General features: G+C 41.8%; 1 protein-coding gene across 1 annotated transcript; it reads right to left on the bottom strand.

The window, feature by feature from the left end:
- Positions 1–17,813: 17,813 nt before the first annotated feature.
- LOC120920504 lies at positions 17,814–54,006 on the bottom strand. The gene is made up of 6 exons (XM_040332621.1): positions 53,903–54,006; positions 41,255–41,593; positions 36,760–37,068; positions 24,118–24,264; positions 20,105–20,139; positions 17,814–19,340 (listed from the first exon to the last, which is right to left on the bottom strand). The coding sequence occupies exons 1-6, from the start codon at positions 53,943–53,945 to the stop codon at positions 19,314–19,316; spliced, it is 900 nt and encodes a 299-aa protein (XP_040188555.1). The 5' UTR covers positions 53,946–54,006; the 3' UTR covers positions 17,814–19,313.
- Between the last annotated feature and the right edge of the window lie 18,083 nt (positions 54,007–72,089).

Genomic DNA, 72,089 nt, shown 5'->3' on the forward strand with positions numbered 1-72,089 from the left:
ATCGCATTACAATCACTAAGCCAGCCCTTCAAAATCCTCTTCCATTCATGGAAACCCTTACTCTTCAACTTCAAACTTCCCCCCAGGAGACTGTTCACATTCTCCTCTGCTATAGGCCACCTGGGCCAAAATCGCAGTTTTTGCCATCATTAACGGAGTTTATATCCACTTATACCCTTAACAGCAAACACCTTTTGCTGCTCGGGGACTTTAATCTGTGGGCCAACTCCGCACAGGATCCCATTGCGGACGCCTGCATTGATCACCTGGAGGGATTAGGGCTACAGCAACTTATATGCGGGCCAACACATGCTTCAGGTCACACACTCGACCTAATTTTCAGACAAAATCTGAAAATAAGCATTTTAGAAAATGAACCATTGCCATGGACAGACCACCATGCAATTAATTTCATAATCTCCAAAATTCCCCCAGTGATAAAAGCACCCAAGCCGGTGACAATACACTGGGCTAGATCTCAGAAGAAGCTCCATTCGGAACTCTTCAAATCTACCTTGGGAAACAGAATCAAAACAATCCATCCACATCAAACAGCCGCAGATACACTGGACGCCATAAACGCAGCCCTGCTACAGTCAGCCGATTTAGTAGCACCGAAACGCAAAGCCTGCATTCGAAAAAGAAAGTCCGGCTGGTTCAACAACCAGCTGTCGCTTCTGAAGCAAGAGCGCAGAAGGGCGGAAGCCGCCTGGAAAAGAAGTCCTGCAGAGGATAACCTCATCATCTACAAGGCAATAACAACACGATATCATAAAGAAATCTTCAAAGCCAAGAAACATCATTTTTCTTTGGCGATTAACAGCGCCCTAAACCGCCCCCGCGAACTCTTCAAGATGGTCACCCAGACCATGAACCCAGGATGTCTTGAAGTCCCCAACTCAGACACCCAAGAGTTCTGCAATGAACTATCGGATTTCTTCATCAACAAAATTGAAAGAATCCGGGAAAGCATCATGCAAAACAATACCCCCCTCAACCCCACCGTCAATCAACCACAAAACACCCACAGAAACGCTCTACAATCAACAAAGTTCACTCTGGAACCGATCTCCATCGATACCACAAAAAATATCATTGGTGCTTTGCGGAACAGCACATCGCCCAATGATATCATCCCCACCAAACTGCTGAAGGAATGTGCCGACATCCTGGCACCACCCATCACACAGCTTATAAACCAGTCATTTAAGGAAGGCACAGTGCCATCCCTGTTGAAAGAGGGCACAATCCAGCCCATCTTGAAAAAACCTAACCTGGATCCCAAGGACCCAACTCACCGCCGTCCCATAACAGGCCTTAATGTTCTATCCAAGATAATGGAGAAAGTAGTGGTACAACTGCTGCAACAGCATCTAGATAACCACAATCTACTGGATCCATTACAATCAGGCTTCCGTCCCGGACACGGGACAGAAACGGCCTTACTCAAAATATGGGACGATGCCCTCGAGGCCGCAGACGAAGGAGAATCTTGTCTCCTGGTTCTGCTGGACCTAAGCGCAGCCTTTGACACGGTAGACCACAAACTGTTACTGATGCGACTAGCCAAGGTAGCAGAAGTCGCAGAAGGTGATTTACCATGGTTTTCTTCCTTTCTTGAAAACCGATCACAAACAGTTAAACTGGGTTGTTTCACGTCGGAAAAGCGCACGGTGTCATGTGGAGTCCCCCAAGGATCCCCCCTGTCACCGGTGCTTTTCAACATCTATCTTCGCCCTCTCTTTGATATTATCAGTAGCCAAGAACTACTCTATCACTCTTATGCAGACGATACGCAACTGTATTTTCGCATCTGCAACAAAAAGGATCATCATCTCAGTTTAGAGAAATGTCTCTCTTTGATAGAAAACTGGATGACTAAGAGTTATCTTAAACTCAACAGTTCAAAAACAGAACTCCTTATGTTTCACGCCAGCCGAAAGAGTCAACTGGCAACAACCTGGACACCCCCGCCCATTCTGGGCCAAATCATCACCCCTAGCTCCAAAGTCAAAAGTCTCGGGGTCATCTTCGACACCTTCATGACAATGGACGCACAAATAGGGTCAGTAGTCAGCGGAGCGCACCATCTGTTGCGCCTACTACGCAGACTTATTCCATTTATCCCCAAAGAAGACGTAGCAGTCGTGGTGGGAACAATCGTGAATTCCAGACTGGACTATGCAAATGCCCTTTACCTCGGACTCCCAAAGTACCAAATCTCTCGTCTGCAAGTCGTACAGAATACGGCCGCCAGACTTGTGACTGGGAAAAAAAAATGGGAATCAATCTCACCTTCGTTGAGAACCCTTCACTGGCTGCCAGTAAAAGACAGAATTGCATTTAAAGCACTCTGCCTGACACATAAGTGCATCCATGGGAAGGCTCCGCAATATCTTTGCGACAAGATAGAACCTCACAATTCGAATCGCGTTCTGCGATCCACCGACCAAAATCTGGTCAGGGTACCAAAAACCAAATACAAGTCCAAAGGAGAAAGAAGGTTTGCTTTTCAGGGTCCTAGACTATGGAACGCTTTACCAACCAGCATTCGGTTGGAGGAAAACCACCTGACTTTCAGAAGACGAATCAAAACTCTGCTCTTTTGATGACATGAGACACGAACAACTAGCGCCCAGAAGCGATTCAGTTCGCATGCGCCGCGCTTTATAAGTTTTTCATTCATTCATTCATTCATTAGAGGGAGATGATGTCAGAATCCTAGGTGATTTCAAAGGAAGATTTCGTGAGACCGCATAGCAACAGGCATTTCCAGATGAGTAAAAACAACATTTTTTTTTTTTTTTTACTTTTTTAGGTCTAATGAGCACAATAATGAAAAAAAATGTTGGGATGGAAACTCCACTTTAACACCAGGCCATCCTTCAAAAGTCGTCACCTTGCCATGCATGTAGATGCACGCACACCTGCCTGCTGCCATTCCTGAGCAAGCTCTGCACTGGTGGTGCCCCAATCCCAAAGCTGAATCAACTGTAGGAGATGGTCCTGGCGCTTGCTGGAGTTTTCTTGGGTGCCCATAAATGCAGTGGATTTTTTTTATAGGATTAAGTACATTTTCATGACAAAGAGGGACTTTGCAAATAATTGCAATTTATCTGATCACTCTTCATAACATTCTGGAGTAGATGCAAATTGCCATCATAAACACTGAGGCAGCAGACTTTGTGAAAATTTATATTTGTGTCATTCTAAAAACTTTTGGCCACGGCTGTAAATTATGCTATCACAAAGGGGCTATTGATAGCAATTAAATTAAAGTGAGGATTTTTTTTTTAAATAAAGTAACGTATTGTTTTTTTTTAACTGCCCAAGTAGCTGGGGTTGGGTTTATGGAAGAGGGGATGTTTCAAGAATCCTTCTCCTCCTTATGAGAGACTATACGTGTATATGCAGGCTCTATTTGATACAGTAATGCACTGTAGATTGTGGTAGATTTATTCAGGAATAGACACGTAATGTAAATAATACACCGAAAAAAATGTTAAAGTGGTTTTAAAGGTACAATTTTTTTCCCTAAATAGCTTCCTTTACCTTAGTGCAGTCCTCCTTCACTTACCTCATCCTTGGATTTTGCTTTTAAATGTCCTTATTTCTTCTGAGAAATCCTCACTTCCTGTTCTTCTGTCTGTAACTCCACACAGTAATGCGAGGCTTTCTCCCTGGTGTGGAGTGTCGTGCTCACCCCCTCCCTTGAACTACGGAAGAGCCAGGACGCTCTCTACATTGCAGATAGAGAAAGGAGCTGTGTGTTAGTGGGCGTCCTGACTCTCCTGTAGAGTCAGGATGAGGTAAGTGAAGGAGGACTGCACTAAGGTAAAGGAAGCTAATTAGGAAAAACAATTGTACCTTTACAACCCCTTTAAACCTTCCCTCCACGTACATGCACATACAGTGCCTTGAAAAAGTATTCATACACTTTGGAATTTCCCACATTTTGTCATGTTACAACCAAAAACGTAATTGTATTTTATTGGGATTTTATGTGATAGACCAACTCAAAGTGGCACATAATTGTGAAGTGGAAGGAAAATGATAAATGGTTTCCACAATTTTTTACAAATAGATATGTGAAAAGTGTATTCAGTCCCCCTGAGTCAATACTTTGTAGAACCACCTTTTGGTGCAATTGCAGCTGCAAGTCTTTTTGGGTATGTCTCCACCAGCTTTGCACATCTAGACAGTGACATTTTTGCCCATTCTTCTTTGCAAAATATTTCAAGTTCTGTCAGATTTTAATGGATAGCATCTGCGAACAGCCATTTTTCAAGTCTTGCCTCAGATTCTCAATTGGATTTAGGTCTGGACTTTGACTGGCCCATTCTAACACATGAATATGCTTTGATCGTAACCATTCCATTGTAGCTCTGGCTATATGTTTAGGGTCGTTGTCCTGCTGGAAGGCAAACCTCTGCCCCAATCTCAAGTCTTTTGCAGTATGTGCAGCTGTTGGCTTTTAATTTTTGCAGCGTTGGACGGACCTCCGCTCTAACTGCAGTAGCTACTCCTGACAAGAAATTTGGGGAGGAGCTCCCTGACTAAAACCCAGGGTGCTACACTCTGGACAGTCAATGACCATCTCTATGAGGCTATGTGCAGACTGTCTTCTGACTATGGAGATTGACTGCACAAGTGTGACCAGGGGAAGAGGAAGGCCAGAGGGTCATATTTCTGGTGGCCACAGCTATCAGATGTATATGTACCTAGGTCAAAGTCAGGGGAGAGGTGGCTGGCATGTAGTATTGTAACGAGCAATTAGTAATTAGTATCTTGTTGCTTCTCTATCAAATATGTGCTTGTTAAATGTCTAGTGAACAATTTAGATTTTTTTTTTTATCAGTGTATGTAGGCACGGCAAATTTTTGTGATCCCTATACGTACTATCACCGCCAAGGGAGGTAGCTGTTCCGGCTGGGGAAGTGAGTGAGCAAGTGGAGGGTGAGATCTGCTGGGTGTTCCTCTGCCGATGACGTGTCGCGCCGTCGCCGCTATTATGACGCGGCGACGGCGCGACGCTGTCATATAAGGAATTCCACGCATGCGTCAAATCATTACGACGCGTGCGGGGAATCCCTTTGGACGGATGGATCCGGTAAGTCTGTACAGACGAGCGGATCCATCCGTTGGAATGGATTCCAGCAGATGGATTTGTTGAGCATGTCAGCAAATATCCATCTGCTGGAAATCCATCCCAGGGGAGATTTATCTGCGGATAAATATCCGACGGAGTGTACACACCATAGGATCTATCCGCAGAAACCCATTTGATGGGATTTATCTGCGGATAGATTCTATGGTGTGTATGGGGCCTGAGGCATATTGTTTTGGTGAGTTTAATTACTTTGGGAGTGGATTCACAAGCACATGAGGTGTGGTGGAAAGTTTGTATCAAGATTTCTTCAAGAAATATACCATTCATTGATCAATCACTGCTTAATCACTTGAAGATTGGTGTGATTTATGGACACTTTCATATGAATTTCTTTTCTTTTCAACCTTCTTTATATGTTTATGGATCATTCACATGCACTATTAATTCACTTTCACTTGTTAATTTTTATGTGCTAATTTTTATGTGTTTATTTATGTTATTTTAATCTAATCACTTTACTAGCGCTCCTTTTTTTTTTTACTAAAGATTCACTATATACATTTCTATTTAAGTAGCAGCTGTAGGTAATCAAGTTTATCCTGTGTGCAGTGGTGGTTTAGAAATTTACTAGGGGGCGTTAATTAGTAGTGTTGAGCAGAATATGCCATATTCGATTTCGCGATATATCTTGAATATATATTCGAATATTCGAGATATATTCGCTAAATTCGAATATTCGTGATATTTTATCGAAAGTAAATGATTGCGATTTTTCGCTATTGCGAATGCGAAAATAATTGCGATTTTTTGATAACTGCGGTAGGAGCACTCTGGCTCAGAATATTCGTGATATTTTATCGAAATATCGCAACATGCGAATGCGATATTTATTGCGCAATTTCGAGAAATGCTGGAGGAGCGCTCTGATTGGCTCAGAATATTCGTGATATTTTATCGAAATATCGCAACATGCGAATGCGATATTTATTGCGCAATTTCGAGAAATGCTGTAGGAGCACTCTGATTGGCTCAGAATATTCGTGATATTTTACAATACAAAATAATTGCGAATATTCGGCAAATGCGGAAGGAGCACTCTGATTGGCTCAGAATATTCTTGATATTTTACAATACAAAATAATTGCGAATATTCGGCAAATGCAGAAGGAGCACTCTGATTGGCTCAGAAAATTCTTGATATTTTACAATACAAAATAATTGCGAATATTCGGCAAATGCGGAAGGAGCACTCTGATTGGCTCAGAATATTCTTGATATTTTACAATAGAAAATAAAAAGTGTTTTGCATTGGTGGTGATTCTTTACTCTATCCATCTGTCACAGCCGTTTGTCAATCAAACACCTTAAAGATTGAACACGTTCATGCTGCATGCTTTGGACTTTTTTTTACTTCACATATCAAAGACATTTTTATGAAAGATTATTTTTCTATTATTGGGACTATATTTCTTTATATATTTGTTTCACTGTGTATTTCACAAGTTATTTGCGCTTGCTTATTTTATAATTTGCCCACATGTCTTGTCACTAAACATATTTTTTATTCTTGTAGAGCGACTCCATTTTCTGTCTTGTATTAATTTATGTTGTATAACATTTTTGAGTTGCTGCTGTATTCTCCCCTTTTTTAAGGTATGCGCAATTTTTTCCTTCTTACAAAAAATAATAATATCAAACATACAAATATTCATAACATACACATACACAAAGCCCCCCCCCCCTTTTGCATCAGAGACAATCAGAGTTCTCCTACCACAGTTATCGAAAATTCGCAATCATTTTCGCATTCGCAATAGCGAAAAATCGCAATTTTTTTTTTTTCAATTTGGCAACATAAAAGGATCGCCTCAGCTTAGCTACTCGGCCCAGGGTCTCTAATCATACCAGCAATGCTTTTAGACGTCGATAGGATGTGATCTGTTTTAAAAATCAAATTGAAAAAATGTGAATATTCGGAATTGCGAATATTCACCGCGAAATTCGAAATATAGCGCGATTTCTCGAATATGCTATATTCGAGTCGAATATTCGCAATGCGAATATTCGTGAGCAACACTATTAATTAGCTTTGTTTACCAGCGTTTATTCATATGTAGGTGCAAGGGTGAGGTATGACATGCGGCCCAAAGAAAGCATCCTCTGACTAGTACTCAAAGTTTTAATACAGAGCAAAGAAAAAATATAAAATAAACATTAAAATAGGTTTAGACTCGATGGACCACTTGGTCTTTTTCTGCTGTCACTCTTCTATGTTTTTTCTATTTTAGGAACACATTTACTGTTTTTGGCTAACACCTCTGATTACAAAGAACCTTCGTCTATAAACAGGATGCTGCACTTAACGTCCACTTTTTCCATGGTTTGCAACCACACATCATGTAACTAGACTTAAAATTGAATGTAAAAAAAAAAGAATGAATTCTCAAAGCTAAAGAGAAGCATTAAAGAGATTTAATGCTATTTTAGAGGTTAAGACAATATTTAAAGAGTAGCTCACGCCAGAGAAAATGTCTTTGTCAGATTAATAATCTTTAATTGTATGTAGCACTAACCCCTGAAAGAGCTGCTGAGTATTTCGGGCAGCATGTTACCTCTATATCTTCTCCGTCCAGGGTAGTAGAAGAGAGTTAAAAAAGTTCAATGTCTACACTTTACACTTTTTTTCTAAGATTTATTTTCAGAACTTGGTAAGGAAAGAAGTGGTTGAAGGGGTGGAAGGGTAAACAAGTAGATTTCAGGTGTAAAATCTCAATTCGGAAACGCTCCTGCTTCCAGCAAACAGTCCTCCTTGCCACTCTAGCCAGCCTAGCAGCCGGAATGGCGCATGGAATAAAGTACAGTCTCTGCCACAAACCTTCCTTTACGAGGAGACACTTTCGGTTCCGAATCCCCTTAACACAGGATTCAGCACCCGGATCTCTCCAGATTCACTTCTGTAGAACTCAGATCTGACAGATCTTGATCACTATCAAGCCTCTCAGTGTATGGTGCATCCTTCGATGAAGTTTCCAGGCCTCCTCTCGAGATACCAGCCTCTTGCATGGTCCTCTCAAGGATAGGTCCTCCCCTGGCTTCTCTCATCAAGCAGTTTTCCCCCTTTAGGACAGACAGCGCAGGCCCCAGTCTGACTACTGGGCCTACTTAGACAGATCACAACCCCGGACCAACGTGGTCCCGGAGCCAGGATTTCAGGAACACGCTCCCCCAGCCAGGTGGGCCACGACGTGGTGGGACGACAGACCCACGACCTTGGTCCAGTGGAGTCTGTTCCTTAAGTACCCCTCCCCAGCATGCACAGTGAGACAATCACCCCCACTGATTGGCTGCTGAGGGGGGGGCACCCAATACACCCTGACTGCTGCTGCCACCCTTTGGCCTGGAGTGGTAATAACACCTCCAGGTGAACATTGGTGGTTACTCCCAGCACAGCCATGGCTGAAACAGAGGCTAAATTTAGTCAAAATTACACATGTCCAAGTCAACTAACACTCAGACCCCCTCTAAATTTAAAGCAGCACCTGCCCAACAGGATCAGTCCGCTACACACTCCCCCTGCTAAATTAGACACTATCCCCAGTGTCGAGAACCATGGCGTCTCAAGCCTGTGCGCCAACACCAGAACCCAAAAAGGAAAAAGGATTGGAAGGGGAAGGAAGAAAATAGGAACACAACAAGCATTATCACATCATAAAATTTACAATGTACATTTTGATTCCTGTCTGTCTAGCTTGCCCCGTTCTTGCCGTGGCAGTCTTGATAGAAGATTAACTGGACCTGAAAAACAAACAAAAAAAACAACAATCCTATGCCCAAGATCCTATACAGTTTAAGGCAGAGCAAAACTGCACCTTCTGCAAAGGTAGAGCTTTCCTTTTCCTTCTAAAAAAAACATTCAAAGTGCAATGACTAGGCTTAAAAGAAAGTCCTTCCCTAGCATGACTGACCACTTCCGCCTGGTGGCAGAAAATTGCAATTCAAAAGTGCTGCACAAATTCAAGAGAAAAAAACGCATCTCTTGATCACAGAGTCCTCAGAGGCCCTGTCCTAACTGACTAAGTTCCTCCCCCCAGAGTTCAAGTTCTCAGCAGCAAATAGAAAAAATTTTAATTCCTCGTAGACTTCTCAGAGAAAGGTAAAAAAAACCTTCAAACAAGTTCTTTTTTTTTTTTTACAAATAGAACGAGGATCTGGCAAAGTAAGGGATCTTCCCTGGTCATCAAGAGTGGTGATGAAATAGACCCTGTCATCCTTTCCAGGCCTTTGGATAACCACCCGATCTGAATAGATATGCCGGCCATAGCTCCAGGACTGCTGACATCTCTCTTAAAGCAATGAGCCATAATAAAATAAAAACTTAAGTTCTGTGACGGCTTGGGCACTTTAAGATAGTCCCAAATGACTTCCTCATACCATTTTTGGTACCATTTTTGGTATTTTTTACCAACTCTCCTCTATCTCCTTCATGGTGGTTTCTGGCACATAAGGGAACTCCCACCCATAGTCAAGAGCTACCCTTTTCATTAGGATCCGCTGCAATCGAGCAAGTTTAGGTAGTGTACGGGAATGTCCTAGTCCCGGCATTACACAAGCCTCCAGAGACCTTTTCAAGATAGGCATCATAATTGGAAGCACATCTTCTCCACCAGTAATGATACCAGCATCCATCACAACTTCCAAATTTACACCCGGGATTTCCGCCCCCAGGCGTTGTGTTCGCGGAGTCCATTGGAGAACATTTCCCTGAACTACGGGTAGTGGCAGCTTTGAATCTCTTATCCCACTTTAGTTCAGGAAACTCCGGCTCAAACCAGTGATCATCAACCGGCATCTGACAACGAGTCCAGATCAGAGTCTGTATACTCCTCTGCAGGCAAGTATGTACGCACAACTTTAATTAGTTTGTCCCGGGCCTGCTTACCAGTTCCTGTCGCTGTCTCCACGAGGGCAACATCTTCCTCGGAGTCCGGTCCCGTTAGACACTGAGGTAGGCCTCGACCACGGCCGTGGGAAGCCTTTACATAGCCCACCTTCTTCCCAGCAGGCATGGCAGGTACAACCGCCGTACAAACATTTTCCGTGGTAACATCTGCTGGTGGCTCAGGAACATTCACATCAGCAGCATTTTTGTTAAAGTAACTCACCACAGCGGGCACAGCAGGTGTAGATGTAGAAGTAGAGGTAGGCCAAGGAGTAGCTTCCTCCAAAGTAATGGCACCTGTAACCCAGTCCACCCCTATAAGCCCTGGGTGATCCGGTAGGCTGGTCTTACCCAAACAAATATTCTCTGCACTGGAGACATCGGCCAAAGGGTCGGATCTGAACCGCTAATCCGTCACATCGTGGACACACCAAGCGCTTTCACGTTGCCACTTGTGTACAGCATGAACCGCCCCCCCCCCGCGGCTTCATTCGGATACCTGTATCCATCAACGAGGCGCCTGTTGGTGCGGGACTCGCACTAGCTCCAGCTTGGAACATGGTAGGTCTGTCTTTCCGATGGTGTTGGATATGCCGGCATGACTGCAAACACGATCTTCTCTCACAATCTAGCAATCAATACTTTTTTTCGCGCCAGACACACTCAAATCTCACGCAGGGGTTGGTAAGTCCTCCCTCTTTCAGTTCTTTTCTTGGCACGTCGCTAAACGCACCATACTCTGTTGCAAGTGCAGCCAACGCCCAGCCAATCAACTTGACCATAACCCCTTCTTTGCAAGCACAGTTCAACACCCCAACAAATTCAGACTCTCAATGCCAAAATAAATTTCCGATACCGTTGTTAGAGGCAACAGCTAATATCCCGGACAAGCCCACACATGTAGCACTAACCCCTGAAAGAGCTGCTGAGTATTTAGGGCAGCATGTTACCTCTATATCTTCGCCGTCCAGAGTAGTAGAAGAGAGTTCAAAAAGTTCAATGTCCACACTTTACACTTCTTTTTCTAAGATTTATTTGCAGAACTTGGTAAGGAAAGAAGAGGTTGAAGGGGTGGAAGGGTAAACAAGTAGATAGGTTCAGGTGTAAAATCTCAATTCAGAAACACTCCTGCTTCCAGCAAACAGTTCTCGTCGCCACTCTAGCCAGAGTGGGTATTGCTCACCTGGATAGGTCCCTCTCACTGGCCTAGCAGCCAGAATGGTGCACGGAATAAAGTACAGCCTGCCCAACAGGAGTAGTCCGTTACATGTATTTAATTTTAACTACCTGATAGTCTTACCCAAAAGCTTCTAGGACTCATGCTGGGGGAAAGGACCAAAAAGTCTCTACAGCAGTAGTTCTCAACCTTCCTAGTGCCGTGACCCCTTGATAAAATTTCCTGAGTTGTGGGGACCCCCAACAGTAAAATTATTTTCATAGCGTGGGTTGTTGGCACCCAAGGCTAGACAAGTAATTTGCCCCCCTAACCCACGGACATTTATCGCTCCCTGAGTACCTTCCACTCATACAATATTAAAACCCTGTATGGTACATTTTAGGATGTGCCACTCTCTTTGTTCTCCTTCCTTTCCCTTTGCTCCGTCTCTATCCTAATTTCTTGTTTTTCCCCCCCCATCCCTCTCTTTAGCAGTCTCTTGTTCGTTCTCTCACTTTTTCTTTGTTCCTCCCCCTTCCATGTATCCTCTATTTTTATTCTTCTATTACTCCTTGGTGGGGGGGAATGGGATGAGTGGCAGTGTTAGGGGGAGTTCTGATCAGCCGACTTAGATGCTCTTGATCAAGGTCATCTGCTAAACTGAGAACTGTAGTTGGGACTTTTAATGGCAACTCTAATCACAGGTAGTGTTACTCACTGTCTCCGGCTTCACTGTGTCTCCAGCACTGTGGTGTCTCACAGTGACACCTGTGCCAAAATCAGGAGATAGGGTCTCCTTCAGCCCCTCCCACTTCACATCCATCACTGACCTCTAGTTTCTGCCCCCCAGCCATGCCATGAACTGAATGGGTGGCTGCAAAGAGGCTAAGTGGGCAGCCACAGGCTCCAAGAACAGCCCAGCTGGGTGACCGAGAACAGGCTGGAAGAGCAATGTAGGCTTCAGGAAGAGCCCAGGATTCGGTGACCCCTGGCAAATCATCATTTGACCCCCGAGGGGGTCCCGACCCCCAGGTTGAGAACCACTGCTCTACAGCATTGCATTCCATTTGAGAACATGTGTAAAGGATGGCAGGAAGGGCTTAAGGGCTCATTTACACTTGTGACAGTCATTTCCACTCTTTTGAAAGGTAATCTTGGATTGCTTTTTAAAGGAATTAGACAGGCAACTAAGAGGCAATAGGTTGGTTTCTTATTGCTTATTTTACCCTTGAAAGGCTGCAGCACAAACATGGCTGGAAGCTCTGTTAATGTGCAGCTGGGTGGTCAAGGGGCAGTAAAATCACAATAGCTTATTTTTACCACTGTCCCAGCCACCTGTGTAAATGAGGCCTATCAGTGTGCTGATTTTTCTTACTGTTGAGGCAGCAGCTGGGGATTAGGATAAGACCAGCTGTATAACTTAACAGCAGTACAGAAGCATGGGGTCACCAATCGCACTAGGCCTTCTAGAAGAGATGCTTGAATTATGAGACTAAACAGAATTACAAATATGTTGGCAAGCAGTTGGTGTTGTAGTGTGTGGTTTGTTAGGGTTCAAATTTGTTTAGCATTCCTGATTAGGGATGAGCCGAACACCCCCCTGTTCGGTTCGCACCAGAACTTGCGAACACACCAAATGTTTGTGTGAACTTTAGAACCCTATTAAAGTCTATGGGACTCGAACATTTGAAATATAAAGTGCTAATTTTAAAGGCTAATATGCAAGTTATTGTCCTAAAAAGTGTTTGGGGACCTGGGTCCTGCCCCAGGGGACATGTAATAATGCAAAAAAAAGTTTTAAAAACGTCCGTTTTTTCGGGAGCAGTGAATTTAATAATGCTAAAAGTTAAACAATAAAAGTGAAATATTCCTAGGAGGGGGGTAAAGTTAGCATGTGAAAAAGTGCATGTTTCCCGTACTTAGAACTGCCCTGCACAAAGTGTCATTTCTGAAAGAAAAAAAGTAATTTAAAACCGGACTTGCGGCTATAATGAATTGTCGGCTCCCGGCAATTCAGAGAGGATTCATTCATAAAAAATAAAAAAAAGCGTGGGGGGGTCCCCCCAAATTCAATTACCAGGCCCTTCAGGTCTGGTATGGATATTAAGGGGAAGCCCGTCGTCAATTAAAAAAAAATTACGTGGGGTTCCCCCCAAATATCAATTCCAGACCCTTCAGGTCTGGTGTGGATTTTAAGGGGAACTCCACCCCAATTTATTTTTAAAAATGGCGTGGAGTTCCCCCAAAAATCCACACCAGACCCCTTATGCGAGCACGTTAACCTGGCCGGCCGCAGAAAAGAGGGGAGGACAGAGTCCGCCCCCCCTCTCCTGAACCGTACCAGGCCACATGCTCTCAACATGGTGAGGATGTCCCCATGTTGATGGGGACAAGGGCCTCATCCCCACAACCCTTGCCCAGTGGTTGTGGGGGTCTGCGGGTGGGGGGCTTATGAGAATCTGGAAGACCCCTTTAACAAAGGGGACCCCCAGATCCTGCCCCCCCCTTTGTGAATTAGTAATGGGGTACATTGTACCCCTACCATTTCACAAAGGAAATGTAAATAGTTGTAAAAAACACACACATCATAGAAAAAAGTCCTTTAATAATAAAAAAATAAATCCAGCGATGCTAATCCACTCGTTCCCGGCTCCCTGCTCCAACGTTGTCTGTATCCAGTGACGGGTGATCTCCTCTCCTGTCCAGCGATGAGAAGATCTTCTGGGATTCAAAGCGCAGCATCGCTGGCCTCCTATCTCCGCTGGACACAGCCCGGCAAATTACGCGCCTGAAGCTGTGACATTTCTTTTATAGGTGAGGCCCCGCCCCCTCTGACACAAGGGGGAAGCCAGGCTTCCCCAGTGACGTAGCAAAGGGTGCGTCAGAGGGTGACGGGTGGCCCCGCCTCACCAATAAAAGAAATGTCACAGCCAGGGGCGGACTGACCATTGGGACTTTTGGGCGCTGCCCAAGGGCCCCATGCCACTCGGGGGCCCCATCAGGGTTGCCAGGCTCAATAAAACCAGGGACAGTATGTAAAAATCTGTGTTTTCTTTTACATCTGCCCCTGCTATGTCTTAAACCGACATGCTTTTGATGTGAAAATCCAGATATTTTAGCTGCCCTGCCTCTGCACTGCCTCCTGGCGTGGTGGCCATCTGTAAGCCCAGGGGCCCCATAATCTTCTATTGCCCGGGGGCCCCATGGGTTGTCAGTCCACCCCTGGTCACAGCTTCAGGCGCGTTATTCTCCAGGCTGTGTCCGGCGGAGAGAGGAGGCTGACGATGCTGCGCTTTGAATCCCGGAAGATCTTCTCATCGCTGGACCGGAGAGGAGATCACCTGTCGCTGGATACAGACAACGTTGGAGCAGGGAACCGGGAACAAGTGGATTACCATCGCTGGATTTATTTAAATTTTTTTTATTAATAAAGGACTTTTTTGGGGTACAATTTACCCCATTATCAATTCACATGGGGGGGCAGGATCTGGGGGTCCCCTTTGTTAAAGGGGTCTTCCAGATTCTGATAAAACCCCCGCCCGCAGACCCCCACAACCACCGGGCAAGGGTTGTGGGGATGAGGCCCTTGTCCCCATCAACATGGGGACATCCTCCCCATGTTGAGGGCATGTGGCCTGGTACGGTTTAGGAGAGGGGGGGGCGCACTCTGTCTCCCCCTCTTTTCTGCGGCCGGCCAGGTTAACGTGCTCAGATAAGGGTCTGGTGTGGATTTTTGGGGGAACTCCACGCAATTTTTTTTAATTTGGGGTAGAGTTCCCCTTAAAATCCACACCAGACCTGAAGGGCCTGGTATGGATATTTGGGGGGAACCCCACGTCATTTTTTTTAAATTGACGGCGGGGTTCCCCTTAATATCCAGACCAGACCTGAAGGGCCTGGTAATTGAATTTGGGGGGACCCCCACGCTTTTTTTTTTATGAATGAATCCTCTCTGAATTGCCGGGAGCCTACAATTCATTATAGCCGCAGTTCCGGTTTTAAATGACTTTTTTTCTTTCAGAAATGACACTTTGTGCATTGACAGTTCTAAGTACAGGAAACATGTGCTTTTTCACATGCTAACTTTACACCCCCCCCTAGGTACGAAGTTTAAAGGAATATTTCACTTTTATTGTTTCACTCTAAGCATTATTAAATTCACTGCTCCCGAAAAAACTGCAGTTTTTAAAACTTTTTTTTTGCATTGAAACATGTCCCCTGGGGCAGGACCCAGGTCCCCAAACACTTTTTAGGACAATAACTTGCATAATGGCCTTTAAAATTAGTACTTTAGATTTCTCCCATAGACTTTAACAGGGTGTTCCGCGGCTTTTTGAATTTGCCGCGAACACCTCAAATTGTTCGTTGTTCGCCGAACAGGCCAACAGGCAATGTTCGAGTCGAACATTAGTTTGAATCAAACTCGAAGCTCATCCCTATTCCTGACTAGTATATACAGCAGACCCCAAAACATACAGTATAGGATGGAAAGTATCATTGTCCACTGCATTGTTTCTGCAGGACATCCATGGATTAATATAATTATCAGGAATCAGCAGCAGATGGTCAGATCTGCGTGGCTACACTTAGAAACATGAGACCAAACCATATATACAGTATATATTAAAGTGAATTTATTAATAGTAAAATATAAGACATCCGAACACCAACAAACAGCTAATATAAAGATATACCAGTAAGTAAAAAATGTACAGAATGGCAAAATAGCTAACCACCTAGCAATAATAAAATGTATACGAAATGAGAAACACAAGTCACAGGGAATACTGCAGATGTAAGGGAGGGCGAAACGAGAACTGGAATCAGGAATAAGGGGAGCAGATAAAAAGAATCAGGGTGCAGGATACAGGATGGAGGGCAAGAGCGAGATCAGGATAAATGGCAAGTAGCATCTAAATTAGTACAGCAAAGCAATACACTTATGTACAATATATAATCAGAGGAAAGACTAAATACCCTCCCAGCAACCACCATCAGGTGGAGACTGATTATTAGAAACTGCTGGCTTCTGGGAGACACCCACTGGTGGACACTGGAACTACAACTTTCTGTTCTGGGAAGCATAGCATTAGCAGGTGACCCAGTTCCTGACAATAATAATTATCTGTTGCTCCCCTCTTACTGTTTTTTGGTAAATATGGTCCACAAATAAAGAAAATGTAAATGCTGTTGCAGGGAACTTCAATATACATTTCTTCATCAGTTGTGGTATCTAATATAGTGAAGCTATATATCACTAATGGCCATTTACAGGGCAGACACTATATACTTGGCATTGGCACTACCCACCATGTGCAAAACATAATAGGAATGCCAATATCATTAACTGAAAAAAAAAAACATGATTCATCATCCTGAAAGAGGGACTCTTTTAAAAGGTTTTTGAACTCAAACCTATTATACAGTTTAATATTTAAAAGGTGCAATAAATAACCACCGGCTCCATTTATATATTAAAATAATTTGCAAATGCTTGTTTTTTTTTGTTTTGTTTTTTAAAACATGTAATACTTCACTGCTCTGTGCAATGTTTTTCTGGGGTCCCCCACTGGCGCTCCTGGCTCCTCCCCTCCACCAAGTGCTCCCATAGCAAGCCTCTTTCTATAAAGGAACTCATGATTGCCTGCTCCTGAGCTCCACTCTGTGTGTCCATAAGACACAAAGAGCAGGGCTCAGACCAACCTCTCCCTCGTTACTGGCTGTGATTGACAGCAGCAAGAGCCAATGGCTCCCACTGCTATATGAGCCAATGAGGAGGGAGAGAGTTGAGAGAGCCTCGGCTCTCGTACAGAATTGCTGGATTGAGATTGGGCTTATGTATGTATTTAGGGGAGCTGCATGCAGAAAACCTTCTGCTTTTACAAGCACTCTAAGGCCGCATACACACGATAGGTTAAACCGATGAAAACGGTCTGATGGACCATTTTCATCAGTTCAAACCGATCGTGTGTGGGCGCCATAGGTTATTTAACCTTCGGTTAAAAAAAGCAAACTTGCTTTAAAATTTAACCGATGGATTTCTAACCGATAGTATGCAAAACCATCGGTTAAGAATCCGCGCATGCTCAGAATCAAGTCGACGCATGCTTGGAAGCATTGAACTTCGTTTTTTTCAGCACATCGTTGTGTTTTACGTCACCGCATTCTGACACGATTGTTTTTTTAACTGATGGTGTGTAGGCGCGACGGACCATCAGTCAGCTTCATCGGTTAACCTAAGACAACGGTCCCGTTTTCATCTGTGTACGAGGCTTAAGGCTTCATGCACACTGAAGCCCATAAACTGCACTCTATGTTAGCCTATGTGTCCATGCACACATGGACGTTTTTTAGCATTAATGGGCAGTGGAGATTATGGGCTTTTTTCTGAACGCCCGAAAATCGCGTTCAAAGTGCGGTTTTTCGGCAGAAAAAAAGCAAAAAAATGCAAAACGCCGAAAAATGCTAATAAACGGTCAAGAACGCAGCTTGTCAGCGTTTTTTAGCATTTATTTATCCATTGAGAAAAAACAAATCTGAAAAAACGCTACAATGAAAAAAGCTAATAAACGCTATTGCAAAAACGCTAAAAAACTTTGAAAGGCTCCCTACAAAGCTACTGGTGTTTCTTATAGCTTTTTTTTAGCTTCCAGTGTGCATGGAGCCTTATGGTAAAGTCTCCATTAGCAGTTATGAAGCTTTGGTTCCCCTACCTTGAAGTTTTACCCTTTATTTTGAACATGACCCATACATTTGAGGGGTCAAGCCACATCTTGATCAAGGTTAAAAATAATTAAAATGTATCTAAAGACAAAGATTTGTTTTTCAATTTAGAGAAAGGGAAGAGTTAGAACACTTGTTAGGCTTTGATTGCCAAAGTTGCAGTGGAAGAACTATACCATAAGTTATAAAATGCAAAGAATATAGAATAATAACTATGTCTGGCTTTCCTTTTTATTTATTTTTGTCCCTTCTCAAAGTTCTAGTCTTGGTTTTCTTGATACGGCTAATTAAACCTAAAGGGATCTGTGGTAATAGATTCTCTGTAGACTATAGCAAACAGAGAAATACAATTACACATATTAGCTGGATAATGAGCTTGGGGAGCAAAAATGTTTTGAAATGTTATTATAATGTACATTTTAGAATGCAATAAAAAAATGTATTCAAAATTTCTTGGTAATATTGTAATGTAATATTCAATCTATCATGACTGGTACAACTTCTTAAACTGTAATGGCATGATAAACATGTATGGAAAAAAACAAACAAAAAAAAAGGTTAAAATAGATTGCAAAGGTTCTGTAAATCCTGTAAAATATAATACATATAGTCCAATTGACCACACATCTAACCAAATAAACACACACTAGCAATGTTGTAGATGTATGTTATGCAATTTTATCACTTGAAAAATATATATTTGTTGTACATTTTTTATAAAAGCTTTACACCCTAGGCGGTCATAAAAACGCCATTAAATGCAGTTTTTCAAATTTTGTAATATAACTACTGTAAGAGTCTATGACTTGGTAATCAGCGGGTTCTTGTAATCCTCCATTTTATAGAACTAGAAAAGAAATTGGCTATGGGCCCATCAGGTTTGGCGAATGTACATACGCTGACAAGGTTATCAGTTTGGTGATGCTCCCTTACTAGCCAACCACAAGCTAGGGGCAGTGAGGGGACCAAGCTGCATTCTTTACAGAGATTGTAAAGGCTTCTAACAAGTATGATGTGCAGGCACCCAGATTTATACCGGCTTTCAGTTTCCTCTGCTTTGCCCTATTGCCGGGTCATTTCCACTGGGCATTACTTCAGAACAGCGCTTCCTCATCAGGATCTAGCATCTTCTGGGTACAAAAGTGGTTACCATTTAAACGTCTACCATACAAAATGCTTCTTAGTTCTTTCATAGGTTTTCCAGTTTTTGACTTTTACACCTGATGAGTAAACATTATCCTTACTTCCAGCTTGTTAGAGTAGATTGAATTTGGAGGTTGAATTTCTTCAAAATTTGTCACTTTTGAGCAGTTAAAAGAACGAGAATTCTCAAAAAATGAAGCCCTGCAGCCCCAAAGGAACTTCTAGAGGCTTCAAGTGGTTGATTATCCTTTTACAGGAGCATAAGTGACCTGCAAAATAAACACAGCAAAATATAACTAATGTGCCAAACGGTGTGCAGTAGACTTATGTTCATGTTCTTTCTGGTAGAGAAAGAAAGGGAGGTAGAGGAGAGAGAGCAAGAAAGAAAAAGGAGCTAGTGTAAAAAGACACACAGAATAAAGGGGGGGGGGGTAAAGAAAGTCAGAAAAAGAAAAACGAACAAAAAGTATTGAGATGCCAGCTCAGTTTTTCTGCTTAGTAAATTAATACCATTTAGAGTAGGGTAACCAGAAATCACCAGTTTCTGGGCACAGTCCCTGATTTGATGATGCTGTCAACACATGCCAAGTATCCCTAATTTGGTCCCTACTTTAAATATCTTTAAGCTATTTCAAATATGGCATGAAGTAGATGCTGCCTCGTCCTTCCTTGTAGACATGTGTGTTGGTAAATAAGCATTGCCAGGCAAAGGGGAGCAGGGATGGTACGGAAATTTTTGTTTGGAAGGTAATCTGCCTTAGGCACTTCTAACCCCTGAACTCTGTACTTAATGCACTCGACCTAGAGCAGAGTGGGCTCGGGTTTTATTTAACATACCCCTTTAAAACCCTCTCACAGTCAGCACAATTTGGTCAAACTCACCATTCGACACAGCATGCTGTGTCCCGCTATTGACCTTGTTGTTGCCTTGCCACTGTCCCACCCCATTCAAAGTGGACATGGACAATAGGGTTCCCCCGAATTTCAAATAAAAAATTTGGTCACCTAAATTTAGAGATGCTTCTTGACTTACCATCTCATCCTCTGGACGAAATCTCACTGCTCGCTCTAGAGACAAAAATAAATAGTAGCCTTAGTTAAATAAGTCATAATATGTAAGTATAGAACCTTACAAGCATCGTTTCCATCTTTCTACAATCATATTTAGTAAAAAATAATCTGGTCTAGGTGCTCACTCTCTATTATACAGTGCACCCTTATATTCACTTAAAGTAGAACTTGCACTAAAATGCAAGGTATGCTTATTATATCAGCCCCAACCCCCAAATCCAATTGTTGTGTGAATGTTTTAGGCCTTTTAAAAAAAGGAAACATACTTACCTTCCTCCCACCCAGCTACCTGTGGTGCCTAGGTAAGGGTGATGTCACGATTTTTCTTGCAAGATTCTGGGAGTACCAAATCTCCTCACTGTATTGAAGCATTGTTTGAGATTCTGCATATTTGGGTTTCCAAGGACCTTGTAGGAAGGATTGCAAAGTCACTCTTGACAGTGCAGAAGCCAGCTGTAAATTGGGTATATTTTCTAGCCTTGGTTCCCAGTTTTTTTACACTATTATGTGGCTACATAAGATGGGAGAGGCCTGATATCATAAGACCTTGCATTATATTTCAAAATCCAATTTAATTCCCCCCCCCCAAAAAAAAAACATTTGGTGTTTCCAGATATGGGAGGAGCGTGTGACACACGACTCTTTCCTATCCCCCCACAGTTCAGTGCTGTGTGGCTGACTGAGCACTCATTAGGTCACATGGAATCCCTGGACCGGTAAAGCACTGATCCAATGTCTCACAGCGGGTAATCATGGGACTCCAGGTCAGCAAGATGAGGAAGGGGGTCCAGTGTAAGTCCACCTTATAGATTTTCTGTAAAGGTGAACTTACACTTTAAGTTCTGAAATTAAAGGACTGGTATCTCAAGTGTTAAATAGTCAAGATCAAAAGCATTTTTCTCACACTTTGCATATTGAAGGAGCATACAATACAGGGTGTCAACTGCCAATGATATGCTCACACTGAGGGCATACCAGGAGCTTTACTGAGATGTGGACACTTACAGAACATAAGGTAAATACTATATTAACCTAATAAGCTGTTGACTCAAACATTTGGGTATTGTGAATGGTTATGGCTCTGGATTAAAGCTTGGGGTGGAATCTATGTTGGGTATTTTATAATATAGCCTCATGGGGAAGATTCACTCTCTCCAATTTTCATGGTGACAAGGTGCAGAAGGCAATGAAATATCCAACATTTCTAAGTTGTCACAGGAGTTGAAGAAAAAAAATCTAATGAGGAAACTTGTTCTGGAGACAGTTGTTTAACCGCTTAAAGTGGAGTTTCCATCCCAAAATGTTTTTATTATTGTGCTCATTAGACCAAAAAAAAATGTTTTACTCATCTGGAAATGCATGTTGCTATGCGGTCCCACAAAATCTGCCTTTGGAATCACCTAGGATTCTGACATCATCTCCCTCTAATGCTCCTGGGAAATGCATGTCATCATTTCCCAGGATGCAGTGCGCTACCCAATTAACACTCCCCATCCAAGACTTCCAGGAAGTAAGTGCTTGTGGGCTTCACAATGCTCACAAGCAAAATGACAACAGTGTGGACATACTTTTATAAACTATGTTTTTTGAATAACTATGCGGAGCGGCGGCGGATTGTAAAATAGTAAGCGACCAGATTTATATTATAAAAACGCATGATGAATGGACATACATTTAAAAAATGCTAATTGTGGTTGGAACCCTGCTTTAAGGACCACCGCACAATGATCTACGCCGCTCCTGAGCTTCGTGACCGCGTCCGCGGGACCTGATCGCCGTCGGTGTACCGTGATCGGGTCACAGAGCTGAAGAATGGGGAGAGGTATGTGTAAACAAATCTTTCCCCGTTCTTCCTAGTGGCAGTGTCAGTGATCGTCAGTTCCCTGTCATAGGGAATGACGATCAGTGACGTGTCATGCCAGGCCACACCCCCTCCAGTAAGAATCACACACAAGGGCACACTTAACCCATAGAGCGCCACCTAGTGGTTTACCCCTTCATCGCCAGTGTCATTTTCACAGTAATCAGTGCATTTTTATAGCACTGATCGCTGTAAAAATGACAATGGTCCCAAAAATGTGTCAAAAGTGTCCGATGTGTTCGCCATAATTTCGCAGTCATGATAAAAATCGCTGATCGCCGCCATTACTAGTAAAAAAATATCAATAAAAATGCCATAAAACTATTCCCTATTTTGTATACGCTATAACTTTTGCACAAACCGATCATTAAACGCTTATTGCGATTTTTTTTTTTTTTTTTACCAAAAACATGTTGAAGAATTTGTATTGGCCTAAACTGAGGGAAAAAAATGTTTTATATATATTTTTGGGGGATATTTATTATAGCAAAAAGTAAAAAAAACATTGCATTTTTTTCAAAATTGTCGCTCTATTTTTGTTTATAGCGCAAAGAATAAAAACTGCAGAGGTGATCAAATTCCACCAAAAGAAAGCTCTATTTGTGGGAAAAAAAAGGACACCAATTTTTTTAGGGAGCCACGTTGCACGACCGTGCAATTGTCAGTTAAAGCGACGCAGTGCTGAATCGCAAAAAGTGGCCTGGTCTATTTAGCTACAAAATGGTCCGGGCTTAAGTGGTTAAATGAAATGAAAACATTTTGGCTGTACGTAGACTTCATTTTTATGGGGTATTTTAGGTTAGGTGTTAAAGGGGTTGTAAAGGAATTTTATTTTTTTCATAATAAGCATCCTTTACATGCAGACATTCCTCTTTTCACTTCCTCATTGTTCGTTTTTGCTCAGAAGTTGCTCTATTTCTTCTCTGTTCACTTCCTGCTTGTCTGATTGTTACTCACCACCGTAAAGGGAGGCTTTACTTTGGTGGTCAGTGACGTGCTTGCCCCCTCCTGGGAACTACATCTGTGCGGCAGGACGCACTCTACGTATTAGAGACTTCAAGGAGGTGTGAATTACTGGGCGTACCGCAATGCATACTGGGAGATGTAGTTCTTACATGAACGAGCGCCGCAAACCAGGAAGTGAATGAGAGAACAGAAACTAGAATGCCGGAGGTGATATAGATGAAGGAATTTAATAGGAATTTACTCGTTTTTTAACAGAATCATTACACTATTCTATCTGTCTACCTTGCAGACATTAAAAGGTTAGAGGAAATGAAGGCTTATGTGATAGGGGGACAACTGTTAGGGATAAGTGATAGCTTGGACGAAGGGGGTGCTAAATGTGTGCATAAAGTCAACTTTGTGTGTTTGTATTTATTTACACGGAGTATAACTAGAAATCACAACTTCAGTAAATCAGTTCAAAACACAAAAAATATACTTGTGGTTTTCCTTCTAAAAAAGCATCCCTCTCAGTGAAGTACATGGTTTAGGAAAACAGGTAAACAGCTAGAAGGGTCCAAGGCCCAATGATACTGAAACTAGATGATTTTGGTAGCAATTGAGGTGCTCCCCACAGTAAGTGGGTCTTCTGGAGAAGCTGGGTGCTATTAGGCTCCTGCCCAGCTGCCCGCATGCCAGTTCTGACAGTGGAGGGCCTATTATCTGGCTGCATATCCCTTGCCCAGCTAACTCTGCTGAAAGAGGGAGGCATAATTAGTCAGGTTGAAAAAAGACACAAGTCCATCTAGTTCAACCAATAAAAGGGGGGGGGGGGAATCATACATTTCCATATATATAATCCCATACCCATAGTTGATCCAGAGGAAGGCAAAAAAAACAGAAAAGCTTGATCCAATTTGCTGCAGCAGGGGAAAAATCTCCTTCCTGATCTACTGAGAGGAAATTGGGTATTTCCTGGATCTGAAGCAGAGAAACCACTGAGCATGTTCGGCATTTAGGGAGTTGGTGGGAAAAGGAAATAAAGGAGCCTCTACCTGCATCTGAGTATGGTGAGAAAATAGGCACTTTTTTAACAAGTTACATTAGTCTCGGTGACTGCATAAAGATACATTTAGGTAATTTACTATCAATATTTGGTATAAACTTACCAGGACGAGTCTGCTTGTTTGGATGCTTTTTACACACGCTTCCCCGTCTTTTGGCAAGGATGATCTGATGTATCACTAGGAGAAGGACCGCAAAGCCTAATCCCACATACAGGACAATATAACACTGACTTTGGTCATTTTGATCATCTTGAAAAGTAAAGACGGATGAGGTTAGTGAAGTTCAGTGCTATAGATGATGCACTACAACACCAATGCGTTTAAAGAGTTTTTGGATTAGCATACAAAAAAATATTTAAAAAAAAAACATAAGTTAGAGGTATAAGTGACAAGATTGCCATATTTATCAGCACAAATCTATTTAAAAATATAAAGGTCAAAAATATACTGTTTTTACATAAAACAGCATATTTATGGATAGCAGGTAAATATGGCAATTTGAAGGGCTTAGAATTATGTACATTTGCTGGCCGTTCACCACCATGATAGTGAAAATCATTGTCAGTTCCTAAAAGCAGAACCTAACATACCCAATTAGGGTTTAAGAACAATGGGCCAGATTCACAGAAAAAGTATGCCGGAGTATCTGCTGATAAATTTGCTGCGTCGTATCTTTATTTGTAATTCACAAACAAAGATACGACGGCTTTTGGCTAAGATCCGACAGGCGTACGGCTTCGTACGCCTTCGGATCTTAGGATGCAATACTTCGGCGACTGCTGGGTGGAGTTTGCCGTTTTGTCGTTTTCCGCGTTGGGTATGCAAATTAGCTGTTTACGGCGATCCACAAAGGTACGCGCTTTCGTCGCATTCTCTTACGTCGTCGCTAGTCGTTTTTTCCCGTCGCAAACTTAAGCCTGCTATTTCATGGCTTAGATTTAGACCAGCCATGTTAAAGTATGGCTGTCGTTCCCGCGTCAAATTTCAATTTTTTTTGGCGTAAGACGTCTGGGAATACGAAAGGACGTAACGCACGTCATCGTTCAAAAAACACGTCGAGGCGCCGTAATTTTGCGCAAAGCACGGCGGGAAATTTCCTAATGGAGCATGCGCAGAACGTTCGGCGCGGGAACGCGCCTAATTTAAATGGTACACGCCCCATTTGAATTAGGCTTTACGCTAGGCCGCCGCAAGTTTACACGCAAGTGCTTTGTGAATCAAGCACTTACGATGAAAACTTGCAGCGGAGTAATGTAAAGGGGATACATTACACCGCCGTAATTATTTGTGAATCTAGCCCAATATTCTTATTTTTAAAGTACATTGGGCCATTTCTGAATAGGAACACATAATAAAGTTGACAATTACCCACGTCCAAACCCATATGGGGACCTATGGCTGTAATACCCACTATACATAAGACAAATATAACTGTGCCCTGAATTTCTATTCTCAGAATAGTAAATCCAGATATGCTGCAAATTATTTGAATCAGGTGATCACACAGATAGCAAATGTGCCAGATATCTGCAATGACTGGGCTAGCCATTCAGTAGGGTATAACTAGAAAATAGTCACAGAGCCAGTCACTTACCATTTTATAAACATGACCCAAGGGAAGCTTCTCTCAAACAGGGTTCTGTGGAACTCTAAGGTTCCTTTTGAGGTTTCAACCTCTTCTAACATGAAAGAAGGCGAGTTTCCCACCGACACTAAAGATCTTTTTAGCAATCTGTGAGGGGGGAAATGCTTCCAACTGACCACAAATGTAAAGTCCATGTTTCCCACTGACTTCCAAACTAGTGTACCATGAGCTGTAGCTATAGTAATTATTACAATTGTTCTCTAAGACCAGAAAATTATTTCAAGGGTTCTTTCATGTTAGAAGAGGTTGAGAGGGGCAGCCTGAAGGCATAGGGTACAGTATGTATGTGCACTATGTATTCGGTATATACACAGTACTTTAATTTGACAAAACAGTATAAACATATTGAAAAATAAAGTTTATAAATGGGTTTTAAATAAACACTTAAACACTTTTAGCAAAAAAGTGGAACATATTTAATTTAATTATATTTTGGAGATATACATATAAAACACAACAGTGTAAAGTGAATCTCGTTTTTGCTTGTGCAAAGTAGGGAAAAGATAAAGGAGCTCATTTACTATAGGCAAAATGGCTATTTACTTTGCAAGGACATTTTCCTCATAGCTTTATGAATGGTGGAGTTCTTCTGACTTTCCTCATCCGGTCATGTGCAAGCAAAATGTTTTATTTTATTTTTCCATTTTCCTTGCACATAATCGGGTGTTCTTTTCAAAGTCAAATTTCACTACATTCATTAAGTTCTGGGGAAAGCTATTTTGCAAAATCAACAGCTTGTTTGCCTTTAGCATACCATCCTTAAAATGTTAGTCATAATGGCTGTGAAGGTTTTTTTCTACTTCTCATAAAGGGTCAGATTATAGCTAGGTAGTCAATTTCAATTGGACTTGTTCTGTAATGTTGAAGGCATTTTTAGGACTTATCGAAGTGGCTTCCTTAGTTCTGTGGAAAGTTACTTGGTGGGTAGCGAAAGGTCGTCCACATCACAGAACAGGTCCAGTTAAATTTAGCTTACTTCTACTAGCTACCTTTGCAAGATTTATAATTATAATTTGTTATCCTCATTGGGGGCATTCCTGTTTCTTATGGGACTGTTTTGTGTTTTCCTGTTCCCCGTGCAGTCACAGGGACATGACGTGATGTTAAAACTTACCAACTGGATCACAAACAGTAATACAAATTGAACAGAAGCATTTATACTCTTCCCAAATCTATCCAAAACGACCACGTATTTGTTTTATTTTAAATACTTTGCTTGCACCATGAATAATAGATACTTTGGTTAAATATATATAGCCAACTACAATATAAATTTTTACAAGCACAGACTCAATTTTCATTTATATTTTATCAGTGGTTGCTGGCATTTACACCCAAGTTCAACTGTCAGGGAAGATATAGGTATGTTCCAAGTTCTTAATTGGAAACCATCTCAAATCACAATACTTTATAGCTACTGTACACTACTGTACACAAACTTACCCTTGCAATGGGGCTACCTTCACACTTCAAGGGTTAAATGCTTTTTTTGTCTAGGGTGCCTTTTAATGCTTTTTTACTTACCTTATCCCCATGCTCCCGCAGACTCCATCCTCTCCATGCAACTGTCCTTGAATCTTCGTCTCTTTGATACTCTGTCCATTGGTCGCACTCTGGCATCATCAGGTACAATGCAAAACCATGAGTCCAATATTGTAAGTGAGGATGTTGAGGTTTAGCCACAACTCATTGAATTGAAGGTAAGAGGAGAGCATTGACTGCCGGGGGGGGGGGGGGGGTATAAGGAGTAAGGTAAGTAAAGTAAAACTGCTTTGTTTTAAATTAGTATTTAACCTTGCAGTTGCAGAGTGAGCCCCACTACAAGGGTAGTTTTAAATTTAGATTTACAGTATTTAAAAAAAATTGGGATAGAATGGGGAAGGGGAAGACAACACCATTATTTTTTAGACATGTGCACTGTTGAAAAATTTGTTTTTCATTTTATTCGTTATTTTTTTTTGTTTCATTTTTTCCGGGTCATTTGTTATGATTGCAATTCGTAAATTCGAACATTCGTAAATTCAAAAATTCGAAATTCATAATTTAGTAAATTCGAAAATTCATAATTTTGTAAATTCAAAAATTTGTAAATTCGAACACCCGAAAATAAGAAAGAAAATCCGAAAATTCTAAATAATTAACTAACTAATAATAACTAACTATCAAATTGTAGGTATTGTAATTTCCTTTCCTAACGAATGCCGCATCAAGACTGATGGAACGGAACTAATTAATAATAATAAAATGTTTTTAATATTGATTTATTTTTTAATTCATTAAGTTCCATTCGTTTAAATGCAAAGTAATTCCGGATAAGTTGGAACTTTGGGTAAATTCTACTACAGGATTTGAATTGCTCACCAGTAGATTTTGATCCAAGAAATACTGCCTCCTATCATATGAGAAGTAATAGTGGCCTCCCCATGGCCCAAGGCTCCATGAATGGGAGTGCTTTAGAATATGCAAGTTCTGGCCAACTTAGCCGGGACCCCTATCAGTGGGGCTTTCACAGGCCCGGTCAGGGCATCAAGCGTCCTGTAGACCAAAGAGAGGAATTGGAGGAAGGGGAAGGGTACGAACAAAAAAGAAAAAAAAAACATAGCTGGGGCAGGGATTTTAATAATTATCTCTAAACTTTGAGCGATTCAGAGAATGCTCGATAAAGGTCTCAAAATTGCACCTCTATGTGGGCTCAACAAGTTTGAGACCTATATGGATGTGCATAAATGTATACAGAAGCTTAACCTCAAGTGCTATATGCTCTCCAACCCCATTAACCGCTTGAGGATCGCCACCCGACGATATACGTCGACAAAATGGCACGGCTGGGCACAAGGGCGTACATGTACGTCCCCTTTAATATCCCAGTCGTGGGTCGCGAGCCCGCCACCGGTGGCGCGCTCGCAACCCGGTCCTCTTCTCCGTGACTGTCCCTGCGTGAACAGCGGACCCGATCGCCGCTGGTGTCCCACGATTGGGTCACAGAGAGGTAGAACAGGGAGAGGTAAGCATAAACAACCCTTTCCCCGTGCTTCCTAGTGAGCCTGTCACTGATCGTCTGTTCCCTGTCATAGGGAACGACGATCAGTGATGTCACACACCCAGCCACACCCCCCACAGTAAGAATCACACATTAGGGCACACTTAACCCCTACAGCGCCTGCTCCTGGTTAACCCCTTCACTGCCAGTTTTTTTTTTTTACAGTAACCAGTGCATTTTTATAGAACTGTTCGCTGTAAAATTGACAATGGTCCCAAAATAGTGTCAAAAGTGTCTGATGTGTCCGCTATAATGTCGCGATAAAAAACGCTGATCGCCGCCATTACAATAAAAAAAATTATTAATAAAAATGCAATACAACTATCCCCTATTTGGTAGACGCTATAAATTTTGCGCAAACCAATCAATAAACGCTTATTGCGATTTTTATTTTACCAAAAATTAGTAGAAGAATACGTATCAGCCTAAACTGAGGAATAAAATGTTTTTTTATATATTTTTTGGGGATATTTATTATAGCAAAAAGTAAAAAATATAAAAAAAAAATTCAAAATGTTTGCTTTATTTTTGTTTATAGTGCAAAAAAAAAAAAACGCAGAGGTGATCAAATACCACCAAAACAAAGCTCTATTTGTGGGGAAAAAAAGACGCTGATTTTGTTTGGAAGCCACGTCACACGACCGCGCAATTGTCAGTTAAAGCGATGCAGTGCAGAATCGCAAAAAGTGCTCTGGTCTTTAAGCTGCATAATGGTCCGGGGCTTTAAGTGGTTAAAGACACTAGATTAGTCTCTACAGACTATGTACATTCAGGGCTTTCAAATGCCTCTTTGTTTAATCCACCTGGGGCTTTGGCCCCTTTCGATAAATGTTTTGTGCTGGCGTTCTAATTGGTCCTCGGTCCGCCTATTACCAGTTAGTAGGCGGTCCTGTGTACTCACCACCCTGAGTGACACAATGGTGTTATGCTTTACGTCACTGCCATGCTATGTGCATGTGCAAATGGATGGATGTTTAGATAAGGACACTCCATCTCCCACGCCATCAGTCACGTGATTGATGCTGTGACATCACACGTATGTGCCTGTCTATCGCACACAGGTAATATAAAGACCTAGACATGTGCAGAACAGAAATTTTCATATTTTTTTGTTCCGTTTCGTCTGCACAACAAAAAAATTCATATTTTTTTGTTCCGTTTCGTCTCGTTCCGTAATTTCGTAAGACTCAAGTTTTCCTATTCGGATCCGTTCGTATTTCGTAAGATGCAAGTTTTCCTATTCGGACCCGTTCGTATTTTCGTAACAGTTTTATTTTCGTTTATACTGAATTCGAAATTCGTAATTTTGTTAGATAATAATTTTCGTTTAATGGATTCGTAATTTTGCACTTTTGTAAATACATAGCAACACGCCGCTAATCCATATTAAGATATACTTTCTCTTAAGCCCCGTACACACGGTCTGACTTTTTGCCAACAAACGTCAAAATTAGCGTTTTCCAAAAAATCCGACCGTGTACACGCTCTATCGGACTAACTTTTTCGGTTTCAAAAGTCCGGCCAACTCCCTTCAGACAAAAATTCACGGAAAAGTTTGTTTGAAGTCCGATCGTGTGTACGAGGCTTTACACTGTACAATGTGACAAAGCACAAAAGAGATACGCTGATTGGCTAAGATATTAAGTAATCACTCACTAACTACACTGCCCAGTGCCCATTCGAAAGAACGATACAAGTACACAAATTTACGAACAGACAAAGAAACGGATTTACAAAACACACAAATGAAAATACGAACATATGAATGAAAATACGAACAGACAAAGGATTTAAAATACGGAATGCAAATCGTTCATTATAGATGTCATTTTCGTTCTTTTGCTTTTTCGGTGTTTCGTATTTTAGTAAGATTGTCCAATCATACGTTTGTATTTTCGCTTGTTCGTCATTTTGCTTATTCATACTTCAATAATTTTCGTATTTTGGTTCTTTCAGCTTTTCGGATGTTCGAATTGATACGAATGTACGAAAACTAACAAATTTGTACGAAAATCCATTTGTTACGAATGGGAACGCACATGTCTATAAAGACCCATTTGGCATCTTGAGTCGCCACGGGGTCAGCTTGGGGAGCCAGTTTGGAGGCACAGCGTTTAAGAGGTAAAATGCCATATGGCATGTATAAGACCATCTATAATTGTAATGCCTATGGACTTTTTGGAATGTGTGAGACTGGTTCAGGCCTACCCATATTAATCATTATTATATTTTTTATACTTCCCTTTCTCTTGAGGACTTTATGGACTTGTTTTTATTTTAGAAACCTGCATATGAACTTCAAGGTAATAAGGGAAATGTTTGCATGAGTTTAAAAGTATAGCAGTTAACAATCTGTGACTGATTTTTCTTTCTTTGCTTTTTTATATGTTGTAGCTTTTAAGCTGATCTTAAAACACACCAAATATGAGTGTTAACTATTTTACTCCAGCTATACTATCTGAGTATGCTGTGCACTTCAGGCTCCCAAGAGCTCTAGCTTTATGCTTCATGCACATGTAAGTGTTATTATTAGTAAGAATAGATCCATAAGAACTATATAATATATACTATCCTATTGTAACATATTAAGTTTAATAAGTTGATAGGTTGTAACAATAAAAGTATAAATTAATATTAAATAGTAAAGTATGTAATATCTATTATATTTATTACATGTTCATACAATCATATTTTATCTTTTTTTTATATTAACACTCTAAACTCTTTACAATTGAAGTTAAAACTATCTTTTTCCTGTTAGGATCTTTTTCTTTGTAACACACGTGTGACGTGAATGTTGAGGTTGCCCCGGTACATTACAACCAGTGTCCCCCGCCCTTAGGGGAGGGGCACACTGTAGCTCTAGGAGAGGTCTCCCGAACACTCGGAGGTACTAGTCCAGTTTTTCTGTGAAACAATAATTTTTTGTATTTTCTTTCTTGTTATTTAAATATATTAAATATTTCAAATTCATACTAGATTGTGCTGGTATACAGCGATGATTTAATATGAGGTGAGTTTCTCTCCTCGGTTGCTGTTTGTATGGATATATGTTTATGTTTATTTTCCGTAATTTGTAGATTCAATAATGTACGTGTGTCCCTGAAGAAGCCTTAACCAGGTGAAACCTGTAGAACTGTCAGCATAGGACATTTAAGGAAATAGGGCACTGGTGTAATGTGCTCTCTCTCCTATTCTTTTTAAATGTTTTTCTGTTTTTGTATAATAAAATTTGATGTTTTAACAGTATATGTATTTTTCAAAAATGTTCTTGTATGCACAAAGTTATCCTAAATTTAATGATTCAACGAGCACCTTGAAAATCTCATACCATACCCCTACAGATAGTTGTCACCATGAGTTTTGGCTCAATTCTATCTCAAAAAGTCAGTATATTTGTATTATAAATATAATATAAATATAATATATATATGGAAAGGTTTCTTCACAGTAAGAGCTGTGAAAATGTGGAACAGACTGCCTCCAGACGTGGTTCTGGCCAGCTCAGTAGATTGCTTTAAGAAAGGCCTGGATTCTTTCCTAAATGTACATAATATAACTGAGTACTAAGATTTGTAGGTAAAGTTGACCCAGGGTAAATCCCATTGCCTCTCGGGGGATCAGGAAGGAATTTTTTCCCCTGCTGTAGCAAATTGGATCATGCTCTGCTGTTTTTTTTTGCCTTCCTCTCGATCAACTGTGGGTATGGAGTTGGGTATATGGGATTGTACTGTGTTTTTTATTTTGTTTGTTTATTTTTTTGTGGTTGAACTGGATGGACTTGTGTCTTTTTTCAACCTGACTAACTATGTAACTATGTAATATAAATAATGATCCAGTATTGCATACTGTTTTACCGGATATGCCTCAGGTCATCTATAGAGGAGCTTCCTCACTTAAGAACAGACTGGCACCAGGGGTCATGAACCCCCTAGTTATTAAGAGAGGTTTCTCTGAAAATCTAACTGTTTTTTTACCAGTATAGGAGGGGTTGAATTTGTTCATTAAGTGGGTGTACACATAGGTGTACCCAAAAATTTGTTTCATTAACAACATTAAAAGATTTTGAAATCGAGCCATTCATCACATGCTCTATGGAGGGGGTCGTTTATTTACTGCAGTGCCCTTGTGGGCTCCAATATGTGGGCAGAACTAAGCAACCCCTCTCTGTACGCCTTAACAAGCACATTGCCAATATCAAAAACGGCTTTCCAAATTACTCAGTTTCCAAACAGTATCTTCTGGCCCACAATAAGGATCCTTCTATGACTATGTTTTTAGCTATAGATAAGTGGAGAGGCAGCTCCCTTGTGAGAAGCATTTCTAGGCTTGAAATTTCCTGGATACACAAAATAAAATGCTACACATCATTTGGTTTACATGTAGATGTGGACGTGAACGCGTTTATAGACAATTCTTAAATGGTTTCCAAACTAATGTTCGCATGCCTTTGAATTTTATTTTATCATTTTTGGTGTAAACTCGCTGTGGGTCAGCAATAAAAACACTTCTGGTGTGAATGAATGACTTGTATAGCGCTACACATGCAAACTGAATCGCCTCTAGGCGAGGGGGTAAGAGAGGCAATTATTTGCCTTGCAATATTGTTTAATTCCCTTCATCCAATTTTTATTTTATTTCTGAAGGAAGTTAACCATCAATGGTTCCTTCAGTCTGGACCATAATGGTTTGTGGTCCTAAATTACTAACTAGTTTTTGATTTTTATTTATTTTTTTATTATATTTTTAAAATACAGGTTTTTGATATTTTTTCTGTATTATATAACATGGGTCTATTAAAAAAAGTTATAACATTTATTAAATCTACTGGGTCAGAATACCAAATCTGGTTTTTACTCAATATTTTTGGTATTTCCATCCCCTTTTTTATATATTACTATATTCTATAGACTATTGTTCTCATCCTTATATTAGCAATTACACAGGTTTTCTCTCTCCTTTTTTCCATTTTTCATATATATGCTTTTAATATGTTTTTTTTTTATGCCATATTGATTACTGTTTTTTCCTTGTAAGTGTTCAGCCAAGTTCTAATATGGCGTTTTTGTTTTTTGCCAGTTTCCCGCGCAGCCAATGAAGTGTTTTCAGTTATGATCCACATCGAGGCTTGGTTTATTGGTATGTGTATTTAACGCGATACGTCAGTGCGACGCCCGTACCCCAGGACGACTTTATTTTATGGTGAAACGTGCATCGGGTGGACTTGACGTACTGACATCATTGCATCTCTGTGTCTCTGAGCGAATGCTGGCCGGCTACTGTTTTGCTGTTCTTTTATCTTCCACACTGTAAGTGTGTTTTTAACTACTTAAATGTTACACACCGGGTTCACACTATGGAAAGTTCCTCTCTCATTTTTTGGGTGATATCCGAGTTCTATGTATGATTGCTGCACGGTCATGTTCTTCCAGTTATTGCCTTCATCTTCCTGGAATAGCAGGGTGATGATGGTATGGTTTCAATAAATTCTGTTTATTTGTTCAGTTTAGAGGCATAAGATTAATTTATCTTCCTGGTCATCTTGGAGCTGAGATCTCGGGAATCCCGGAAAAGGCCCTGGCTGGGTTTAGCCGCAAGCCTAAAACACTTGCTTTTTGGTAAGCGTACATTTCAGTCGGTGTTCGGTGCACTGTTGGTGGTGGTGGATCAGGCACTAATTTGAAGATCTTCTAAAAATATGTGTGTGATTACAGACTATTTATATACCTTGAAGTAATTTGACCACTGGACACTTCACTGTGTTTGTTTTTCTTCAATTCATCAGGGTTTGATTTTTTGCTTTTCACCATATAGTTATTGTTTCATTCAATGATTTGGATGCTAATAATCATTAAGTTATTGGTTTAATAATTTTTATCAAGTTAGTCACTGTTTTTTTAGCGTGGCTATCACTTTCCCCCACATGTCTATTATTATTTTATTTTTTTTGTGAAATAGAGGAAGGCTAAAACCTCTTTAGATTTTTATTTTTGTGTGTGTTCCTATTGCAGATTTCCTCTCGCTTTCTGTATGTGAAAACAATTGTCTGAAATACAGAGTCCTGGTTGTAAAATGTTTTCTAATCCTTCACAACTTTATAAAAAAAAAAAAGATTTTGGTTTCACATGTATTTTAACCACTTGCTGACCGCCCACCATAGATATACTGTGGCAGGGCACCGCTCTGCACCAGATCATGTACCTAGTACATAATCTGACACTTCCAGGACTGGAGCGTGCACGCGCTGCCTGTGACCCCGCTGATCGGCAGGTACTGTGGACTCGATGTCCGCCGGCACCTGCCGATCCTTCGGTATGAGGAAAATGGTGAACAGGACAGAAGGCATGGACCCTGTGTCCCTAGTACAAGCACCTCCCCCAAAGTTAGAAAACGCCAAAGTTATGCACATATTTAACCCTTTGATCACCCCTGATGTTAATCCTTTCCCAGCCAGTGTCATTAGTACAGTGACAGTGCATATTTTTTAGCAATGATCACTATATTAGTGCCACTGGTCCCCCAAAAAGTGTCAAAAGTGTCAGTTAGTGTCCGACTGTTCACCACAATATCGCAGTCCTGCTATAAGTTGCTGATCATTGCCATTACTAGTAAAAAAAAAAGATCTCATAGTTTGTAGACGTAATCAATATATGCTTACTGTGATTTTTTTACCAAAAATATGTAACAGAATACATATTGGCCTAAGTTCATTAGGAAATTCGATTTTTTCAATTTTTGTATTGGATATATTTTATAGCAGAAAGTAAAAAATATTGTTTTTTTTTCAAAATTGTCAGAACTTTTTTGTTTAGAGCGCAACAAATAAAAACCGCAGAGGTGATCAGATACCACTAAAAGAAAGCTCTATTTGTGGGGGAAAAAAACCGCATACATTTTATTTTGGTACAGCGTTGCACGACCGTGTAATTGTCAGTTAAAGTAACGCAGTGCTGTATCGCAAAAAATGCTCTGGTTAAAGCGGGGGTTCAACCTAAAAAATTTTTTTTTTTTTTACCATGCCATCCAGCATACTAGCGTGAGCTACAGTATGCCTTTATTTTATTTTTTTGCACCATACTCACAGTTTAATCCCTTGGTTAAGTTTCAGACTCCCCACGGGGAGAAGGCGTTCCTAGGCAGAGGGGAACATGATTGACGGCCGGCTATGGCGCGTTACGCTTCCCGAAAATAGCCAAAATAGGACTTGGCTCTTCACGGCGCCTGCGCAGTCAGCTCCTAGTCTGTGTGCAGGCGCATATAGCGCCGTGAAGAGCTGAGTCCTACTCCGGCTATTTTCGGGAAGCGTGAATCGCCATAGCCGGCCGTCAATCATGTTCCCCTCTGCATAGGAACGCCCATTCCCCGCGGGTGTCTGAAATTTAACTAGGGGATTAAACTGGGTACGGCGCAAAAAAATAAATAAAGGCATACTTTAGCTAACGCTAGTATGCTGAATAGCAAGGTAGAAACTTGTTTTTTAGGGTGAACCTCCGCTTTAATGTAAACCCTCTCCTATACCCAGTGAAGTGAACAGTCTTAGATGATACACAAAGATGAAACAAATGTCACTACATACGTTTTACTTGTATATCTGCTGTCTTTCCCTTTCTACACTCTTTGGAAAGTGCAGATCGTGTTAGAAATCTTGTTTCCTCTTTCAGAAGTAGGTGGGGAGTCTGGGTTTACATTGTGTGAGAGCTGATTGGAGCAAAGGGACCCTTCCACATAGACAGAGGAACAAAGGAACATGCAGAGCTGTAGTCTAAATAGACAAGTTCTTTGCTTTATCTACCTCTAAGCTGTCTCCCCAACACAAATTTTTCAGAAGTGACTCATGCTGGAAAACAGAGGAACAGAGCAGGAGAAAGAGATAGCACTTAGGGCTTTGGAAAGAGATAAGTAAACACTACAAGATGTATGTGCCTAGGTCAGATTTTATGAATGGGGTTTACAACCACTTTAGTATACTCTTGGTTACCCTAATGATTGTCAAAAAATAAAGTTTAGCAACAAACAAATATTTTAAAATATCTGTGGCAAAAACTTCTTCAATACTTACCTTCTGTTGTTAGATATTTAGATACAGTGGAATAATGGGCAGAGATATTTCTGCCTTCTTGTAGGTTTTTAATGTAACAGATAGCTTTTTCAACATCACTCGTGGGTAGAAAAATCAGATTTCTCAAACTGCCATCTGGATCAAGCGTTAGCCAACCGTCAAGTTCTTTTTCATCGATAGACCACTTAAGCAGACTCCATTTGTTGGACCAGTTAAGTGCAATACACAGTAATACCATTGTCCCAGAATCTGCATTTTGTTGTGCGACTGGAGCAAGTAAGGTTAGCGTGGGCTCTTCTTGGTTAGGATCTGTGAAAAGGGCCACAAACACATTTGCTACTGAGACAACATGATAGGTACCAGTTGATGTGTCATATTAAAACTTCCCCAAATACCCAATGTGTAATTATATATTGGCAATATAGAAGAAAAACAATGAAACAATAATATATACAGTAGGTGGAAATGTGTATATTGCTGGGATTCCCTGATTTTGACTAACAAAAATCTCAAATTTATTAATAATATTAGTAGTTGTCATTTCCATTTTTTTTTATCAACCCTACACTCAGGAACCTGCTGCTGCTTGTTCACAATGAGAAAGTTATAAAAGTTGACTTTAGAGTCCATAATATAATTTGTATTACTATTTAACATACTGTACAGGGGATCATTTATGAATACAGTAATTATCTGCCTAGCCTTTACTCACTTTAAATGAATAACGATGATCAACTCAAAATAATTTAAAGACAGTAAAATATACCCAATTATAATTCAGCCCTGTAGTGAATATTGTTTCATTGTATTATTTTTGTATCTAATTGTTAAGGATTGGTTTGTACTATTCTGGGAACATAAAGTGCTACAACAGTTAATGTGAAAAAAATATGCATATTATTTCACAGGAAACAACATTTAAATGTTTCTATTTTTTCAATAAGTTTTTATTGGATTTTTACAACTACATAGTATAGAATACATAACATAGTGAAAGTGCATTCAACTTTGTAGTCCTAACAGTACATTGGAACACAAGTTACATAATGCAGTAAATATATCTGAATCTGTCGTTAACAGATAGTATTTATGATGTCATACAGACCACGAGAGGTCAGTGCATTAATTTTTTTTCTGCAAAACTGATAATTCAGTGAAGTTGAAGGAAAGACAGTAAGAAACAGTACAAAGATTAAAAGTAACAATAGTAATTGCAGTTAGATACTATATTTGAGACTTCCTTGTAAGTTTATCAAACATTGACGTTAGGTCAAGAGCTGGAGATTTTTTTGTACCATTCTGTCCACGGTTGTCAGAATTTGTTAGCAATTAGGTATCTACCTACACTGGATGCAAAAAGTAATTCATAGGTACCATGAGTGTTAATCAGTTGGATAGTTTCCTGGCTATCAGGGGTCTTGTGGTCTTTCCAGTGCCTGACCAGGTTAAGTCGGGCTGTCAAAAGGATGTGGGATATCAATATCCTCAGAGGTGAAGGAACAGAATCCTCCTCCAATGATAAAAGTGCCATACCTAGTGTTGGCATTTATTGTGAGTCTTAGGACGTGCATTATGAGGTTAAATACTAGGTGCCAGTATTGGGTTATAATAGGGCAAGACCACAGAAGATGTATTAAAGTTCCTGGCTCCCCACAATTTCTCCAGCACAAGTGGGGAAAAAATCTGGATATGCGATGTGGGATAATATACCAACGTAACATCTTATGGCAGTTAAAGGAGTTGTAAAGTTAAAAAAAAACAATCCCTAAATAGCTTCCTTTACATTAGTGCAGTCCTCCTTCACTTACCTCATCCTTCCATTTTGCTTTTAAATGTCCTTATTTCTTCTGAGATATCCTCACTTCCTGTTCTTCTGTCTGTAACTCCACACAGTAATGTGACACTTTCTCCCTGGTGTGGAGAAAGCCTCTTGAGGGGGGAGGGGGCGAGCAGGAGGGTCAGGACGCTATCTACTTTGCAGATAGAGAAAGGAGCTGTGTGTTAGTGGGCGTCCTGACACTCCTGCTCGCCCCCTCCCCCCCTCAAGGGGCTTTCTCCACACCAGGGAGAAAGCCTTGCATTAAAGACAGAAGAACAGGAAGTGGGGGTTTCTCAGAAGAAATAAGGACATTTAAAAGCAAAATGGAAGGATGAGATAAGTGAAGGAGGACTGCACTAAGGTAAAGGAAGCTATTTAGAGATTTTTTTTTTTTACCTTTACAAGACCCTATTTACTTACCCTGACTCTTCGAAAAATCCCGCGCCGTGAACGCACAGGCTTCTCGACCGGCTTCTCGGCTCATTCATTGGTTGATTGAAAGCAGCGCAGCCATTGGCTCATGCTGCTGTCAATCATATCCAATGACGTGGTGCTATGGGGGGGGGGCGAGTCATACAGTGATTGGTTTGTACTATTCTGGGAACATAAAATAGTAATGCTTTGATTCTAGTTTTTAAGTGAAAAAGTGTACTGGCATAGAGCAGTGTTTCTCTACTCCAGTCCTCAAGGTGCCTCAACAGGTCATGTTTTCAGGCATTCCACTATTTTGCACAGGTGATTTGATCAGTCGTTACCTTAGTAATTTTCACAGCTGTTTTATCTGAGGGAAATCCTCAAACCGTGACCTGTTAGGGCACCTTGAGGACTGGAGTTGAGCAACACTGGCATAGAGGCTAGTAAATCAAATGGGGTAGAAGGGAAAGTAATGCTAATTTGTTGGCATCATGAGAATTCAAGTACAGGCAGATATTTCCCACTTTAAATTGTGATGGCAAAAACTTTCAAGCAGTTAAACAAGAAAAATGTATACATACCTTTATGAATTCAGTTATTTTTGGAAATTTTGGACTTCTTTGCCCTGCAGTTTATCACTAATATTGTCCTAAATTTTTACATTACTCCATTAAACTCATTATTGTTTGAAATGTAAATCAAGTGACAGCACTGCATTTAAAGACAGAATGATAAAATAAAATTCCCTTCTCGTTTAAGTACAGTAGAAGTCTCCTTTTCCTTTCCCCTTCTCTCTGTTCTATTTTCTTCTTCTTCTGTCTTCTCTTTTTCAACAGATAACCCATATATAGAATTATGATCAGTAATGTGATCATAATACAATCAGGTGCCAACATTTCAGAACCTTTTTTTATAGTTTATTTTCAGCATCAACAATTTTCAATGTGATTATGGTGCCAGCATCAGAGCAATGGTGCAATTTTCATTATAATAACAATGAAGTTTGTATTGAGGGTTGGAATGTTAGGCTAAGTTTAAGGGTTAGATTTAGGATTTGGATTAAGATAAGAATTTGGGGATTTACAAATATATTTTAGGCTTACAGTGAAAATAAGAAACAATGTTTGCAGTGATTCCAATAAAAAAATTGGATAGAGAAGGGAAGGACTATAACACCTGCAAAGTGTTTGTCTGTTTCCCTGTTGGGGAGATTGGTTACAACTGTCTATGAGGTAAGTTACTGTCTCTCACTTTTTAAAGTTTTCATCTCTGGCACAGGAAGTGGAAGGAAAGCTCTTCAATGGGACACAGGAAGCAAAAAAAAAAAAAACTGTCAAGGGCTTTACCTTTCCTAATGTTAACTAAATTGAAAAACGTTTGGCTATATACACATATTGGGCCAGATTCACGTAGGAGAGCGTATCTTTAGTTGGGCGTAGCGTATCCTATTTACGCTACGCCGCCGCAACTTAGACAGGCAAATGCAGTATTCACAAAGCACTTGCTCCGTAAGTTGCAGGGGCGTAGTGTAAATCGGCCGGCGTAAGCCCGCCTAATTCAAATGTGGAAGAGGTGGGTGTGTTTTATTAAAATGAGCCGTGACCCCATGCAAATGAAGCGCCGATCGTACGGCGCATGCGCAGGCAGAATACCGCGCAGAATACCGCGCAGAGATATGACGGCGCAACTTTTAAATTGCATGGTGTATCAACAGATACGCCAGCATAACTCGATCGTGAATCTGGCCCTATATGTCTTACAATTAGATTATGGTTGTGGTTAAGATAAGGTTAGGCATAAATTATGTATGAGTTTTAGGTTTTTGGGAGTTATGCATTAGCTTTTTGGGGGTATACTTAAATAAATGTCTATGAAGCCAGTGTGTTCAAACAACTGCAGAAATGTTATTACACTAAAAACGCATCAGAGACACTGGCAATAGACATGAATTCCTTCAGAGAAGGTTATTATCAGAAGGTACTTGGTGTTTTCGACTACTATTTTTGTCTTTGTGAACATTTAATAAAAATATTTTTTTATTAAAAAGCATTTAGGAAGCTCCCAGGGAGATGTAATTTTTTTGTCACCTTTTGAAGTTCCAACCAACCATATACTATATCTCTTGTGAGTATTGCCATGGCTGGGCTTATTGGTCCTCTGTATAGTAGTTGAAAGATTGAGGGCCTGAGGGTAAGATTTTGCTAAAATAATAATTGTTATGCTAGTCAGGCAATGTGTATTGAGTAGAACGTGATCTCTTACCTGTAACAATTAATGTGTTGGCCGCATAAAAGGTCTGGTCCAGTCCGGGCTCAGAGCAGTAATATACTCCGGAATCAGATCTCTCCGCATTTTTAATCTCTACAGCAAGCTGTTTTTCTTTGCACTTTGGTACAATTCTTTCTGATGGTGATGATGGTGCTGATGATAAGCATGTGCTTCGTGCCACATCCTGTAACCCTCCATCTTCCTTTTCTTTATACCACTGCCAGTTAGCATAGCTTTTGTCTGAAGTCTTATTACAAATAATGGTGACTGCTTCTCCAGCTTTCACAAATTGGACATGAGGAAACTTCTGGGCAAGTTCACTTGTGAGTACACCTGGAAGATGACATGAAACATACGACAGTTTACTCATTGTATCATTCCATGTGATCAAGAAGCAATCATACAATCTGATGCTAAATGTTCTAGTGATAAAGAGGAATAATTCTAATCCACAGGCCAAATCCCTAAATATAATTTTTAACATAAACCCTTCTATTTAACCCTTAAACCCTAAATACGCCTTTTAACATAAGATAACCCAATAAACACTAAAAACTAAATATAATAATTTTTCACTAAGAAAAGAGTTATCACAATGAGAAATGTACCAATAAGAATCTTTTAGCCAGTGCAAGTAAGGCCGAGTACTCACGACCAAACATGTTCGCTCGAAATGTCCGACGGGCTGTTTCCGGCGTACAAGGCTGTTTTTTCATTTGGCCCGCTGGCTTGTACACACCAGCGGACGATATTTCCCTGCGGACCTGAACGCGTGCACGTAATCCACGTTTGACGTCACTATAAAGGGAAAGGCCAAAGTCAATGGCGACGCCCTCTGTTCCGCTTTTGCTAGTTACGGCTTTGCTCGTGTTAGTGAAGGTTTGGTTAGAGCTGATTCGCGCTTCTCGGTCTCCAGGCTTTAGCAGGTAGTATTTTCTCGTTCAGTGCGTGTGCTTGTGGGTACGTAGTTGGCATTCGGGTACAGGCGTGCAGTTCGTTCTGCTTAGCAGATTCGTACTGTGCGTTCGTATCTGTGTGTCGTGCGTTCTTTGCAGGTACCGCTGGATTTGATTGTGCTTTCTGTTGGAGTGTGTTCTTGACTGACCAGCCGGCCGGTTTGAAGCCATGATGGAGCAGCAGCGTCAATTTTCGCGAGTTGGTGCTGTTTATGGGATGGCTGCTGGATATGTTCATTATTCCAGTACTTTGGCCAGAAACAGGGGGCGGAGGCGTTTCTGGACCAAGAATTGGTTGCGCCAGCGTGACCAGTTCTCTCATATGCCTCTGCTTAGGGAACTCCAGGAGAATAATCCTAATGACTATAGGAATTTTCTCCGCATGACGGACCCCGTATTCAACAGTCTGCTGGAACTTCTGTCCCCCTATATCACGAGGCAGGACACTGTGATGCGCCAAGCCATCACGGCCGAGCAGAGGCTTATTGCCACGTTGCGGTACCTGGCGACTGGGAGGAGCCTGCAGGACCTCAAGTTCTCGACAGGCATCTCTCCGCAGGCGCTTGGGGTCATCATACCGGACACGTGTGCTGCCATCATTAAAGTTATGCACGAGGAGTATATGAAGGTAAGTTTCCTCATTTTAACCTCACAATGTGTCTTTAATAATGTGGCAAACTAACTTTTTATTTTATTTCCCAGATATGCTGTGTGTTTAACTAACGTTCCCTTTTCTCACTATGCATGTTGATATCAGCTTTTACATGTTCTTTTTATTTTGGCCTACCTGCATATTTTGATCTTACCCAATATTAACCTGTCCAGCATGCTATCTTCGGGCCAACCCCCACCATGCCACTTTTTTTTTTTTTTCTAAAAACAGTTTAAACACCCCCCACCCCCCCTTCAAAGTGTTTTTGTCCCCATCAGAGGGCTGTGGAGTCTCTTATTAATTAAGTGGGCCTATCTATTTGTGCCCCGAAATTCTCCCTTCATAATTTGCAAATGCTATTTTAAAAATGTAAAGTTGCACAAGGATGCTTGTATGATTATGTTTGCAATGTTTATGTGCCAAAGTACTAAATCTCTTTTTTTGTTTGTCCCCACAGCTACCCTCCACACCACAGGAATGGCAGTCTGTGGCTTCCCAATTTGCCGAGCGGTGGGATTTTCCAAACTGCGGTGGAGCAATAGATGGGAAACACGTCCGCATTGTGCCCCCACCCCACTCGGGGTCCTACTATTATAATTACAAGGGTTATCATAGTATCGTGTTGATGGCGGTGGTGTCGGCACAGTATGAGTTTCTATATGTGGACGTGGGGAAGAACGGCCGGATGTCAGATGGGGGAGTGTTCGCACGGACTGATTTCTATGATCGTCGCCAAACTGGTGGTCTGGCATTGCCACCAGATGAAGATAATGTGGAAGGACTTCCGTTTGTGTTCCTAGCGGACGAGGCTTTCGGCCTTGGACCTCACCTAATGCGGCCTTTTCCCCAGAGGACCCTCACCTCAGAGAGGAGTGTGTTCAATTTTCGGTTGTCCAGGGCTCGGAGGGTAGTCGAGAATGCCTTTGGGATCCTCAGCAACCGGTTCCGCCTGTTCCTGACATCGATACATTTGGCGGAATATAAATTGAACACCATTATATTTGCCTGCTGCATTTTGCACAATTTTCTACGCAGGCACTCCCAGACGTACCTAGCCTCCATGGGCTCTGAGGCAGGACTACCCTCAGAGAACATTCCTGGCCTGGACACTGGTCGCGCTGGCTTGGCCCCCCAATCTGCTCGTGAGGTACGCGACAAATATGTTGAGTACTTCATGGGTCGGGGGGCCATTGCTATGCCAGATCATATTTCTTTCTAATTCGGCCCCCAAAGAAAGGAATATTCTCACAACTAATAAATAATTAGACCATTGGACTTTATACAGTTGTTTGTCATTACTGCTTTTTCTCTATTTTTCTGTCTTCCAGGTTATCTCCAAAAATAGTGCACTTCTAGTGCCAAATTTACTTACTCAGATGTATTAACTAACCACATTTGCACATTATTCACTCATCTACTAACTGGGTATTCAGTCTAGAAATAAGAAGCCACTCATTTTTCTGCTTTTGATGTCACATTTAATTTTTTTTTTTTTAGTCATTTTTTAACAAGAAATGTGTATTTTTAGGCAGAAAACATTTCCTGCAAATTTTTGTAACAAAATATTGGCTTTTAATTATTTATTTTTTTGTCTTTATTGACAGTGATTAGCAATAATACTGATCGAAACACAATGTAAGAATAATTTCACTGAAACTATACGCAAGAATTTTTGGGCTTGTCTCCTATATATCTATCTCTAGAGATATATATATATATATATATATATATATATATATATATATATATATATATATATACACACTTCTAAACCAAATTTTTTTAGACTTTGGTTCAAAATTAAAGTTCTTATTTAGTTTGGTTTTCAATAACCCAGACTAATTTATGTATAAATTTTTTGGGTTATTTTTTATTTTCTAATTTTTTTTTGGGTATTTGTTTCGAAGACATTTATTTACATTTAGAAATGTTTGTGTATTGTTTTTATACAAAACATTTTTTGGCTTTGTATTTGTTTGTGTCTAATTTTTTAAACAAGATTTTAACACAACACAAATTTTTTTAGTATTTTTAGAAAAATTAGTTAACTTCTTTCTTTAGGTGAGATTTCTTGTTCGTTTTGTGATCTGAAACTGGAAACATTTACAAACCAAAAAAGATCAACACCAAACAAAAATTTAAAAAAAGAACAGCAGTCAGTCATATGGATGGTGTGCTTTCACACTGGAACACGCCAAAATTTCTAAATGCACACATTCAGTGAAAACTCGCTAAATGTCATTGGTTAAACAGACAAATGGCCACATGTGCTATCTGACATCATGGGTGATCAATGTCTGTGTTTTGTGGGAGCAAACCCTTCCTCTCAACTACTTGAGGATCGAGGAGGGGTTTGTACCCACAAAGCACAGACAATAGATAGTCTGTGATGGCAGATAGCACATATTGGCACAGTGTGTGTGCATTTAGAAATGTTGGCGTATTATAAAGTACAAAAATTAAAAAGGGTTTTGTGGGCGGGGGATGGGCGGGGGATGGGCTTCTGTGGTTCAGTCTTTGACACGGCCCATCATGTCAATGATATTTTTGTAATTTTGTTCGATGACTAGCATCCTTTGTCGCATGTTCTCCATTTCCGTGCTACACTCTGAAATGACATTTCGCACATTCTGCTCCATGACTAGCATCCTTTCCCGCATAATGTCCATTTCCGTGCTGCACTCCATTAGTTGCTGTACAATTATAGAAGCACTTGCACGTGAAAAATGTGCTACACCATCTTCATCCCCTAAAAAGAAACAAATTGGCATTCAAAATATATAAATAATTTCCAGCCTATCTGCATATGTTTGGCCCTATTAATATAGGGGTGACACTGACCTGATGGCCTGATAATTTCAACATCCCCAATTTCTTCATCTTCTATCACTCCTCCTTCTTCCACCACCTCCCCATCATCTTCTATCACTCCTCCTTCTTCCACCACCTCCCCATCATCTTCGACTCCTCCTTCATCCATCAATCCACCTTCTTGCAATTCGCCAAATTGTTCTTCCGCCACTTGCCCTTCATCTGCTATAAATTCTAAGTCCAAAATAACTTCTTCCTCCTCTCTTCCTTCCTCCTTTCTTCCTTCCTCTTCTCCTTCCACATCCTCTTCTCCTTCCACATCCTCTTCTCCTTCCACATCCTCTTCTCCTTCCACATCCTCTTCTCCTTCCACATCCTCTTCTCCTTCCACATCCTCCTCTCTTCCTTCCCCAGCCTCCTCCTGCTCAACATGTGGAGGTGTTTGATTTTGCGGGTGTCTGGCCCTCTCTGCCTCCTCCAATTGCTGGCGTCTTCTTTCCCCTATAAGAAATAATAAAAAACAAAAGGGATACTCATCAGCACACAGATATTGGATATCATAAATCGCACACATTGCATAGACGATACATTTATGATGATTTTTGGTTGTTTATTCTTTCAGCAATCCTCCATTTTTGGCGTAGTTCTAGGCCAAGCTCTGATCCTGCCCCTTTTTTGCAAAGAAGTGACACACATGGATGTCCCCCCAAAACATTAATTCTCGTCGACCCTCCAAATAAATATCCTTTGATTTTTGAGACACAGGTGCTTTGCATTTCAAGATGTTAAAACATCATCTTTATTTGCATTTTGGAGAATGAATCTTGTTTGCCTGTCACATTCACTCAATTTAATTTCTGTGATTTTGCTATTCAACAATGTTGGAAAACCAAGTTTGGGGCCAGTCAGCCATGTCCAGGTGTGTTGTTCCTGGAGTAACGTCACATTTTTGCAAAACAATGTCATATTACGCGTGTTTACTATTTCACAAAATTTGGTAAGGGTTGTTATTTGACATAAACACAATACAGTATGTACACGTGTTCAAAAGTACAAGCAGGCCAAGGAGGCAGATGTGAAAAAATACATGTCAACACATTATTGCAGACATTCCCCCCCCCCTTAAATAATATGGACTTACTTTTACGCAGAATTTTGAGGATCTTCTTCATGTGATGTGGCTCCCTCAATTTTAAATCGGACCAACGCTTCCGTAGTTGCTCCTTTGACCTGGTGACACCAAACATTCTCCTCATTCTCCTTGCCACCTTGTCCATTATGTGTGACTTTCTACGGTTCGGTGTTTTGTAGGGCCCACATTCACCATCATAATCCTTCCTCCTCATGATGTAAACCAACTCCACCATTTCTTCGAACGCCATATTAGTGGCTTTATATCTTTTAGGCCTGGATCGGGACGGTCCTGCCTCTGTCCCTTCACTTGCGCCATGAGAGCTCCGTGCCCGCTCGTGTGACATCGCCATCTTTCCTTCCCACAGAGATTAGGGGCGTGGAAACGAGGAAATGTCCCGTCAGGGGCGGAGATGAGGGCGGGGATTCTTGCATATGCGGAGTGTCGCGAATGCCAACAACGTATTGACGTAGGTTACGCGGAGAATATTCGCGCGATTCCAGAACCTACACAGTTAACGCCATATTTACTTTTTCAATTGATTAGGGGCATGGCAAAGGTGACGAGGGCGGCGTTTCATACATACGCGGAGTGGATAAAAGGCGCTTGACGTGATTACGTAGGTTACGTGTTAATTCAGCGAGCGTAAGAAACGAGGATTTTGAGAGAGGCAGGTAAGAAATTTAAACATGGGATCAGCAGCGGGCTCTAAAATGTAGAGCCATGGGATGGGGGTTTGGTCTGTTGGTTGCACAGTTTAATTAAGCTATTATGTCTCTTGGATACCAGAATGTGATTTTCGTACCCAAATGCTTTTGTAGACATCACAAAATAGAGAGGTCAAAAATGCTGTGACTCATTATCAATTATGTAGGGTGTATTCAGATCAGGCCAAGTATTGTTCTGTGTTGGTTGGACAGAGGTCATTAGGAAGTTTCTTTCATGTAATCAATGCTGAGGGGCAGGATATCTACACATGCAATAGTGCCTTGATGAATGCTGTCATTTGTAATAATTGTGTATGGTTGTAGATTTCTATTATTTCCTGCAATGTAACCAAAGGGGCGGCATGTATAAAAAAAATGTTAGCTAAAACCAACCAATGGGGCAGAGCTGGCCAGCATTTTCTAAACAAGAGACACTGTGTTTGTATTTCTATATAGGTACTACTTTTTAAACAACATATTCTATCAATGTAAATGCTGAGGCTTTTTTTAATTGTGTTTTTGGTTTCTTTTTATTTTTTCAATCTAGAATAAAAAAGAGTAAATCATAATTTCCCAATGGATCTCCTGCAGACCCAAGAGATTATCCAGCACTTGCTGGATAAATTTAGGGAAATGCCCATCCTGTGGGATTCAAAGCAGCCCACCTACCACAATAAGGACGTACGAGCGGCAGCACTTGAACAGCTAGCAGCATACATGAGGACATGGGTGCCAGAATGCAGTGCCAACATGGTGAAGGATAAACTTGCCAACCTCAGGGGCACATATAGGAGAGCGTACAAAGCTCACCAAAAGCAGCTAAGATCTGGAGCAGCAGCAAGACCACCAAAGGAACCCAAGCTGTGGTATTACAGCCAGATGTCATTTTTGCGGGATCAACTGGAAGGCAGGCCATCAATGTCAAGTCTGAATCCCAACCTTTCCTCCATGCTACCTCCCAGCGGGACTTCCCCAGATCACCACAGCCCTGCAGAGTCAGATGAAGAGGGCCTGGCTGACAGAGAGGCAGATCTGCGCCTCTACGATGATGAGGTATAGTAGTTTCATAACTATTTATGTAATAATATTAATTATTGTTTGATTCTTGACTTGATATTGGTTAATAAAATACAAGCTGGGAAGTAAAAATATAAAATCGTGGGCAAACAAATAGGTGTCAGGGATGACAACTGCAGGGGTCAGAGGGTGAGTCTGTTTTCAAGTTTAAATTCAAGGCAAAAAATAAGATTCAAGCATGAAAATGTGAGTGAGTATATTCCTAAATATATTACAACATGTCCCTTTTTTTTACACAGGAAGAAGAGACCAGCCAGGAGGTGGCAGATCCTCTCCTCACTGTCAGCCAGGACGAAGGGGTCAGTGGCAGCCAGGAGGAGGCCGGGCCCAGTGGCGTTCAGCAGCTCCCCAGGACAAGCACCACCAGCCAGGCTCCTCCCCTTTATATTAGGCCACCAGGCCGTAAGAAGAAATTGGGGGCAGTGGAGGAAGCCAGCCTCAAAATGATTCAGGAGGCGAGTGCCATCATGAGGGCCCCCCTCAACCCCACTGAGGCCTACAGTGCCTCCGTGGCACATGATCTCAATAAAGGCACGGAGGAGCAGAGGCAATTGGCCAAGGGCATCATCAACCAGGCCCTTTGGTGGATGCAGAGGGAGATGCTGACCCCAGACACTGGGCTATGTGACCCGGCCCGGCTTGCTGAACATCATACTCCTGCTGCCACATCATCCCCACCTGCAAGGGCCCAGGGAAGACCCGCTGGAAGGCAGCCTGGAAGGAAGGTTGCAAGGAAGAGGAGACGTTGATGCCCTGCCTTCCATTTGATCCCCCACAAATGGCATCTTGTTTGGACTACCACAGCTTGGGTTCCTTTGGTTATGTGCTGCTGCTTCAGATTTTATTTTGTGTGCTTCCTGAGGTTGGCTAGTTTATCCTTCACCATGTTTCAAATGCAAGTTTGCATGTATTTTGCTAGCTGTTCAAGTGCTGCCATTCTGTTTTTGATCCTTTTTATAATTTGCTCAAATAAAAGCCTTTTTGTTGATTTGAAAAACGTGCCTATTGTTTGTAATACTGTGGGTATTATTTTAGGCATCAAACATTACAAACAAATAAAATGTTTAATCTAAAATATTCACTAACTCATGGGGGGGGGGGGGCATTTGGTGTGCCAACATGGTAGACAATTTAAACAACCTTCAAAATAATCCAGTTAAATATACAAACAAAAGCAAAATCAAAACTTTTTCCTATTAAAATATTCTAAATGGTGACATAACTATAAACACCTAAATAAAGTGGGAAAGATAACCATTAAACATTAAAAGCAAAAAATTTGAAATGTGGAGGACCACTAAAAATATGATACGTCGGCCCAATAAAAGTTTGCAAAAATCTTACTACATCACAGCTAACAAATGTCACTTTTCAGTATGGAACAACTCAGTTGAAATAACATGAGCTAAATAACTGATTAGTTATAGCAAGAGAAGAATGAATAAAACGACGGCATCAAGCGTTGTTTATTGTGTGGTTTGCTTCAGTGTTCTATTGCTAGAATTAATCTTTCTATTGACGAATGTGCCATATCCCAAACAAACGTGAGTTTTACCTGAACGAGCGCTCCCGTGGCCTCATTTAGTCTGAGCATGCGTGGGGTTTTTGTACGTTGGTTTTGTGTACTCACCACCAAACATGTCCGTTCGGACAGGATTTGAGCGGACGGTTTTAAAACAAGTTTGGAAATAAATGTCTGCTGAAAAACGGCCCGGCGGGCAAATGTACGGTGAAATTCTGTACGCTCGTAACTACACACGACCAAACATGTCTGCTGAAACTGGTCCGCGGGCCAGTTTCAGCAAACATGTTTGGTCGTGAGTATGGGGCCTCAGTGTGACATAACAATCCCTTCAGGCCACTTTTCTGTTGAAAAAATGTGGATTTCTGCAACCGGTCACCTGGGCTATCAGAGAGAGCCTACCTACTTGTGAGAGAGGTGTTTCTCAAAAAGAAACGCAAGTAGTCATTTGTGCCTTTATTAAATACATTTTAATTTAATAAAGGCTGTTGTAAAATTGATCTGAGAGTCTCGCTGACTGTACCATGCAGCTACCCAGTATTAACCACTTCCCTACCGGCCCATAGTAAAATGACGTCCACAAAGAACCTCTGCCGTTCAGAGTGGACGTCATATGACGTCCTGGGCTTTGTGGGGGGGATATCTGAATGATGCCTGCAGCTAGAGGCATCATTCAGATATCCTTCTCTTGTGCCGGCGATTCTGCACAACGTAAGAACGATCATAGCGACGGTTCCGCCGCTAGATCGTTCTTACAGGCGGCGGGAGGGGACATCCCCCCCCCCTCCCGCCGCCATCCGGTGCTTCTCCGGGCTCTCCCGTGCCATCGGGGGCCCGGAGAACGAATCGTCCGGCGCTCGCAGGAAGCATAGATATGACTGGTGACCAGATGGTCACCAGTCATCTCTATGACCGTCGGAGGACCCGGGCGCGATGTGATGACATCACGCCCGGGTCCCCGTAAGTAAACAAAGCCGCGATTGCGGCTGCTAAGCAACAGCAAGCATGAGATCGGTGAATTTTTTTTACCGATTTCATGCTTTCCAGCCTGGAGGAGAGATGTGGGGTCTTATTGACCCCGCATCTCTCCATAAAGAGTACCTGTCACACACATTCCTATTACAAGGGATGTTTACATTCCTTGTAATAGGAATAAAAGTGATCAAAAAAAAAAAAAGTGTAAAAAAAGAAATAAATATATATATATAAAAAAAAAAAGAAATAACATTTATTTTTTTAACGCCCCTGTCCCCGGTAGCTTGCGCGCAGAAGCGAACGCACACGCAAGTCCCGCCGACATATGTAAACGCCGTTTAAACCACATATGTGAGGTATCGCCGCGTGCGTTAGAGTGCCAGCAACAATTCTAGCACTAGATCTCCTCTGTAAATCTAAACTGGTAACCTGTAAAAAATTTCAAATTGTTGCCTATGGAGATTTTTAAGTACCGAAGTTTGGCGCCATTCCATGAGTGTGCGCAATTTTACAGCGTGACATGTTAGGTATCTATTTACTCGGTGTAACATCATCTTTCCTATTTTACAAAAAAATTGGGCTAACTTTACTGTTTTTTAATTTTTTTAATTCATGAAACAATTTTTTTCCAAAAAAAAGGCGTTTGAAAAATTATTGCGCAAATACCGTGCAAGATAAAAGGTTTCAATGACCGTTGTTTTATTCCCTAGGGTGTCTGCTAAAAAAAAATATATAATGTTTGGGGGTTCTGCGTAATTTTCTAGCAAAAAAATTATGATTTGTACATGTAGGAAAGAAGTGCCAGAATAGGCCCGGTATGGATGGGTGTATAACTGCCCTGTATGGAAGAGGTTAAGACAAACCCCTATTACCATCTTCTTTTATTTGTGGGTTTATCCTGCATCCATTCAGTAAACTTCAAGTTCTACATTGCTGTTTGTCTTATAATTTGGTTGATACATTTGCATTACATACATATTTTGTTAACCTAAAGATGACTCTGATCACAATACATACCATTTAAGGCAATGGTAAACACTAAAAATTTGCTCTGTAGGATGTTTGAGAGGGAGAGTGGCCAATATGAATCCTAATATTTCAGCCTGTGCAGGCAGTTAGAGCGTACCAACTTTTTGATAGTTTAGAGTGCCTTGATTTTAGCTAGGTTGTTTTTATTGTTTTTTTTATTGTGCTTTTGTTTCTGTTTGTTTTTTTATTTATGTTTTGCTATGCAATTGAGCAAGGTATGCCCAATATGTACTGTTAACCACTTGCCAACCGTCAAATTTATATCTACGTCGGCAGAATGGCACAGCTGTGCAAATGGACATACCTGTACGTCCATTTGAAATTTGCCGCCATTTAGGCGCGTGGTGCCACGTGCTCGGTGAGTGTGCCCGGGGGTCTCGTGGACTAGATGCCTGCCGGGTGCCCGCGATCATCTCATGGAGTGGCAGAATGGGGAGATGCCTATGTAAATTAGGCATTTCCCTGTTCTGCCTAGTGACAGGACAGTGATCTACTGCTCTTTGTCATCGGGAGCAGTGATCACTGTCGTGTCACTCGTAGCCCAGCCCCCCACAGTTAGAATTACTCCCTAGGACACACTTAACCCCTTTCTCGCCCACTAGTGGTTAACCCCTGCCATTGTCATTTACACAGTAATCAGTGAATTTTTATAGCACTAATCGCAGTATAAATTACGATGGTCCCAAAATATTGTCAAAAGTGTCCGATGTGTCCGCCATAATGTCACAGTCACGATAAAAATGTAAATCTCAGTAATTACTACTAAAAAAAAATATTAATAAAAATGCCATAAATCTATCCCCTATTTTGTAGGTGCTATAACTTTTGTGCAAACCAATCAATATACAATTATTGCGATTTTTTTTTACCAATAAAATGTAAAAGAATACATATCGACCTAAACTGATGGAAAAAAAATTATATTCATTTTTTGGGGATATTTATTATAGCAAAAAGTTAAAAATATAGCTTTTTTTCAAAATTGTCGCTCTTTTTTGGTTTATAGCGCAATAAATAAAAACCGCAGAGGTGATCAAATATCAAATATTTGTTTGGGTGCAACTTCCCATGACAGTTAAATCGAAGGAATGCCGAATCTCAAAAAATGGCCTGGTCATTGGGCAACCAAATCCTCTGGGGCTGAAGTGGTTAACTTCGAAACTTGCAATAAAAATAAAAAACGATTTGAAAATATACTTGCTTGCCTTGTAGCAATTGATCAGCTATTGTAAAATTGCTTAAAAAAGTAATGTGCCCAGGATTTGAGAATATACACACACAATCATGCGGAAAGATTTACTTCAGTTATCTAACCATGTACACAGAACATCTGTTTACTGCACATGATTGGATAATTGAAGCAAATCTTTACACATTTTGTTGTGGAAACATCTTCAAATTTTTTAGTAAATCGGTCCCATACTGATTTTCTAAAGGAGGGGAGAATGCTCACTTAGGAAATGTATCTAATCATCTGCAAGATTGGGTTATTAAATGTGAACACAACTTTATCATTATCATGAAGATTTTCAACCCCTTTAGGTAATCAATCCCAATAGTCTATCTACCTTTCTTTCGTCTGCCACCAAATGCTAGAAAATAAAGTAAATACAAAATAAAAACTTTAACTGTAACCCAATGGAAAGTCTGACATACAAACCCAACCACAGACATTGTAAAGTACCTTCACAAAAATAATTTCATACAACTTGTTAATTAAAAATTCTTGATGGACACCACTGAATGAAGGACACTGCTGAATGAAGGAATGGGTTACTTACCTTGCAGATAAATATAAAACACGATCACCGTTTTGGCTGTCATGATTGCTTTGCTGGTTACCTGTTGTAGGTTAGACAACTTGTGGGATCTGTGTTTGACTTCCTGCCCGTCTCACATATATTTATATATTCTGTGAATTGTACATCCTGTCCTTTGCTGGTCACAGAGGGGCTGATTCACAAGTTTAGAAGCTAAGAGAACATGTGCACAAATGTCCAACTAGGTTTAATCCACTAAATCAGTGATTCCCAACCTGGGGAAACCTACTATGTATGCAACATTAAAGTTAGGGGTACATAGACATTTTTTGATAATGGCAGAAAAAAGAACGTTGGAGTGGCGGTTCAGGAAATTTGCATTTAAGGGTAAGCAAATGATCCAAACTTATATTATAAGGGTGCTTACTTATACACAACTGTTAAAATCCTGTACAGTAATGCAATATTTACTTATGTAGGGGGCACAAGGATTGCTTCTATGGCCGAGTAACCTTGAGGCTAATAACTTGTAGCCCTACAGAAAAGGTGTTCTGCGGGCAGAACGGAGCACAACATTTGCAACAACAAATAACAGGCTGGATCACAAAGGGGAATTTAAGACCATCCCTACTCTACCGCTTCTTCTCAGAAGACTTTCCCGAGGCTAAGCCAATTATTTCCCTAACCAGCAAGTGTCTTTACCTGTGTACAAACTCCCCACACTGCGGATTCTCCAAAATGACCCAATGGGGGCTATATATATACAGTATCTCACAAAAGTGAGTACACCCCTCATATTTTTATAAATATTTTATTCTATCTTTTCATGTGACAACACTGAAGAAATGCCACTTTGCTACAATGTAAAGTGGTGAGTGTACAGCTTGTATAACAGTGTAAATGTGCTGTCCCCTCAAAATAACTCAACACACAGCCATTAATGTCTAAACTGCTTGCAACAAAAGTGAGTACGCCCCTAAGTGAAAATGTCCAAATTGGGTCTGATTAGCCATTTTCCTCCCTGGTGTCATGCGATTCGTTAGTGTTACAAGGTCTCAGGTGTGAATGGAGAGCAGGTGTGTTAAATTTGGTGTTATTGCTTTCACTCTCTCATACTGGTCACTGGAAGTTCAACATGGCACCTCATGGCCAAGAACGCTCTGAGGATCGGAAAAAAATAATTTCTGCTCTACCAAAGATGGCCTAGGCTATAAAAAGATTGCCAATACCCTGAAACTGAGCTGCTGCACAGTGGCCAAGACCATACAGCAGTTTAATAGGACAGGTTCCACTCAGAACAGGCCTCGCCATGGTCGATCAAAGAAGTTGAGTGCACGTGCTCAGCATCATATCCAGAGGTTGTCTTTGGGAAATAGACGTATGAGTGCAGCCAGTAGGGATGAGCTTTATGTTCGAGTCGAACATGAGTTTGATTCAAACATTGGCTGTTCGCCCATTCGGCGAACAATTTGAGGTGTTCGCGGCAAATGCGAAAAGCCGCGGAACACCCTTTAAAATTCGCACTTTTGATTTCTCCCATAGACTTTTAAAGGTTAATATGCTAATTATTGTCATAAAAAGTGTTTGGGGACCTGGGTCCTGCCCCAGGGGACATGTATCGATGCAAAAAAAGTTTTAAAAACGAACGTTTTTTTTGGGAGCAGTGGTTTTAATAATGCTTAAAGTGAAACAATAAAAGTGAAATTTTCCTTTAAATTTTGTATCTGAGGGTTTGTATAGTATGCCTATAGTGCATGTTTCCCGTGTTTAGAACTATCCCTGCACAAAATGTAATTTCTAAAGGAAAAAAAGTCATTTAAAAATGGCAATACAGGTCAAAGTCATTGAAAAAAAGGCAGGGGTTCCCCCAGTCAATTGCCAGGCCCTTTGGGTCTGGTATGAATATAAAGGGGAACCCCGAACCAAAAAAAAAAGTGTGAGGGTCTCCCCCAAATTCCATATCAGGCCCTTCAGGTCTGGTATGGTTATTAAGGGGAACCCCGCACCATTTTTTTCCCCCTGGAAGACGCAATCTCATTGTGAAACGGCAGTATGCCCCATGGTGATCCATTCTCCAGTGATGCTCCAGTCTCCACTCCACACGAAACCCCCATGACGCGTAAGAGGGGTTGAGTCACCCATCCACGTCATTGGGTAACCCCCGGCTTTCTCCGGCAAGCAGGGGTTACCCAATGACGTGGGCGGGTAACCCCCGCCCCTTAAAATCCTCCTTATGTTGAGGGCATGTGGCCTGGTACGGTTCAGTAGGGGGGGCGTTCTCTCGTCCCCCCTCTTTTTCTGTGGCCTGCCAGGTTGCGTGCTTGGATAAGCGTCTGGTATGAATTCTTGTGGGCATGTGGCCTGGTACGGTTCAGGAAAGGGGGGCCGCACTCTGTCCCCCCCTTTTTTCTGCGGCCGGCCAGGTTAACATGCTCGGATAAGGGGTCTGGTGTGAATTTTTGGGGGAACTCCACGCCATTTTTTTTATAGATTTGGGGTGGAGTTCCCCTTAAAATCCACACCAGACCTGAAGGGTCTGGAATGGATATTTGGGGGGAACCCCACCTTATTTTTTTTTTAAATTGACGGCGAAGTTCCCCTTAATATCCATTCCAAACCTGAAGGGCCTGGTAATGGAATCTGGGGGGACCCCCACGCTATTTTTTTTTTTTTAATGAATTCTCTCTGAATTGCCAGAGCCGACAATTCATTATAGCCGCAAGTCAGTTTTAAATGTATTTTTTCCTTTAAAAAATTACACTTTGTGCAGAGACAGTTCTATGTACGGGAAACATGCGCTATTTCACATGCTAACTTTACACCCCCCCTAGGTACGAAATGTAAAGTAATATTTCACTTTTATTGTTTCACTTTAAGCATTAATAAATTCACTGCTCCCGAAAAAACAGCCATTTTTAAAACTTTTTTTTGCATTGATACATATCCCCTGGGGCAAGACCCAGGTCCCCAAACACTTTTTATGACAATAACTTGCATATTAGCCTTTAAAATTAGCACTTTAGATTTCTCCCATAGACTTTAACAGGGTGTTCCGCGGCTTTTCGAATTTGCTGCGAACACCCCTAATTGTTCGTTGTTCGGCGAACAGGCAATGTTCGAGTCGAACATGAGTTCGACTCGAACTCGAAGCTCATCCCTAGGCAGGACCTTGGTCCCCAAACACTTTTTATGACAATAAATTGCATTTAAAATTAGCACTTTTAATTTTTCATGTTCGTGTTTCATAGACTTTAACGGTGTTCGTGTGTGCCTGTTCACATGTTTTGGTGCGAACCGAACCAGGGGTGTTCAGCTCATCCCTAGCTGCCAGCACTGCTGCAGAGGTTGAAGGTGTGGGGGGTCAGCCTGTCAGTGCTCAGACCATATGACACACACTGCATCAAATTGGTCTGCATGGCTGTCGTCCCAGAAGGAAGCCTCTTCTAAAGATGATGCACAAGAAAGCCCGCAAACAGTTTGCTGAAGACACACAGACTAATGACATGGATTACTGGAACCATGAAAAAAAGAGAAGAAAAAAGGCACACCAGCCTAGTGTGTTACCGTAGATGATTTAATGAATAAAAAGTAATAAAAAACTACTTACAAAGGAAGCAGCATAAAAGGCTTGTCGACAACTTTGGTAGATGTCCCTCGAACCACACTCCAAATAGGGGGGATAGAGGTGTGTCATTGCCGGCTGACGCGTTTCAAAAGACCTCTTCATCAGAGCCCAGCAGTGCAGACCCTTCCACAAGCTCCCCTTATATACATATGAGCACTCATACACAAATTTCAAGCCGCAGAGAACCTCCCAGGGCTCATCACCAACTCCTCCCACCCAAGTGGGTGGTCCCAGATGCCTCACACTAGTCAGAATGATAGTGGTAGAAATACACAAAAGATAGTGATAATAACCTAAATTAGGAATGTATAGTGGGGTATCGCCATAGGTGCCAGTTTCACCAACAGCGATGTGCCCTACAGCTGTACCCACTGGTCGGATGTCACTAATAGATGTATTCATATATATATATGAATGCATATAGGACAAAAAAGGTGCAAACATCCAGAAATCATAATTCAAAAACAAATTACCAATTAAATAAATAAAAAAACATTAAAGTTAAGTTAAAAATTGAACTTACTGTTGCTTGAAGTCTGGAACCATGTCCTGTGGTCTGATGAGACCAAGATAAACTTATTTTGTTCAGATGGTGTCAAGCGTGTGTGGTGGCAACCAGGTGAGGAGTACAAAGACAAGTGTGTCTTTTCTATAGTCAAGTATGGTGGTGGGCGCATCATGGTCTGGGGCTGCATGAGTGCTGCCAGCACTGGGGAGCTACAGTTCATTGAGGGAACCATGAATGCAAACATATACTGTGACTTACTAAAGCAGAACATGATCCCCTCCCTTCGGAGACTGGGCCCCAGGGCAGTATTTCAACAGGATAGTGACCCCAAACACATCTCCAAGATGACCACTGCCTTGCTAAAGAAGCTAAGGGGAAAAGGTGATGAACTGGCCAAGTATTTCTTCAGGCCTAAACCCTATTGAGCATCTGTGGGGCATTTTCAAATGGAAGGTGGAGGAGTGCAAGGTCTCTAACATCCACCAGTTTGGTGATGTTGTCATGGAGGAGTGGAAGAGGACTTCAGTGGCAACTTGTGAACTCCATGCCCAAGGGGGTTAAGGCAGTGCTGGTAAATAATAGTGGCCACACAAAATATTGTCACTTTGGGCCCAATTTGGACATTTTCACTTAGGGGTGTACTTTAGTTGCCAGCAGTTTAGACATTAATGGCTGTATGTTGAGTTATTTTGAGGGGACAGCAAATTTACACTGTTATTGTTATACAAGTTGTACACGCACTACTTTCATTTGTAGCAAAGTGTAATTTCTTCAGTGAAAAGATATAATTAAATAGTTACAAAAATGTGAGGGGTGTACTCATTTTTGTGAGATTACTTCTGGCAACCAACCTGGAAATGAACAAGTTAGGGATCTGTGAATCGTTGCTTCACTCCCCTCTCTGCTATCCACTCAATAAGGGACTCCGTTTAACACAGTGGTTCTCAACCTTTCTAATGCCGTGACCCCTTGATAAAATTTACCAAGTTGTGGGGACCCCTAACAGTAAAGTTTATTTTTGTAGCGTGGGTTGTCAGCACCCAAGGCAAGATAAGTAATTTGCACTCCTAACCCATGGACATTTAGCGCTCCCTGAGTCCCTTCCACTCATACAGTATTACAACCCCATATGGTACATGTTAGGATGAACCACTCTTTCTCTTTGTTTTGCGTGAAGTGCTGGTGGGGAGTTGAGATGAGTGCCAATGCTGGGGGGAGTTCTGATCAGCCAACTTAGGTGCTCTTGATCAAGGTCAGCTGCCCATCTGGGAACTGTAGTGGGGACTTTTAATGGCAACTCTAATCACAGGCAGTGTTACTCGCTGTGTCTCCGGCTTCACTGTGTCTCCGACTTTGTGGTGTCTCGTAGCAGTGACACCTATGCCGAAATCAGGAGATAGGGTCTCCTCCAGCCCCTCCCACTTCACATTCCTCACCAGTCCACTGACCTCTAGTCTCTGCCCCCCAGCCATGCCATGAACTAAATGGGTGGCTGCGAAGAAGCCACCAAGCTGGGCGGCCGCAAAAAGGCTGTGAGAGCAGTGCAGGCTTCAGGAACAGCCCAGGATTCGGTGACCCCTGGCAAATCATCATTCGACCCCTGAGGGGGTTCCGACCCCCAGGTTGAGAACCACTGGCTTAACAGGTGCAATGATGGCTGCTAGCTCAGTGAAAAAAATATTTAAAATAAAATTAGATACCTGTATATAAAACTATACATTCTCTTCAACCAAATGCTATTTCAAAATTTGCTCATTAATTTGCAATAAGTCAAATAAGTAACACACTTAACCTCCTGGGCGGTGTTCCCGAGTCTGACTCGGGGTGAGATTTTTGGGCTAGGATCGGTAACCCCGAGTCAGACTCGGGCTCGCCTCGCTGGATGTACAGGGAGTTTTACTTACCTTGTCCCTGGATCCAGCGATGCCACCGCGCTGTGTGAGCGAGCAGGACCTCGCTCGATTCACACAGTGCCTCCGTGTGACGCCGATCTCCGTTCCCTGCGACGTTACGACGCACGGGGACGGAGAACGGCGCCAAATTCAAAAAAGTAAACAAACACTATACATACAGTATACTGTAATCTTATAGATTACAGTACTGTATGTAAAAAAAACACACCCCCCTTGTCCCTAGTGGTCTGTCCTGTGTCATGCATGTCATTTTATATAATAAAAACGTTTCTTTCTCCTTGCAAACTGTAGATTGTCCATAGCAACCAAAAGTGTCCCTTTATGTCAAAAATAGTTTTAGATCAGCTAAAAAACAGCGATAATAAATTATAATCACTTGCAGAATTGTGCGATAGCGATTTGTGGGGAAATTCGTCATAAAAAAAAAAAAATAATGACAGCAACAATTCTGCAACTGAGCAAATTTCAGTGATTTTGATTTGATTACATTATTGAATAATTTTTATTATAATTATATTATTATTTGTTATAATTATTTATAATTATTTATTATATTATAATTTATAATTTTGTTTTTAAAAAAATGTCATACCCGGGATGCCTATTAGAATCTTGTTTGGTCAGATTTAAGTGAGTTATTTCTAAAAATGACAGACCTACAATATAAAACGCCAAATTTCCTTGCAAATAATGGTACCGCTTTCAGCATGTTTTTTCTGACAGAATCATACCGCCAGGGAGGTTAAACACAGAAAAGCAAAAGGAGACTGTGATATGTTCAGCCTCTGTGGTCTGTGGTTAACAGAATGGAACAAGCATTGCATCATGTCCAGTAATAAAGTACTTTTTTACATCAAGTCAAAACGCTATTTGGCTTCCGTCATTTCAGTGCCAGGAAACTTTTTACCAGTGCTAGACCACTTGTGTAGCTGATAAATAAGTGCCATAAAACCAAACTGTTGCTATAAACAAACAATTGCTGTTTATTTCAGTTGTATTTTTGTAAAAGGCCTCATCTATAAGGGGCAGTTGAAAACCTCTTCTGAACGCTGAAAACTGACAGCTACTAAACGGCAGTGAAAAATCTCAGTTTAACAGCTTTTACATACTGAGTTTAGCAGCAGTTGAGGTTAGAAGCTTTTTTAACCACTTTCCCACCGCGCTATAGAGAAAAGACGTCTACAGCGCGGTGGAGTTGTTCTGGGAGGACGTCCCTGGGCCGTCCTCCCAGAATCCTCCTCTGGCGCGCCCCCTGGAAGACCCGGCACATCACGGCGCATCACGGATCGCGGTAAATTGCTGCTGATAGCGGCCGTTTACCACGTGATCGCTCCGTCAAATGACAGAGCGATCACTTGTAAACAAACCGGCGTCATGTAATGACGCTGGTTCCTCCCTCTCCTCTCTGTATCGTTCGGTACAGTGTGAGAGGAGAGGGGGGGAGCGGAGGCAGCAGCAGCACTGTGGGCTGGATCTTTGACAATTGCAGTCACAGATCCAGCCATCTCTCCCTGCTCAATACTCTGCAATACCCCCCATACTCTGCAATACCCCCCATACTTCACAATACCCTCCATACTTCACAATACCCTCCATACTTCACAATACCCTCCATACTTCACAATACCCCAATACGTCGCCTATGGGGATTTTTAAGTAGCGAAGTTTGGCACAATTCCACGAGCATGTGCAATTTTGAAGGGTGACATGTTAGGTATCTATTTACTCAGCGTAACTTCATCTTTCATAGTGTGCAAAAACATTGGGCTAACTTTACTGTTTTTTTTTTTTTTAAGCACAAAACAGTTTTTTTTTTAAAAAACACGTGTTCAAAAAATTGCTGCGAAAATACCGTGCAAGATAAAAAGTTGCAACAACCGCCATTGTATTCTCTAGGGTCTTTGAAAAAAAAAAGCATATATAATGTTTTGGGTTTCTACGTAATTTTTTAGAAAATAAATGATGATTTTTACATGTAGAAGAGAAATGTCAGATTTGGCCTTGGTGCTCCAGAACGCCTGATGGTGCTCCCTGCATGTTGGGCCTCTGTATGTGGCCACACTGTGTAAAAGTCTCACACATGTGGTATCACCATACTCGGGAGGAATAGCAGAATGTGTTTTGGTGTGTAATTTGTGGCATGCATATGCTGTGTCTGAGAAAAAACCTGCTAATATGACAGAAACTAGAATTTTTTTTAAATTTTTTTTTTTACAGAATTTTCAGTCTTTTTTCTTTTATAGCGCAAAAAATAAAAACCGCAGAGGTGATCAAATACCACCAAAATAAAGCTCTATTTGTGTGAAAAAAAGGACAAAAATTTCAGATGGGTACAATGTTGTATGACTGAGTAATTGTCATTCAAATTGTGAGAGCACCGAAAGCTGAAAATTGATCTGGTTAGGAAGGTGGTTTAAGTGCCCAGTGGTCAAGAGGTTAAAGATAAACTCAGGAGACCCTCCCAAATGTCCACAATGCAGGGAAAACATGTAAATTAATAACTATTTCAGCCATTCTGTGAGGCGAGAGCAGTAATTTTTAACTATGGAGCTTCTCTTTAACGCTCTGCCAACCAGTCTCTCTCTGCTGTGTCTCTCTCTGCTGTCTCGCTCTCTCTCTGCTGTCTCGCTCTCTCTCTGCTGTCTCTCGCTCTCTCTCTGCTGTCTCTCGCTCTCTCTCTCTCTGCTGTCTCTCGCGCTCTCTCTCTCTGCTGTCTCTCGCTCTCTCTCTCTGCTGTCTCTCGCTCTTTGCTGTCTCTCTCTCTACCTTCTCCATCTCTCTGCTGTCTCTCTATTTCTCTGCTCTCCCTCTCTCTGTTGTCTCTCTCTATGCTATGTCTCTCTCTGCTGTGTCTCTCTCTGCTGTGTCTCTCTCTGTCTCTTTGCTGTGTCTCTCTCTCTGATGTCTACTTCTCTCTCTGCTCTCCCTCTCTCTCTGCTCTCCCTCTGTCTCCTGTCTCTCTCTCTTTTCTCTTTCTCCCATATCTTACATGTTCCTCTTATGCTTATAAACGAAAACGTGGCTAAACTCAGGTTACAGCTTTTACACAAGTTTACAAGCATTTGGCATTTCAACTGCCTCTAAACACAGCTTCTGAACACATTTTTGGGGTTCAAGAAAAACCCTCTAAACACAACTGCCTAGAAATGACTATAAACCAGGGGTTCCCAACCAGTGGCCCGGGAACCACATTTGCCCACAGAGCCCTCTTATGTGGCACACGGCCTCCTGCTCTGGGATGGTGGATCCCAGGCCAGATTGCCGATCGTTAAACCCCTATCCCAGAGCATCAGTTTTGTGAATTAATCCATTGGTAGAGGAAGCAAGCGGCTGTAGAGCAGAGCTGCATAAGTCGATGCTTCCTGTATAGTGCTGGCTCCTGTCACAGACGGAGTGATACCAAATGCACTCTGCCTGGGACATCAACAGCCGATGATACCTGAATGGAAGACTTGAATTAAAAGTAAGCTTATTTCTAAAATCAGTGTATATATAAGCATATCTGTTCTGCAGTGATTACTAGGCTGCTTTTAAACTGATACGCAAGTGCAGAGGAGCGCACCTGCAGGTTACCTTTAATGAATCAGACTTCTGTTATTACCTGCAGATTTGGTGCACTTTCAGAAAGTGCACCACATTTGCAGGATACCCTGTTTCCCCAAAAATAAGACCTACCCTGAAAATAAGACCTAGCGTTATTTTCCAGGAGGGCTGCAATATAAGCCCTACCCCAAAAATAAGCCCTAGTTTAAAAATGCTTTTAAAATTCTATAATCCACTATATTACAGTAGTTTATAATGTACAATGTGTGAGTTTCTGTAATAAAATTGCGGGAAAGAGAGCTCCGGCGGGTAACAGAAGTGCAGAGCAGTGCTATAACAAATGTATTTGGCACAATTATATTACAGAAACGCACACATTGTACATTATATATTACTGTAATAGAGTGGATTATAGGATTGTACAAGCATTTTAACTCAGTTCACACTGGGGATTCCTGACAGGCAGGGAGGGGGAGAGAAGACAGCACATTACATGGTAAGACCTACCCTGAAAATAAGCCCTACTGTGTATTTTGTTGGCATAATTAATATAAGACCCGGGCTTATTTTCGGGGAAACACGGTACAATAGACATCTATGGCAAAGTGCAGAGTGGACACGGACCTGTCATCCGCCACGCTCCGCTCATTGTGGCCAGTAGGGATGAGCCGAACATACACGCGTTCGGTTCGCACCAGAACATTCGAACAGACCGCGGGTTCGCGCGAACATTTAGAACCCCATTGAAGTCTATGGGACTCGAACGTTCGAATTCAAAAACGCAAATTTTAAAGACCAATATTCAATTTAATGTTGATAAACGTCTTTCAGAACCCGGGTCTTGCCCCAGGGAACAATTTTTTTTTTTTTTAAGGGCCTTTTTTTCCGGAGCAGCGAATTTAATGATGCTTAAAGTGAAAAAAAAAATGAAAAATTCCTTTAAATATCACACCTGCTGTGTGTCTATAGTAGTGGCACGTGTTTATAAATGTCCCTGCACAACATGAAATTATTTTAAGAAAAAAGTAATTTGTGGGTACCTGCCCAAGAACCGCTGCACCACCAAATTCAGGACATGCGCAAAACAGGGCACATGGGTGAGTTTTCCCTGTCGCAGGGCAGAGAGGAGGTTGGTGCCATTATCGCTGACCACCATTCCAGGCTTCAGCTGGCGTGGTGTCAACCACCTCTGAGCCTGCCCCTGCAGAGCTGAAAGAACCTCTTCCCCAGTGTGGCTCCTGTCTCCCAAGCACACCAGCTATAGCACCGCATGGCATCTCTTGGCCTGCATTCCTGTGTAGCCCCTTGTACGCCTACGGAGCACGGCTTGTTCTGAGGAAACATCACCACAGGAAGAGGCCACAGAGGAAGAGGAGGAGAGAGGTGTGTCACCAGTAGTAGTGTTTTGGAGGCGTGGGGCGGAACAACCTCCAAAACTACTGTACCTTGCCCTGCGTCCTTCCCAGCTGCCAGCAGAGTACCATGCCTACTGGACCATGAGTCAGCGGTAAGATGCACCTTACCACTGACTGCCCTGTCCAGCGAGGCATGGACATTGCCTTCCACATGCCGGTAGAGAGCCGGAATCGCATTCTGTGAGAAAAAGTGGCATTTGGGTACTTGCCACTGAGGTACTGCACATTCCACAAACTCACAGAAGGGGGCAGAATCTACCAACTGAAAAGGTAGCAGTTGAAGTGCTAGCAATTTTGCTAAGCTAGCATTCAACCGCTGGGCATGTGGATGGCTGGGAGCGTACTTCTTTCGGCGCTGCAGCAGGGAAATTTGTTTGGTACTATCAGTAGATTGCCCGCATGTACTACCACTACTAGGTTGTGACACACCTATTTCTACACCTTCAGTGCAGGCTTCAGAGAGGACTGGGGGTCTAGTGGGGTTGGAGGTCACAGAAGAGCAAGGGGAGGTCCGCTTTGGTCTTTGGTGTGGGTCTTTTTGGTATGCTTGCCAACGAGCTGCATGGCAGCTCGACATATGTCTGGACAAACATGTGGTGCCCAAGCGGGTGATGTTTTGGCCACGCGAGATACGCTTGCGACATATGTTGCAAATAGCAAAGGTACGATCTGATGGACATGTTTCAAAAAAGGCCCACACCAAAGAACTTTTGCTGTACCGTTCAGACACAGCAGCGCCATGCACAAGCGTAGATGTGCGATGTAATGCAGTTGGCCCCTGACCCCTGGAGGGCATCCTGCCTCTTTGGAGATGTGCCTGTGCCTCATACTCCTCCTCCTCCTCCTCTCTCCTATCAGGCACCCAGGTAGAGTCAGTGACCTCATCATCCCCTCCCTCCTCATCACTGTCGAAAACCTGGCAGTATGCTCCAGCTGGGGGAACATCACTGCCAGATTGCTGTCCCTCTCGGCCACCCCCTCTTCCTGGGCTCACATCAATGCCTTCCTCTATCTGTGTTCCATCATCAGAGCCTTCAAAACGCTGCAGATCTTCATTCAGCATGTACCCAACACTGTGTTGAAACAGTTCGGGGGACTCCTTAGGAGGACACGGTGGGACTAGGGAAGGATTGTGTGATGCCATTGTGCAGAGGGAAGAGGAAGCCTTGGCAGCTGCTTTGCCAGACAAACTAAGATCAGTCTGTGTGAGAGAGGATGAGGAGGATGAGGACGGCTTGGTCATCCACTCTACTAATATCTCTGCATGTTGAGGCTCAAAGGACGGCGAGCGGCCACGTGCTGAAGAGGATGCACCACGTCCACCACCAGCGTTGCCTTTACATGCAGAGCCTGCTTGCCCTCGTGACTCTCTGCCTCTGTTTGTTGTCCTTCCAGACATTTTAATGCGTTCATGTGTAAACAAACAACACATGTGCACTTACAGTAAATGCGTTTACGTGCTATTAAAGAGCAAACTTGCACTTGCAGTAAATGCGCTTGCGTGCTATTAAAGAGCAAACTTGCACTTGCAGTAAATGCGCTTACGTGCGATTAAAGAGCAAAATTGCACTTGCAGTAAATGCGCTTACTCCTATATTAGTGATGGGAGTGCATACCCATAGTGAGGTCCATGTCAGATAATGTTAGAGCTTACACAGTGCTAATGTCTTTCATCTCTCCCTGACGTTTTTTTATGTATAATGAAGGAATACCGATAAAACCATGCCCCCCCCACCACCTTTTTGAAAGAGACCCATTTCATGACTAATACTGTACCTTTTATTCCCACCACCAGGTGTTTTCTATATGTTTATATTCTTACAGACCTTCCCAGGTCCATAATTAATATTGAACAGGAAAAAAATTGGCCCTCCACAACAGTCCCAGTTCATCACGTGGCCCCTTGGGAAAATTAATTACCTTCCACTGGTATAAAGTATAGTGTGCATGTAAACTATAATAAAAAGTAAAAATAAAAAAAATCAGACGCCCAACATCTCATCTCATCTTAAAATGAAAAATAAATAAATAAATAAAAAAATTATATGTATATTATATATATATATATATATATATATATATATATATATATATATATATATATATATATATATATATATATATCAGATTCTCATACATTTACGTTGCTCCTGGGCAGCGTAACGTATGTGATATAAGTTACACCTACACCGCCGCAGGTTTACAAGTTTACATCCTGATTCTCAGAACACTTACCTGTAAACTTGCGGCGGTGTATCGTTAAATCGCTCGGCGCAAGCCCGCCCAATTCAAATGGGGCGGGCACCATTTAAATTAGGCGCGCTCCCGCGCTGAGCGTACTGCGCATGCTCCGTCGGGTAAATAACCCGACGTGCATTGCGCTAAATGACGTCGCCCCAACGTCATTTGCTTAGACGTTTACGTAAATGGCGTCCAGCGCCATTCACGGACGTCTTACGCAAACGACGTAATTTTTTAAAAATTTGACGTGGGAACGACGGCCATACTTAACATTGGTTGCCCCTCATAATAGCAGGGGCAACCTTACGGAAACCTACGCTATGGAAACGACGTAAATTCTCAGCGTCGACCGCGCGTATGTTCGGGAATCTCGCGTACTTACCTCATTTGCATAGACGACGGGGAAAACGACGATGCGACACCTAGCGGCGGGAAAAAAAATTGCTTTTAAGATCTGACAGCGTAAGAGCCTTACGCCTGTCAGATCTAATGGGTATCTATGCGTAACTGATTCTAAGAATCAGTCGCATAGATACCCGGGGCCAGATGAGGAGTTACGACGGCACAAAATTACCCGACGGAGCATGCGCAGTACGCTCGGCGCGGGAGCGCGCCTAATTTAAACGGCGCCCGCCCCATTTGAATTGGGCGGGCTTGCGCCAAGCGATTTAACGATACACCGCCGCAAGTTTACAGGTAAGTGTTCTGAGAATCAGGCTGTAAACCTGCGGCGGTGTAACGTAAATCACATACGTTACAGTGCACTTAGGTCCAGTGAAGGTAACTCTTAAAGGGGTTGTAAAGGTACAATTTTTTTTTCCTAAATAGCTTCCTTTACCTTGGTGCAGTCCTCCTTCACTTACCTCATCCTTCGATTTTGCTTTTAAATGTCCTTATTTCTTCTGAGAAATCCTCACTTCCTGTTCTTCTGTCTATAACTCCACACAGTAATGCGAGGCTTTCTCCCTGGTGTGGAGTGTCGTGCTCGCCCCCGCCCTTGGACTACAGGAGAGTCAGGACACCCACTAACACACAGCTCCTTTCTCTATCTGCAACGTAGAAAGCGTCATGACTCTCCTGTAATCCAAGGGAGGGGGCGAGCACGACACTCCACACCAGGGATTACTGTGTGGAGTTACAGACAGAAGAACAGGAAGTGAGGATTTCTCAGAAGAAATAAGGACATTTAAAAGCAAAATCGAAGGAGGACTGCACTAAGGTAAAGGCAAGAAAATAAATTGTACCTTTACAACCCCTTTAGGGCAATTGTGGACAATTTCATGCCCCTAACTTTGTGGGAACAGTCTGGGGATGGCCCCTTACTGTTCCAACATGACTGCAAACCAATGCACCAAGCAAGGTCCATAAAGACATGGATGAGCGAGTTTTGGGTGGAGGAACATGACTGGCCTGCACAGAGTCCTGATGTCAGGAGTACTCACCGAGGCCGAGATGCTGAGAGCGGCTCCCCTTGCAGCTGAGCGCACTCCACCCCTGGAGGTGATACAGTAGGTGGAGGGCACGGAGAGGCACAGGTCGCCAGCAGGTTTAGGTGACTTGAGTGGTGACTGCTGGAAGGAAACTGGAGCACTGTGTTGTGGTCAACTGGGTACCAATCCAGTGTGAGAGGCCAGGTTGACACAGGAAGCAGGCAGAGTAGAGAAGTCCTTAGGCAAGCCAGGGGTCAAACACATGAAGCAGGCAGAGTAGGCCAAGAACAATCCGGATCACAACAGGTAATCACAAGATAGCAGTGTACTTGTTCAGCTTTTATAGGCAGCCAGGAAGTCATGTGATTTCTCTGACAGCTTCTCACTGTCAACTTTGCTGCCATCTAGTGTTCAAAGTATAATATGTTTCTTTATCATATGCTTCTCTGACACCTGACCTCAACCTGATAGAACACCTTTAGGTTGAATTAGATAGGAGACTGCAAGCCAGGCCTTCTCTTCCACATCAATACCTGACCTCACAAATGCGCTTCTGGAAGAATGGTCAAACATTCCCATAGACACTCCTAAACCGTGTGGACAGCCTTCCCAGAAGAGTTGAAGCTGTTATTGCTGCAAAGGGCGGGCCAACTCAATGTTGAACCCTACGGACTAAGACTGGGATGCCATTAAAGTTCATGTGCGTGTAGAGGCAGGTGTCCCAATACTTTTGGTAATATAGTGTATATACTGTATATCATAGTTTTGCCTCAGAAAAGGATTGACTTATCTGTTTCTGAATAAATGTTGTATGGTCTGTACAGTCTGGTGTGGCTCTCTCATCGTTCATTGACTCCAATCATCTCTCCCTCTGTATGTCCTCTGATGTCATATAGGCACTCCTCACTCCCCCACAATGCTGCCGGGTCTCTACCTTTTACCTCCCGCCAGCTGCTGCAGGGGATCTGTCAGGTTGGAGAGTGAGGAAGGAGCTGGTAAATGTGTAATTTCCTTGTCTTAATGAATAGAGTCAGTGATCGTCACGGATCACTGATTTCTTTTTCTTATCCATTCATAGCTGGGGCACAGTAAATTGTTTGCCATGCCTCAGTTTATAAATGAACGGGAATCTCTGTACAGAGCTATTCCTGTTCATTCATTCTGTGCAGCTGAGGCTGCAGAGAAAAAAAAAGATAAATTTCCCCTCGGTCTTTTTCAAAAGTGAGATATCAGGGGTCTGTCATGGCTACACGTCCCGCATGTGGCGCCTTATGACGCTGTGCTGTGGGAGTCTGTTGATTCCATCTCACGCTGCAGTGGTAGGTGGGCGGGAACCCACCGTGATAGGTGTAGCACGGAGGGGAGGTCACCTCCTTTCTGCACACTGCTTTGGCATCTTTACATGACGTTGGCGGGAACACGCCCCTGATCAGTGGTATTTCAGCGGCGGTACACATTCCGATTTTCGTTTTGTTTTCTCACATTTTTACATACACTTGTTCCGTGTTCCCTAGTGGTCAATTTTCCATAACATATATTTACACATATATACACTCATCCCCTAGTGGGAACCAATGGATATAACACCTTTCCTCACTAGCTACACCTATTATACACTTCCCCTCCCAATCCTACCTAATTATTACACACTTTCTTATTCTTAGAACTGGGTGCACAATGCAGCGCGTTTGCCCATTCCCACGTGGTGGTATATTGGGGTGCTCCAGTATTTATGGCTGCTGCTCTCCCCTGGTCCGAAATTATCTTTTTGGGGGATGTTCTCTGCCTCAACCCTGGGTGAGACTATGTAATCTAGACCAGTGTTTCTCAACTCCAGTCCTCGGGGCGCACCAACAGGTCATGTTTTCAGGATTTCCCTCAGATCAAACTGCTGTGGTAATTACTAAGGCAGTGAAACTGATAAAATCACCTGTGCACAATAATGGAAAGCCTGAAAACATGACCTGTTGGTGCGCCCCGAGGACTGGAGTTGAGAAACACTGATCTAGACCACTGATAATCCCATTATAGGCACTGTGATCAACCAGTGTTTTTTTGTAAGCACTATTGAAACTGGTTGTTTCTTTTTACTTTTCACCTACATAGAGGGCTTCATAGACTAACAGACTTTCTATAATCTCAACCCTTTCAGTATATATATATATGCATCTGACTCATGACGATTTGTTGGAAGCCATGAAGCGCGTTGAGTTACCAACTAATGGATGCCCAATGTTTTAATTAAAATTTTTATATTTTTATATGCATTTACCTCTGTATTAACTATAGCAATCATGTTTGTTTGATTTATCTTGTATTGACTGTACCATCATGTCCAGTGATTAATTATATTAAACATTTTTATATGAATATTATTATGTAAATCCTTTGTGATTACACTATTCTGTATATTATTGATTGTTGATATAGTTCTGACATTATGGACTATTGACTTGGTGCTATGACATTACCGAGAAAATTGATTTAATTAAATTTGATGTAAAGAACTAGTTATCTACTCCTTGACATGCCTCATTTAAAGTCCCATTCCAATTTCTATCCTCTTTTTCACACAAATTAGGGATGGAGGCATGTAATCGGTATACCAAGGCTGGGACAGGTCACAACCCCCTCGAATCGTAAAATATTATAAAAAATAAAAGTGTAGAAAAAAAATAGTAAAAAATTATAAAAAAACTACTGACCATGGTGGAACTACCAGGGTCACAAATGTCACACTTGCGATTGGAATCTGTCGTTCTGCCACTGTGGGGGGACACCAAGACAGCAGGGCAGTGGTCTACTCCGAGACCCCAATAAAGGGTCTCATGATGGGAGTACATGGCCCCGGGATCAGTGGGAAGGGTCCCGGTTTGGGGGTCCTGCATGTTTTTTTGTACCGGGTTCTGATGGTCCTAGTTATGCCTCTGTGCTATATATAGCATATTAATCCAATGTTACTCTTCTAGCCTTGTGTCAAGTTTGGGGAAGGTCTTTTTTTTCATTCTAGCTTGACTGTGCCCCTGTGGATAAATACAGCTCCATAAAGTAATGGTTTGGCATGAAGGAATTCAAGTGGCCTGCACAGAGCCCTGACCTCAATTCTTTTGGGATAAACTGGAATATTGACTGTGAGACAAGTTTTCTTGTCCAGTATCAGTACCTGATTTTACAAATGCTGGCTTTAAATGTTTATTTAAAAAATTATAAAATGTTTTTGTTCAAAAATGTGAAAAACTATTTAAAAAAGGGATAATTCACACAGCTTCTCTGTTATCTTTGTGTCCCCTAAGAATGATTTTAGTATATTTTAAGTCAAAATGTTGTTTTTATGTATTTGAGGGGGGCACTGCCAGGTAGGCTGTGCGGGGCCCCCTGATTTCTAACAGCAGCCCTGCTGATATATATGTAGCACTACCCCCGAAGGAGCCGCTGGTTTGATTTGGGTGGCACGTTACCTCTTATCTTCCCACCGTCTAGGGTACTGGATGAGAGCTGTAATAAATCAATGTCCACATTACAGGTGTCTTTTC

This window comes from Rana temporaria, chromosome 13, assembly GCF_905171775.1.
Source record: "Rana temporaria chromosome 13, aRanTem1.1, whole genome shotgun sequence".
NCBI lineage: Eukaryota > Metazoa > Chordata > Amphibia > Anura > Ranidae > Rana > Rana temporaria.

Coding starts and splice junctions, on each gene's coding strand:
- LOC120920504 (XM_040332621.1), bottom strand. CDS start 53,945: ATGACAGCCAAAACGGTGATCGTGTTTTATATTTATCTGCAAG. Junction 37,069..41,254: donor CAACACATTAATTGTTACAG/GTAAGAGATCAC, acceptor CCCTTTTCACAG/ATCCTAACCAAGAAGAGCCC. Junction 19,341..20,104: donor TTCGTCCAGAGGATGAGATG/GTAAGTCAAGAA, acceptor TTTATTTTGCAG/GTCACTTATGCTCCTGTAAA.